Raw genomic sequence first — 72089 nt, forward strand, 5'->3', positions numbered from 1 at the left:
GGATGTCCTACAAATGACCTAGGACTCTCAAAGTTTACCACTTATGTAGAGGGCCATGATTTGAGTGAATCAAAAGAGGAAGAGTGCCACTGGGAATTCTTCAAAATAATGCATTTGGTTTCTAACGGTAGGTCCATTTCACTTTGTAAAAATAGAAAACAAAACTAAAATGTCATCCGCATAAATCAGTTGTATGATGGAGAAGTAAGCCAGACAGCTTAAACACCAGGTAGTCCGGTGTTTGCGTTTCTTAAGCATATAAATGCATTCTGAGATGTTTCCATCAATTATACCAATAAAACTAGAACCCCGGAATATTATAGTTTTTTCACAGGGAGCCAGTATCCTAGTTCCAAGTCAGTCGCCCGTATCTCTGATGCCGCTTGAAATGGCTCATATTTACCTTTTAAGTAAACCCACATAATATGACACAGGAAATGCGCCAGTGATATAAAAGATAAATGTGACATGACCACTCCAGTATACATTTACATCAGCACATATGACATTGTAAAGGGCTGGCTTCAGAGCTACCGTTATCATCTGATTGATTACTGCTAAAAACATAGAAGATGCACATGTCAACATAAACCACTTTGACATGTAGAAAAACGTCTATTATATATTAGCCGAGTTACCACTAATGTCCTGATTATGAATTAGGTGGAACTCCATGTGGAGAATTCTAGAAGCTGAAATTTCCAATATCTGCTGGTATCTTCACATGGTAATCTGCCTATCATGAGTTAGAACCCCCGGAAAAGGGAATTATTTGGCAGATACACAATTACCCACAGGGAATTCTTCATGGGGTTCCCTATTCCGAGGGGTTTAACACTCCCAGTTACCAGGTAGATTGCAAATGGGAGCAGCAGCATACCTGTGGGGCAGGCATGGAGGAAGCGGGGTAAAGCAGAGGAGGTTAAGGGAAGAGTAGTTTTGGTGGAGGACTCCATTGCATGGCTTTTTCAGGGATCGTTAAACCAGGCTTGACTGTTATTGCAGCCAAAGTCACATGCAATTTCACTAGCTGGAAATATCGGCTGGCAAAATCAGACTTCCTATACCCACAACTGTGATCACTGGATATGGAAACACCAGGCCAATAGTGATCTGATGTAGTAGAACTTCATACAGTTATTCGGCTCTCCCTGACTCCTAGCCATGGCTCAAGTGTGGCTTTTAGTCCAGAGAGCTAGGTGCTTCATGTACAGAATTGGGGCATGCTAAATATCAAAAATAGTATGTCACCCTACAGTGACTAGATGGAACACACTGTTCACACTCTAAAGGCTATTATGATGTTTCTTATGAAGATGTCCTACTTGTCATTGAAAGTCATCTTTTCACAACACGAGCTAGGATAATCCTACAAATTCATTGAAATTTTGTTTTCTAATATTTATCAAAAATCTGACTCGGTGGTGAAGGTAGCTTTTGCTACACAGAGGGCAAAGATGACATCTTAGAAACCTGCTTTGTGCTACGTAAAAGCTTTAGCAGTAATTATTTCAGTTCTGATTGGACATTCTCTCTAATAGCGTTTAGGCATTTGATGAGATGTAATTTAACCTCGCTGAACAAAGGTGTTAGAAATTGGGTCTCTAGTTAGCAGAAGTATACATCCTTGTCCAAATAGGGAACACAGTTCTAGTCAGGGCAAGTTACAACACAACCCAAATTATCATGTGCTCACCCTGTGGTAGCTTGGCACAGAGCAGACAGGCTTAACTTAGAAGGCAATGTGTGAAGTATTTGTGCAACAGCTCGTACAGTAACACAGTGAAAACACCATAAAAATATACCACAGAAGTTTAGAAAAATATTTATCTGAATAAAATAAGATCAAAACGATGAAAATCCAATGTACACAAGTAAAGTTATGAATTTTTATAGCTTAAAGCACTTAGAAACACAATAGCTCCAACTGGGGCTATCGTGGCATAGTTGACTGAGTCATTCCCAGTATTCTGACACCACAGACACCAGTCACCAAGTTGCATGGACCCCCAGGCACAGTATCTATGGAAACGAAGAAACAAAGCTGTTGCACAGATTTGTTGAGGTGATGCGTCATTGTAGCCGGTGCAGCACTAGTCCCTTACTTCGTCCAGGGAGGTGAGGCATTGATCTCATTCGGTTGCAGGGGGAGCTGGTGCGGCATTGGAGGCAGGGCATTCGTTCTTTGTAACCCAGTTAGGGTCAATGGATCCAGTAGGTCAAGACATGATGTGTTGACTTCCCAGTGTCACGATCATGTTGGGGGATGTCAGCGGTATCGCAGCAATGTCAGACTTGCGTTGCAGGCTGCGGTCATTGTGTGAAGCGAGAACCACTGTGCCAGAGCATGCAGCAGTGTTTCATCGAGCAACAGCGTCTGTGCTGGAGTTGCTGAAGTCGGTACTGGAGTTGCTGAAGTTGATGAACTAGCTAGAAGCTAGTAGGGGAAGTATTTGTTGGCCCTCCGACTTCAGAACAGGAGGTAAGCTCAATCCAAGCCCCTGGAGCCAAGAAAGCTCCCAGAAAACCCCACCAGGATGTAGTCAGTTACATGCTGGCCCTCCACAACCAGATGCAACACTTCTGGAAGCAGGCCAAGAGCAACTGCAAGGCCAGTCAAGAGGTAATGAAGGAATGGTATGACCAGAAGGCCACCCTGGTAGAATTCTCACATGGAGACAAAGTTTGGGTAATGGAGTCAGTAAAGCCTAGAGCCCTCCAGGAGTGCTGGACTGGCTCATTTGAGATCAAGGAGCAGAAGGGGGAGGCCACTTACTTTTTGGAGTCAAGTCCCTTAGAAACCCCCTAAGGGAGCTCCACCAGAACTGGCTGAAGCCCCATTTTGAGAGGGCTGAAGTCAACATGCTTCCGGTGACAGATAAGGGTATGGAAGAAGAGAGTGAGCCTCTCCCCGACCTCCTTTCTGTCAAGGAAGGTGACAGGTCAGTGGAGGGTGTCAATCTCTCCGAGTCCCTGACCTTAGATCAGAGAGGGGACTGCTATGAGTTACTGGAGCAGTTCTCTTCCCTGTTTTCCCTCACCCCTGGACTCACACACTTGTGTGTCTATGACTTTGACACAGGAGACAGCACCCTTGTGAAGAACAGAATTTACAGAGTGTCAGACAAGGTGAGGTCCAGCATCAAGGATGAAGTTGCCAAGATGCTGGCTCTTGGGGTAATTGAGAAGTCCCTAGGCCAGCCCAGCAGTGTTGGTTCCCAAGGCTCCTGCTCCTGGTGCCAAGCCAGAGCTTAGGTTCTGCGTGGACTACCAGGGTCTCAACTCTGTCACAAAGACAGATGCTCACCCAATCCCCCGATATGATGATCTTGTAGACAGGCTAGACCCTGCCAATTTCCTCAGTACCTTTGATCTCACATCAGGGTACTGGCAGATCACCTTGACTGAGGGGGCAAAACAGAGATCTGCTTTTTCTACTCCTGAGGGCCATTACCAGTTCCGGGTCGTGTCCTTTGGACTGAAAAAATGCCTCCGTTACCTTCCAGCGTTGGTTAACCGGGTCCTAGCTGGCAAGGATGCCATCTGTGCAGCCTACCTAGATGACATCGCCGTCTATAGTTCCAGCTGGGAGGAACATCTGCTTCACCTCAAGGAGGTACTTCAGGCCCTGCAACAGGCAGGCCTGACCATCAAGGCCAGTAAGTACCAGATTGGGCAAGGTTCCATGGTGTACTTGGGACACCTAGTAGGTGGTGGCAAGGTGCATCCCCTCCAGGCCAAGATTGAAACCATCAAGGCCTGCCACCACAAAGAACCCAGACAGAGGTGAGAGCCTTCTTAGGTCTCACGGGATACTGCAGCAGATTTGTTAAGGGTTATGGCACCATAGTGGCCCCCTTAACAAAACTCACTTCCAAGAAACAGCCTAGATTGGTAAATTGGACAGAGGCTGATCAAAAGGCCTTTGACTCCCTGAAGGAAGCCATGTGCACGGGTCCCGTGCACAAGGTCCCTGACTACTCCAGAGCTTCAGAGCATTGCATAGGGGCGGTCCAAGCACAGCTGAATGAGGAGGGCCTAGACCAACCAGTAGTCTTCATTAGCAGAAGACTATTACCACGGGAACAGAGGTGGAGTGCCATTGAAAGAGAAGCATTTGCTGTGGTCTGGGCACTGAAGAAGCTGAGACCATACCTGTTTGGGACTCACTTCCGGGTTCATACAGTCCACAGGCCCCTCTGATGGCTCATGCAGATGAGGGGTGAAAATCCTAAACTCTTGAGGTAGTCCATTTCCGTACAGGGGATGGACTTTACAGCGGAGCATCACCCAGGAATTGACCACGCCAATGCTGATGGTCTCTCCAGATACTTCCTCCTAAGCAATGAGAGCTCCCAAGGGGCTCTCCCCACTTTCAGCTGGGGGGGACACATGTTAGGCCTGACAGCCTTAGGGTGGTCATCCCCCAATTTTTTGCCTGCCTCCCTCCACTTTTGTGACACTGATTTTGCTGGTTTTAGGACTCTGCGCACTTTACCACTGATAACCAGTGTTAAAGTGCATATGCTCTTTCCCTTAAAACATGGTAAAATTGGTTCATACCAAATTGGCATCTTTGATCTATTTGCACGTCCATAGTAAAGTGCACTACGTGTGCCCAGGGCCTTTATATTGAATGCTACTAGTGGGACTGCAGCACTGTTTGTGCCACCCACATAAGTAGCCCCTTAACCATGTCTCAGGCCTGCCATTGCAAGGCCTCTGTGTGCAGTTTCACTGCCACTTTGAATTGGCATGTAAAAGTGCTTGCCAAGCCTTAAACTCCCCTTTTTCTACATATAAGTTCGATTTTATATTACTATTTTAGAAATGCCACTTTTAGAAAGTGAGCATTTCTCTGCACTTAAAATCCATCTGTGCCTTACAGCCTGTCTCCAATCTATGTCTGGGCTGGGCTGGTTGACAGTTCCCTTGTGCATTTCACCCAGAGAACAATAAGCACAGGATACTCAGTCAAACCTGCACTCATCTGCATACTGACTGGGTCTTCCTGGCTGGAAGTGTGGACCCTCACACAATGGACTGCCAAACCCCCTACTGGGACCCTGGCAGCCAGACCTGTACTGAAAGTATATCTTGTGCACTTCAAAACCACTCTTTGAAGTCTCACCCACTTCAAAGGCACTTTTGGGTATATAACCTGGGTCCCTAACCCCACCAACTCAGACACTTCCTGGGACAGACACTCTGAACCAGATCATGTAACCTGCCAAAAGGAGCTGCCTTTCTGCCCAAATGACTCACCTGGACTGCTGTGCTGTGAAGGACTGTTGCCTTTTTGTTTCCCTGCTGCCTTGCTGGCCTCAGGCTCTGCTGAGAAGTGCTCTTCAAGGACTTGGATTGAGCTTGCCTCTGGTTCCTGACGTCTCAGGGCCAAAAAGACTTCTCCTCTTCAAGGACACTCCTTCTGCTGCGAAGATCGATGCACAGCCTGCCGGAATCGACGCACAGTCTGCCCAGCGGTGAAAGAATCACTGCATCGCCAAACCAGAACGACGCAGCCCAGCTCCCTGAGCTGAGTTGCGACTGGAACTTCAATGCACAGCCATACCGGATCAGCACATCGCCGAGCCAGAATGAAGCAGCCAGACTTCCTGTATGAGGAATCGACCCAGCGCCTGCCGTACAACAGAAACTCTGATGCATTGCCACACCAGATCGATACAGCACCTGTGACCTCGTCCTGCATGCCGAGGATTTCCATGCATCGTCCCTGGGCATCAAAAGACCCCGCATCGCAGTGAGGATCAAAGACTGCGCGCCGGAAACCGGCGCAAAGCTCTTGTAGTGGGGGAAAAATCAACGCATTGTCTGTGCATATCAGGAAATCAGACTCACACCTTCCTTTTTCTATGCATCACCTCCTCTGTGGTCTTTGTACGTGTAATTTTGACGCATACAGGTACTTTGTGCACACAAGAGACATTTGTTGATTCTGAAAGACTTAAGACTCTTCTTATATTTGAAAAAGTGATATTTCAGCTTGTGCGTATCAAATCTTGATCACTTTGACCTTAATCTACTCAGGTAAATATCTAATTTTTTTCCAAACCTGTGTGGGGTATTTTTGTGGTGTTTTCACTGTGTTATTGCAATATTTATTGCACAAATACTTTACACATTGCCTTCTAAGTTAAGCCTGACTGCTCAGTGCCAAGCTACCAGAGAGTGGGCACAGGATAATTTGGTTTGTGTGTGACTTACCCTGACTAGAATTGTGGTCCCTACTTGGACAAGGATGTATACCTCCACCAATTAGAGTCCCCATTTCTAACACAACTGAACTGTCAGGGTGCCCTTAGGGGCCACCCTTCCCAGTTCTCCTGACACCAGGGGTAACTCATTCACCAGAATGCAGTCTATGGACATCTGGGAACTAAGTATAGCCTTCCTCTGGATCACCTCCCCACCCCACTCCAGAGATACCAGGGCCATAGGACAGAAAAAATCCTCCCCATGGGCTGGAGTCGATCTACACACCTGGTGGGTGTACTGCTCTGCGGAAACTAGTCTCTCCACTAGCATGGTATGAATAGCCCCTCAGAGCAATGACTGGGATCCCATTCACTCCCACCTGGTGTAAGTGATGACTCCCACCCTCAGGGATCACCAGCTCACCCTCTGAGTCTATCTCCCAACTGAGGGAGATTATGGCATGGTCTATGACCTGCCTCTGGGGACTACTGTGCCCTAAGGCCACATTGGCCACCCTGTAGAGGTCCAGGCAGTGGGTGGTTTCTTTGGAAAGACTGCTTGTGTCCTAGCTGGGAGCACTCAAAGCAGCGGGGTTGGAAATGGGGTGCCCTGGGCCACCTCCCACCAGAGTCACCACCCTGTTTCTCAGATGGGGCATGGGAACACTTTCCTCCCACCTTACACTGGGACTTGTCTGGGTCATCTTTAACCTCCCCCTCACTCTGCTGGGGGAACCTGAACCCCCATTCTTGGGGTCACTCCCAAGAACCTTCTTGGACACTATGGTGCTAGCCCAGAGGTCTGCCTCCTCAGCAAGCTTCCTGGGATTAGCCATCTTATTGTCAACTAGGTGCTGGCACAACTCTACAAATCAAATACTGAGCATGTGTTCTCTCAGAATTCAATTGTACAACCCAACAGAATCACTGAGTTTGCTACCCCTCACCCCGCCACTCAGTACCTTACTTGAGTAATCAATTAAGTCTACCCAGGATTGGTTGGGGAGCATGTTACTGTCCCTGAATCTTTGGTGATACTTCTTAGTTATCAGTCCAAATTTGGCATCAAAATGGTTCTCACAGGAGTGTACTTGTTCTGGTCCCCAACATCTAATGTTAGAAGTGTGTCCCTCCCAAGTGTAGGCATGTGTTCCCACAGCCGCGCCCCCAGTGATCTTCAGGAACCCCATGTGCCCTCAGTACAACTTCATAACCAGAAAATCACTTGTCAATGTCCTCTCCCACCACATAATTGGGCACCAAATCATTGGGTGTACGGACCTTCTTGTCTCCATCATGTACTGTATGCATGCTGTCTCCATCACTGCTGGACTCAGAATGCCTTGCCTTGAGTTCCAGCTCTTTTAGACTCACTTTATGAGCCAAAAGTAATTTCTTATTTGCCAGGGCTTTCTCAGCCATCCCGTCCTCTGCCTCCATTTCTAATTTTGCCAACTGCAGCCTGAGTTCTCTCTCCTCTCTCCTTCCCTCCGCAGTTACGCCGTGACTTGATAAACTGCTCCCTGTCTTGCAGTGGGCACAAACCTTGGGGTGTCATCCCCCACTGCTGTTGGTAGCTCCACAGGAGAGCCATTCTCTTGCTCCTCCAAATCATCATGCTCTTGGGAGCAGGATTCTGCCCAGGCCCTCAGCACCTTTTGGTGTTCCTCCTTCTTGGACACTCCACGGGTAGGTACCCCCATCCCCTTGCAAAAGCCCTTCTGCTGGGTAACTGTGTACTTCTCCATCTTAGCCAGGTCAAACTTCCCAGCTCCACTTGTGTCCCAGCAGGAGCCATGATGTACAGGATTTAAAAGATGCAAAGCAGGGAAAATTGCAGAAAAAGAAAACAAATCAAATTGACCTTTGACTGTGGGTGGGTGGTGTACACATAGCTATTGTATGGCATTACACAAACACAAGTCCTTTCCTCACCGCTGATCACCAATGTTAGAAATTGGGTCTCTTGTTGGCAGTGGTATACACACTTGTCCAAGTAGAGACCACAATCCTAGTCAGGGTAAGTCACGACACAACCCAAATTATCCTGTGCTCACCCTCTGAAAGCTTGGCACAGAGCAGTCAGGCTTAACTTAGAAGGCAATATGTAAATTATTTGCTTAATAATTCAAACAGTAACACAGTGAAAACACTACAAAAATGCACCACACAGGTTTAGAAAAATAGATATTATTTATCTGAATAAAATAAGGTCTCAATGATGAAACTCCAATGAACACAAGCAAAGGTAGGGATTTTTACAGAATAAATCCCACTAAAGCGCTTGGAAAAACAATAGCTCCAACTGGGGCTATCAGGTTGTCGTTAACGGAGTCATTATCAGTAGTTTGACATCACAGGTGCTAGTCACGGAGTCGCATGGACCCCCAGGCACAGTACCTTTGAAAATGAAGAAACAAAGACATTGCACAGAGTTGTGAAGGTGATTCCTTGCAGGAGCCGGTGCGGTGTCAGTCCCTTAGGGTGACTGGGCAGGTGAGGCATCAATTCCGCTCTGCGAGGCATGGGAGGCAAGGTGTCAATTCCGTTCGGTTTCAAGGGGAGCTAGTGCGGCATCAGAGGTGAGGTGTTGGTTCCTTGTGACCTGGCTGGCTAGATGGATCCAGTCGGTCATGACATGATGTGTTGACTTCACAGTGTTGTGATCACACTGCAGGACGTCAGTGGCGTCACAGCCATGTCAGACTTGCGTTGCAGCCCACGGTTGTTGTGTTCTGCGAGGACTATGAAGCCAGAGCAGGCAGCGGTGTAGTGTCAGGCAGCAGCACTGGTGCTGTAGTCACTGAAGTTGATGAACTACCTAGAAGCTAGTAGGTGAAGTCTTTGTTGGCCCTCAGACTTCAGAACAGGAGGCAAGCTCAATCCAATCCCTTGGAGAGCACTTTTAGGGAAGGCAGAGTCCTTACAGCAGGGTCAGAGTCCAGCAGGCAGCAGGGCAATAAGCAAGGCAGCAGTCCTTCTCAGCAAAGCAGTCCAGGTGAGTCCTTTGGGCAGTCAGGCAGTCCCTCCAACAGAGTCCAGGTGAAGATCCAGAAGTTTCTGATTTGTTGGGGTCAGAGACACAGTATACATACCCAAAAGTGCCTTTGAAGTGGGGGAAACGTCAAAGAATGGTTTTGAAGTGCACAAGTTCCCTTTTCAGCCCAGTCCAGTCTGCCAAGATCCCTGTGGGGGGTTATCAGTCTTTGTGTGAGGGCAGGCCACTGGTCTTCCAAGTATGGGATAGAGCCCCTCCACCCTTCCTGCCCAGGGAAACCCATTCAGTATGCAGATGAATGCAGATGTGACTGAGGGCCGTATTTATACTCCGTTTGCGCCGAATTTGCGTCGTTTTTTTCGACGCAAATTCGACGCTAAACTAACGCCAACTAACGCCATATTTATACTATGGCGTTAGAGGCGTCTAGCGCCAAAGTTCCCGGAATGTGCGTCATTTTTTAGCGTGAACCCCTTCCTTGCGTTAATGATATGCAAGGGAGGCGTTCCCGTCTAAAAAATGACTCCCAGGCCTTTACGTGGTATTTATACTCCCGGGCAAAAGAGACGCCCGGGAGTGGGCGTGGCTAAAAACGGCGCATTTGCGCCGCTTTTTAACGCCTGGGTCAGGCATGGCGTTAAGGGACAAGTGGGCTCAAAATGAGCCCAGAGTGCCCTCCCCTGCCCCCAGGGACCCCCCCTGCCACCCTTGCCCACCCCAGGAGGACAGCCAAGGACGGAGGGACCCACCCCAGGGAGATTCAGGTAAGTTCAGGTAAGTATTTTTTTTTTATTTTTTGTGGCATAGGGGGGCCTGATTTGTGCCCCCCTACATGCCACTATGCCCAATGACCATGCCCAGGGGACAGAATTCCCCTGGGCATGGCCATTGGGCAAGGGGGCATGACTCCTATCTTTACAATGATAGGAGTCATGTTGATGGGGGATGGGCGTCGAAAATAAATGGCGCAAGTCGGGTTACGATGATTTTTTCGACGTAACCTGACTTGCCCCATTTTAAGACGCCCATGCGCCATTTTCCCCCTACGCCGGCGCTGCCTGGTGTACGTGGTTTTTCTCGCGCACACCAGGCAGCGCCGGTCTGCTTGCGCCGGCTAACGCCATTCAATAAATACGGCGCCCGCATGGCGCTTCAGAATGGCGTTAGCCGGCGCAAAACTTTTTGACGCTAAACTGCGTTAGCGCAGTTTAGCGTCAAAAAGTATAAATATGGGCCTGAGTGTCCTGTGTTTATGGCTGTCTGAGTGGAATGCTCAAGGGGAACTGTCAACCAGCACAGACCAGACGTGAATTTGAGACAGGCTGTAAGGCACAGATGCCAGTAAGTGTAGTGAAATGGCCACTTTCTGAAAGTAGCATTTCTAAAATAGTAATATGAAATCTAACATCACCAGTAAGCAGGATTTTCTATTACTATTCTGTCCATACTAAACATGACAGGGCTACTCCTTTCAGATCAGAATCTACCACTTAAAGGTATATGAAGGCAGTTCTATTGCTAGTCTATGAGAGGAGCAGGCCTCACAGTAGTGGAAAAAGTATTTGTGAGTTTTTCACTACCAGGACATGTAAACCCCAGAAGTACATATCCTGCCTTTTACTTACATAGCACCCTACCCTATGGGTTACCTAGGGCCTACCTTAGGGGTGACATATGTAAAAAGGAGGTGTTTAAGGCTTGGCAAGTAGATTTAAATGCCAAGTCGAAGTTGCAGTGAAACTGCACACCCAGGACTTGCAGCGCTGCCCCGTCAGATAAGGAACTCTGCCATCATCAGGCTGCCTGGCGGCGGTGGCGAAGTTCCGCCTGTGGCGGTCTTGCCATGTACATTATAAGGCGGTCCAGACCGCCATGCCGGTGGCGTTAATTTCTGCCACCACCGGCATGGCGGTCCGGACCGCCTTGTTCATAATGAGGCCCTCTGTCTGTAGTCCCCAGACTTTGGTCTGAGAGACCTGGGAAGGTGTCTCTGAGTTCTCTACTCAGGATGTGGTGGTGTGTCTCTAGGTCTTGGGAAGATGATTGCTCAGCTCATGAGTAATGCCTTCCAGCTAATTAAGAGCTGATGAAGAAACTACCCAACCAGAAGAAAATGCTAAGTGGGCACTGATAGGGCCAGAATGTGTTAGTGCAGAAACCTATTTGCCCAGAAGCTTTAAAGGACAAACAGGGTGACCCACTATAGGGTGGTCGGAAAGGCCTCTGACATCAATTACCTGTTTGACACAGGTGGCACTGGTGAGCCCCAGGGAATGTTCCACATAAACCAGTGTAAGCCATCACACTCCAAAGAACAAACAGCCAATAGCCTGGAAAAAGGCTGAGGATTTTGAGGAGAGTGAGTCACTCACTGACCTATTGCAGAGTAATGAAAGTAATGTCTCAATAGATGAGGCTCAAAAGGCTACTTTTCTGATTCCTGAGAAACAGATGACGTGTAGAGAGGCACTGAAGAGGTTTGCCCAATACTTTTTAATCACCCCTGCATTTACAACATTTTGTGTATATGGCAGAAAAACTGGGAACAGCTTGCCAATGAAAAGCAAGCTTTACAGGAAGTTATAGTGGTTTGGGGGAATCATGGCATAAAGATGCAACATGTTCGATCTCGGTTCATTGAGTGCTTCTGTGGTCTGTGGGGCTGTTCTATGCTTCTAGGCCCATATTTATACTTTTTTAGCGCCGCATTTTTGCCACTTTTTGACGCAAAAGCAGGCAAACTTACAAAATACCATTGTACTTTGTGAGCTTGCGCCGATTTTGCGTAAAAAACTGACGCAAATGCGGCGCTAAAAAAGTATAAATATGGGCCCTAGTGTCTGAGCAAGTAACAGACCATTGCTTTTGTGTGGACTGTCAGACTCTAAATAGCATCACAATGATGAATTTCAATTATAATTTACTTATTGACTAATTAGAGGCAGGCAAATACTTGCCTAAATTTGATCTCACTAGAACTACTGGCAGATTGCACTGGCACATGGTGCTTATGCGAGTAATGCATTCTCCACTGCGGAGACCCTCTGTTGGTTTATGGTCATGCCTTTAAGATTCAAGAATGATTCTGCTGCTCTCAGTGCCTGGCTCACTAAGTAGTGTCCTGTCTAGAAATGTTCTGCATGGCCCATCAAGACAACATTGCTGCCTGCAGCAATTCATGGAAGAATAACCAGAAGCACTTCTTGTAGGTGCTGTATATGATCTAGGGGGCCAAACTGACCATGAAGACTACAAAGTGCCAAGAAGGTCAGTTTTCTGTGGCGTTTCTCAGATACCAGCTGGGGAATAGGAAGATTCTCCACTTGGAGGTGAATGTACCCGTAGTAAATGATTGGTTCCCATCAGTAAAGGGTGGATTTAATATTTTAATTTATTTGTTTTGTCAACTGATAGTTGATAGCCATTGATGGTCAAGAGAATGAGTAACTGCACAACTCACACCATCCATTCATCCAATTCACCTGCACCTAATGACACACACAAAAACAACAAGAACCTTATCCATCAAGGAAAGCTTCTAGGCCATGAACCCTGCAGTTAAATACTCTCTATAATGCTATGTTGAACTTGGCCCATTCTGCAGGTTCATCCTCAAACCTTTTGCCTTCAACCTCCTGTTTTCTGTACTAGTTTTTGTTGGCTTTTAGAACTCTGCACACTTTACCACTACTACCCAGTGCTAAAGTGCTTGTGCCCTCTCCTTTAAACTTTGAGAATTATCTTACACCCAATTGGCATATTTACTTTACTTGTAAGTCCCTAGTTAAGTGGTACTACATGTACCCAGGGCCTGCAAATTAAGGGGCATATCTCCAAGAAAGTGGCATTTCATAGATGATGTGCCACTTTTCTTATGCCTCTCTACCGGCAACCTACGACACCCTGGTTGTGCCGTATTTATAATACGGCATACCATGGTGGTCATTAGCACAATTTGCCAAACTTTTTGACGACATTGTGGGGCTTTGCTACACTAACATCAAAAAAGTTGATGCTAGTGCAGCAAAGGGAGGCCCATTAAATATAATGAGGGCGTCATTTTAACACCTGCTCTGAGCAGGTGTTAAAAATGACGAAAAAAATGTTGCAGTGAAAAGTTGCATATTTCACTGCACCATATTTATGGGCCTCCCTGTGCCTGAAAGTCCCCCCTGCATACAGTATGCCTGACGCAGGCATAATGTGGGACAAGGGGTTGCAAAGTGGCACAATGCTCTGTAACTACGGCAGCAAAGCCACCTAAGCGCTGCCTTATGCAAAAACAATGACGCTATTGTGGCGCTAAGGTGGCACAAAGGGCTTGTAAATATTGTATTGTAATAGTATTTATATAGCACTTATTACCCCTGATGAGGCGTTGAAGTGCTTTTCGGCGAGTAGCATGCTACTCCGGAACCCAACAAGAATTAATGATGGATTAGTATAGAGAAATATGCCCATAAATGCTTCTACTAGGTCTGCCACCCACTTTGAAGCCCTTGAAACATGTCCCAGGCCTGCCATTGCAGCTTGTCTGTGCAGTTTTAAATTTAATATGCAAAACAGTGATAGATGGAATGCTTGAATTAATCTCAGCCACTGGTAATCATTTGGGCCACATCCCAATCCATCATTCTTTGCACACCATGCCACCTCAGTGTTGACCCAGCTATATGCAAATCGGTCTTCACCCTGCTCCAATCGGAACAGTATAGCCCAAGAGACCGCATCAGGTCCTTCCTGACCTGGAACACAAGAGACCCAGGACCAATTTCACCCTAGTTATAGGCTCATCAGCCAGGTACAGCTTGGTTCTAGTGACACACTCTGCATGGGACCCACATCTGGGCATATCCGTCCCACTTAGAGCAACACAATAATTATACAAAACAGTGATAGATGGAATGCTTGAATTAATCTCAGCCACTGGTAATTACTACGGCCACATCCCACTCCATCAGTATTTTGCAAACCATGGCACATCAGCTTGGAACAAGCTATATGCAAATCAGTTTTGACCCTTCTCCAATCTGAACAGTCCATCCCAAACTGACACGCCAGATCTTCCCTGAACCAGAAAGTAAGCAATCGATTTCCAGCTTCACCCCAGTTATGAGCTCAACAGCCAGGCACAGCTTGGTTGCTGCCAATTGCCAGTGGTTTGACAAATTGCAAGCATTCCTCCCATCAACTTTTGTGTGTTTCATGATCTGTCCTAAGTGGCATGGGTATGCCCAGACATGAGTCCCATACTCACTGTTGCACTAGAACCAAGGTGTGTCCAGCTGATGAGTCCATAACTAGGGCAAAACTGACCCTGGATTGCTTGTGTTCTGGTTATCAGCCAGAGTCCACAGGAAGAGTACAGACTTAAGCAATTATTTACTTTTCCACAGTTTCCACCCACAGCCACCCAAACATAATTTGCCTGTCTCACAACTTCTTCGAATAAAGAGGATTACCCTAACCAAGAAGTCAGCATTCAAACCAGAGAAGCATATAAAATATAATACCTGTCCAGAGGCGACCCTGAATCTTTGTTGAGTTCCACACTACTACCTGTGGAAGGGTTAGACCACACAAGTCTGTTTCAGCACAAATCAGTGGAAAAATCAATACATCCAGTGTTAGTATCCAGATTTTCAAATAAATCACAATGCATCAAATGCATCATTCATCGACGGTGAAAATTGTTGAAATCCAAACCTGACTTCAAAGGGATGTTTTAACACAAGCTGATATTAGCATATCAATGCACAAATAATCTCAAAGTGATCCTAACCTCAATTAAACGTATATTATCAAGTACATGTCAAGGCATGAGAAAGTGAAAAAACTGTATACATTGCAACAATGTTGTCATGGGTGACACAGTTAAACATTCTAAAACTGGCCAATCTGTCAAACTGTGACACACTGCATATTGTAACACCCAGTGCACCACATATGCCATCAAATGCCCATGCATTACTTAATGTACATTGGTAAAACGGAGAGGAAAATTAAAATGCGGATAACAGAACACAAGAGCATGACCCGGAACAAATACAAAAAATCCAATTTGGCTGCAAATTGGGTGGATTTCAAACACAACATAGCTCAAATATGTTTTTTGATGTTGGAAGTAATAAAACCTAATCCTGAAACCAATGTACAAAAAATTATCTCTCAATGAGAAAAAATTTCGAATAAAAAAATTGACTCATTACTGCCTCATAGTCTTAATGACAGACTGGAGACGTTATGTTTCCTGTGAAATCGACAAAAAATATGTATAATGTTTGGGCGGGACGTCACATAAATGTAATCAGATTAAAAATCACGACGGACGTCGTTCAGCCCCCATTACTCCTTTCAGGAGGATGGGAGGATCCTTCGCAGACGGCGCAAGTTGGTTGAGGTAATTCCTTTGTAATACATTGTGGCCCGTATTTATACTCCGTTTGCGCCGAATTAGCGTCGTTTTTTTCGACGCAAATTCGGCGCAAAACTAACGCCATATTTATACTTTGGCGTTAGACGCGTCTAGCGCCAAAGTATGGGCAAATAGCGTCATTTTTTTGCGTGAACGCCTTCCTTGCGTTAATGAGATGCAAGGAAGGCGTTCCCGTCTAAAAAAATGACGGCGACGCAAATGCGTTGTATTTATACTCCCGGGCAAAAATCACGCCCGGGAGGTGGCGGGTCAAAAAAACCCGCATTTGCGCCACTATTTAACGCCTGGGTCAGGGTAGGCGTTAAGGGGCCTGTGGGCTCAAAATGAGCCCACAGGTGCCCTCCCCTGCCCCCAGGGACCCCCCTGCCACCCCTGCCCACCCCAGGAGGACACCCAAGGATGGAGGGACCCACCCCAGGGACATTCAGGTAAGTTCAGGTAAGTATAATTTTTTATATTTTGTAATTTTTTTTGGGTGGCATAGGGGGGCCTTATTTGTGCCCCCCTACATGCCACTATGCCCAATGACCATGCCCAGGGGACAGAAGTCCCCTGGGCATGGCCATTGGGCAAGGGGGCATGACTCCTGTCTTTACTAAGACAGGAGTCATTTAAATGGCGTCTGGGCGTCGAAAATAATGGCGCAAATCGGGTTGAGGCGCTTTTTTTGCCTCAACCTGACTTGCCCCATTTTAAGACGCCCTAACGCCATTTTCCCCCTACGCCGGCGCTGCCTGGTCTACGTGGTTTTTTTCCACGCACACCAGGCAGCGCCGGTCTGCTAGCGCCGGCTAACGCCATTCCATAAATACGGCGCCCGCATGGCGCTTCAGAATGGCGTTAGACGGCGCTAAATTTTTTGACGCTAAACTGCGTTAGCGCAGTTTAGCGTCAAAAAGTATAAATATGGGCCTGTGTGCGGTGATTTGTTACAACTTCCGAGTAATTCAGGAGGGTTTAAACCTCTTGTTACCGCTGGTTGTATCATAGCTCCTGCCCCTGCCGGTCATAGTCACTGATTTTGCAGCAGGCTGTGTTCAGACGATTTTTGTGAAGTGTTATTGGATGTAACAAATTAACTACATCTGCATAGTTTGGTTTTCAGTGCCATTACTTTCTGAAACTTTTATTGATTGAGTATTTCATTTAATTTTAGCATTTATCTTAAACAGACAGTTGGACACACACACAACACTGTGGTTTACGGCGAACTTCATGTCGCATGCAGTACATCAACCATTGGCTGCATGGTTATTACTCTGGACGGTACTAACTATCTTTACCCAGAGGTATTTTCATCATAAAATGCATGCACTTTTATGGCATGCATGGCTGTTCTGTTCTTATGTTCTGTTTTGTTATAGGTCGTTCAGTTGTATTGTAATAACCCAGCAACATAGCATGGCTCTACTATATCTCACGTGCATTAGCCAATATGTTGGATCAATTTTTTGGTGATACGAGTGTAAGTGCCTCTTGTGGCACATCACCACCGCTGATGCATGCTGGGAGTTGTAGTTTTGAGAAGTCATTCTGCCGATGTTTGAGCCTCTTTTGACATCTCTTCATAGCTAATGCATGTTGGGAGTTGTAGTTTGTAGAAGCCAAACTATTTATGGTGGAGCACAGATTAGAGAATGTCTTTCTAATTTTCGTTTAATTTTGCTGTTTCATCTTGGCTTCACACTCACTTGTTCCTCAGGTGGCGGGAGCCTTTTATTATAGTGACACTTTAACCGGTCACGTTTTTCATACTTCCTGTCAGTCTGCACTGACTATATTTCTTTTCTACTCCCTGTGGCGGCACAGTAGTCACAAAATAATGAAACCGCTCACTCGAGAGCAATGTTCCCTCTAATTTTTTTCCACTGTGTGCGGCAGTGTGCGGTCTCTGTGCGCTGCAGCCAAGGATACGTGCGCATTCACGCGAGCGCAGCGCATAACTAGCCAAGATCTTTGGCATTAGCCTCTCCATACCACTAAAGCAAAAAAGGGATATCATTGCTCCATGCAATAGGGCATCAAGGCAGTTTTGTGACCTGGTTGCACACCCCAAGGACATGACCTGTTAGGGGAGCACATATATTGCTCTAAAAGGCTTATTTAGGCTTAGAAAGTGATAATGCATATAAACTACCACAAAGAATAGGAATGGTGGAACATTTGATAACAGCACATTTTCTACTCTTCTGAAGCATTTCCTAGCTCATTAACCATTAATTTCCAAGACAAATATCACTTGCTCGCTTGTATGCTAAAGTACGCCAAATGATGTTTACAACACTCCCTGCGGCATTTAAACGCTGTTTTCATTGACTTCAATCCAGATTCAAATATGAGCATTATCTGCCTTAGGGGAGCACGTATATCGCTCTAAAAAGCTTATTTAAACTCAGAAAGTGATAAAGCATATAAACTACCACAACGTATAGGAATGGTGAAACATTCGATAACAGCACATTTTCTACTGTTCTGAAGCATTTCCTAGCTCATTAACCATTAATTTCCAAGACAAATATCACTTGCTCGCTTGTATGCTAAAGTACGCCAAATGATGTTTACAACACTCCCCGTGGCATTTAAACGCTGTTTCATTGACTTCAATCCAGATTCAAATATGAGCATTATCTGCCTTAGGGGAGCACGTATATCGCTCTAAAAGGCTTATTTAAACTCAGAAAGTGATAAAGCATATAAACTACCACAACGTATAGGAATGGTGGAACATTCGATAACAGCACAGAGATTCTCTTCCTGTGTTTTAGCTAGCTGTCTATTCTTTATTTTTTCACATTTGGGATGTTTCCTTGTCATTCTTTATTGTTTATTTCTGTGACCTTCCTACATATTGACCATCTTTTTACCTCAGTTGTTTCTGATTTCACCTACAATTAGCCCCAACAAAGAATTGTCTACCTGAAATGCAGTGTGTCATCTGATCAACTTGTATCACAAGGAGATGTGTTATATGATAACATTGTTACCTTTCTACAAGTGTGAGGAAACATTTGTATCTGTACTTCGAGAATAGAGTAACACCATCATTTTGAATTAAACCGTTTAGAAAAGCAAGAACACCTTTTGTTCTGATGGAGGACTTCATTTTTAAATGAATGATTCTATTTATAGTTTATTTGTGAAGCCTTGGGGCATAACAGTAGTGCACTTTGGGTCTGACCCACTGGTGTGGACCAGTTATTTATCATTGCCTCACAAGCATTGGCAGTGCTCCTTCCAGAGTAGCACACTAGCATATGTGAACTGACTCTGGATAATGTTGTCTCTCACAGTCAATACGTTTGAGTGCATTACAACACTTACAACAAAAAACCCTTTTGCCACTCCCCAAACTTTAAAAAAAAATACATATGTCACCCCTAGGGTAAGCCCTACACAGCGCAGAGGGCAGGGTGCAGTTTATTTTAAAAAGTTGGGAATGTAATTTTAAATTTTACATGTACTGATTGTGAAAAACACTTGAATTTGTTTTTCACTACTGCAAGGCCTATCTCTCCCATAGCATAACATTGGGTTACCTTGTTAAATTTAATAAGTGATAACTTTCAATTGAGAGCAGATTGAAAGTTCGAGCTTAGTGTCTAAAGCAGTGGTTCCCACCGTTATTGGTATACGGGGAGCCCCCACTAAGTCATTACTGAAAGCTGGGGGCCTAATCTGTTAATATAATTTAATTTTCTAAGCAGTCACGGACCCCTTGAGGAGGCTTTGTGGACCCTCCAGGGTCCCCATACCACAGGCTGGGAACCACTGGTCTAAAGAATTGTAATAAAACTCTCTTTTTAATGGTAAAGTTGGATTTTTTATTCACACTTCTGAAAATACCACTTTTAGAAAGGTGGCATTTTATTGTCTGAACCGTTTGGTGCCTGCAACCTAATCTTGGGACACAAGACTAGGTGATCTGTATTATTCCCAGAGAGTGAGACCAAGGGATACTAGGTGTTGACAGGATGGGTCACTCTGACTTAATGAGGGGGAAGAGCTGTTACCTACCACACTTGCAATTCACAAAGGTTCTGCCTGAGCACTCTCACTAAGGTTTTGACACTGGTCTTTTCTAAACCCAGACACGCTGGGGCCAGGTCAGGGAGGCAGAAAATTCTAAGCGTCTCTACTGGGTAAAAATGCCTGGAAGCTTCTCCTACTTCATTGTGGGCACGAGGTATAAATAGTTTACCTCAGACTATCAACTCTTCAGTACACATCTGGACCTATGGAAGACTCAGAAGTACTGCCTTGCTGCTCTGCTGCAAGAAGGACTGCCACTTTTCTGCCCTGATGTGCTGTCTTGTTGCTCTCCTGTGAAAAGGACTGTACTTGCACCTTTAACCCAGGACCACCAGAGTGACTCCAAAGGTTTCTTGGCTGGCCTCCTGATCAGAAGTCTTGGAGACAGAACATGCTTCCCCCTGTCAGACCAGCGCAAACTTTACCTTGAGCCTGCGGCGTAACCTTGCAGAGACGATATGAACCAACTCCACTGTCCCTTTCCTCTTGCCTGTAATGTGTCTCAACTAAACAAGGAAGAAGGCTGGGACACGGGGGAGGAGGCCCTGGAGTACCTGGATCTTGGCATTGAAGATCAAGGGAGCTCCTAATTGCTCCCGGAAATGTCATGTAATGGCTCGCTAGAACTGGACTGCAAGACAAAGCGGTGTTGGGTTTCCTGACCTAGGTCTAAATACAACATGACCTAGATGTTCAACCTGACCTGCTGTGTGCTGGTGCAGATCCGGAAGTGAGATCCTGAACTTCTTGCTATGCAGCGAGTCAGCACGCTTCCTCCCTGTACATGGTTGACAGGTAGGAACTGTATTACTGTCAAGTCTCACGCTAATCACTCTTTTGCACTAGGGAGGGTGTTGGACAGGGCTACAAAAGGTCTTGATGCCCAGACCCATGACACCTCCATCTTGAACCCTGCACCTGGAGTCTGCCAGGGATGCCACCCCATGCCTTCCCAACTGTGGTCGCAATGCATCACCACCCTGAAATTCCAAATCAGAACTGCTGTACAACGTATTGCCTAACCAAATTCCACACTGGCACCGCTGCTTCATGCATCCCCAACGTAAGCCTTTGCATCACAAGCCCCTCTTTGGCAGCATCCTCAACGACAATGCAGGACTTCCCATCGCAAGCCGTGCAGGTTCTTAAGAAAAAGCTGGTGAGCGAAGCACCTCGATGCAGGACTTTGCATCCCAATCCCCTTGCTGAAGGCATTCTCGACAACAACACAAGACCTTTGCACCTCCTAATAATCTCTGCTATGCAACACACTCTTGAAGCGGGCCTGGTATCTCTCTGCAACTAGGATTTGAGGTACTCTCATTCAGAGGGGCCTAAATGGGCCCCTTTAGCCGGTCTGCATTCCATCATGGTCAGCCTTAACTTGTGACTTTGTCCCGGTCCAGAGTGACCAGATATCTACAGTTGGTGCTTTTTGGCACTATTTTCACTTAAGTCTTTAAAATTTAATATTTTAGGGTCTACTGACTGGATTATTGTTGCTTTGGTCCTTTTTGTCATTTGGTCTTTTACTCTATTTTTCTAAATTGGTGTGGGATTTTTCCAGTGTTGTATTCCACTTTATTACTGTTTGAAGTGCTGCATAAATACTTGAAATGTTGCCTCTAAGTTTAGCCTGACTGCTGTTGTGCCATGTTACCAGAGGGTTAAGAACAGGTTAATTTGGGGTTTGCTTGTGACCTCACCCTGACAAGTATTGTGTTTTCTGCTTGAGTAGGGGTTCACACCCTTCAGCCAGTAACCCAATTTCCCTACATGCTACACCACTCAAACCTAATAAACCCTTGGATTTGACAGCATAGCATTGACATCACACAACAGAAAATAGCAAAATAGCCAATTTTAATATATGTAATCAATTGTAGTGTGCTGGGCCGACCATCGGAGATCAAGCCCTGCAGTACCCCGGGGGCACCATCGGGTCCGGAGTGGGTGACCCAGATGTGCATCATCCACTAGCCAATCCGGGGACATCTGCAACAAAAGGAGGGGTTTTTAAACCCACCTCGTTATGCTCCAAGGGGGAGAACTTTGGCAGCGACAACACCAGCAGAGGAAGCGCGAAGCAGAGCAGAGCAGAACTGCGGCGGTGACAGCATTGGCAGGCGGACTTCTGTGCGAAGCGGTAAAGAGAATAAGATGCCAGGACGAGGGGGAACACGAGGGTGGCGGCCCAACAACCTTCCCAACATCCAGGTGGAGGAGCAGGAGGCAGCGAGGCTAGTAGACCGGCCACGCTCTGGGGAGAGCGTGGCCCCACCAGGTACGCTGCTTTAACAGGACGGGGAAAGCAAAAGAAATCGGGAACAGCAGGAGCCGGAAAAATTAATTACGGGAAGACGATTGTTTTGTTTGCTTTGAACAATATTTCTTTTTTTGATGAGTAGTGTGATTTAGGCTGTTGGGTGAAAACAAAGTAGAAAAGCACTGTAGCCGTACAGCGACCCATATATCGGTAGCAGAAGCGAGTTAAGATTGCTGCCACGTTCTGTTTTGCCTTCAATACAGATTCTGTAAGAGGTACTAGGGGAGTAGGAAAAGAAATAAATAAACCACCTCATTCAAACCTACATAAGAAAGAGAAGAGGGACAGCAAAAGCAGGAGAAGAGAAAGTACAGGCAGGAGAAGAGACAGAAAAAGAAAGAAAGAGAGAGAGAAACGAAAGGAAACCTAGAAAACGGGAAACGAAATACAAGAAAAGAAAAAGAAGAGAAATCAGTAAGAGAAGTAAAAAGAAGATAAGGAAAGAGAGGAGAGTCAGACAGACCAGGGAAACAGCAGTATTATTACTTAACTGTCCACCAACGGTCTTGTCTTCTTCTTTTCCCCCATGCGCCTCCTGAGTCACCATCTGGAAAAAGAAGAAGAAGGAAGAAAATGAAGACCACATGAAACCTCAGAGAAGACAGAAATCGAAGAGAAAGAAAATCAAAGAGAAAGAAAAGAACTAAATAACTCTTATTGATCATCAAAAATCTAATAAAGCATATACACTATAACAAACGCCTGCGAGTCTCCATTACTGTGACGCTGTGACATGTAGTTTGCTAAAGCCTTTTCCAGTACGTGTGGTCATTATCCATTAAAAAATAGAAAACATAGACCAAAATAAATAAATTATAATAAAATTAGAACCACATTCATGGTAATATACCATTTTAATTAACCCAACAACACACAGATATGGGGCATACTGAGTGCTGGGTTGTGAGGCAGGGTGCTCCCACCCACATTCTGTTTAAAAAGCCTCCCTTGAGGAAATGAGCTGATGAGCTCTGGTTGATGCACCTGTATGCCAGTGAGCGGTACTGAGACTTGAGAAATCTTTGGTAGCATTTCCAGAAACCCCAGAAAAAAAGACTACTGCTCTCTACTGATGAAGGTCTAAATCCATAAAAACACATCTAGAGATATACATAACAAACTGCACCAGTTGTGAAAAACGAGAGCCTACCACTGAAGTAAGTGTGAACTTGTACTGCATTTACCAAAATGCATTGCGGCCAAGTGAATGCTGGGGTGAGGCAGTGTGCCCCCAACCTCCTTCTGATTCAACATAATAATATTTAATCAATTAAATTCAAATCAAATCAAATTTTAATTTGGCCATAGGTCATAAAAGTTGCACATAATAACATAGGTAAAAAAGTACACATGCATTATCTTCATATTAAACAAGACACCTTTATTGCTTGCAATCAATAAAATGACCACAAGTGACATTTTGTACTGCCAAATTGGTTCAGTGTTTAGCCTAAAAGAACATTCTCACTGTCAAATACCTAAGACTGTCTGCCATATGTATAGGAGATGTTATTCTAGATCTTTTGACGTATACCTCTGCCAGCAGTCACACATAAAAATAATGGTAAAATGATAAAACTCATTACTTAAGGTCAAATCTAACCATCATAAAACAAATGAGTTAAAAATATATAAAAACATTACTTTTAAATTCCCCACGTATTACGGTCCGTGAGATTGAGACAAGCTTGAATTACAATGCTAAAAGTAAGAAAATAAAGCTTCCAAATATGTAGATATTGTTCAAGAATGTTTGAGAAACTTAAAGCCTCATTTACAAGCCCTTTGTGCCGCTGCTGCATAATGTTGGTTGTTTTTAACACAGGGAAGATTCTATCAGTGCACTACACCATTCCATATATACAAAGTGACCCATTGGGCCCAATGCATCAGTTTGTAAAGCCCTGTGACACATTATACCTGTGTCAGGTATAATGTATGCGAGGTAGGCGTTCCCACAGAAAAAGTCACATAGAACTGACACACTGAAATTTACAAATTTTCACTGTGTCACTCTACGACTTCACTGCATCAACATTTTTACTGCCTGCTCAGACCAAGCGTAAAATTGACACAGGGCTTTTTCCAATTGGACTCTCCACACATTTGCTGGAGTTGTGTCAGTTTTTTAAAAACTGCAGTTAATTGTGAGGAGAACCATTGTAGCAGCTGGTATTCGAGGGATTCATTTTGAAGAGAATCTTCAATGAAAATGAGTCACAGTTTATGGTGCCGTATTTAACTGCACACTGTAAAGAACTCCACATAGTAACCTCTCATAGCCTTAGCGCAGCTCCAAAATAGTACATGTGGGAGTATACTGCCACTGGTGGAGCTGCAAGCTGTTGGAAAGGTCATAAAGAGGTGGCATAGTGGAAAGATTTTTCTCAGGAACAGTGGCCAAAAAGCAGTGCTTAATTTCTAAAGAAAAAGTGCCAGGCCCAGAGTTTGACTCTGAAGCCTGTTACTCTGTCTCTCAAAAGTCAGGGTGCTGAATCTCAGCAAGACTACGGAGTCTTGATTTCACCTAATTCCTCTGCAATACAACATCAGGCACACCCTTCCTTATTTATTTTATTGAATAATTCATCATGCTGTTTATCTACTCTGAGCTGCTATTGTAACAAGAAAATATAAAATCCACAATGCACTCCTAGCAAGACCACGTAGTCTTGACTTCATCAAATGCCTCTTCGAGGCACCATCAGACACATCCTTCCTCTTTATCTCACTCTTGCAGGTACTCTTCCATCCCTGATTTCACCCTTTGGTGCACTGTTCCTCCTTTTGCTTCCTCTTTCTTTCCCCCTTTTGTGTTTTCTTACTCTTGCTCTGTATCAAAGTCTGCTGAGACAAAGTATGTGCCAGTGGGCTCCATCTGCAACCACCGGTTCTAATTAAGCATTCTCCAGAAGCATGTGGAAGTTGCATTGACTAACGTAGCCCCCAGATATGTCTCGGACTCACACATATGGAATTATACTTCATGCTGTTTATCTACTCTCAGGTGCTGTTATAACAAGACAAATTACAACCCACAGTGCACGTCTAGCAAGAAGAAACAATATAATGTAATTTTGAATACTATTCTCCCATCTCCAGTTTTCACACAATCATACTTTGCCCCTTTCTACATATCTTTCTGCCCCACCACCCTTCGAGGTTCCATTGTCCCTGTCTTCAAATCCCTCTGTTTCTACCTGCCTTTGCCAATGTATTTCGAACTCACTTACCTTAGTTCTTGTCTCCTTAGCCTTTCTTCCCTCTCTTGTATATTTTACCCCATTCTTGTCTCTCTACTACCCCCTCTCATTTCCCCAGTTCCTTTATCCCTGTGAATACATTTCTCCCTCTTTGTCTCCTGATCTGCCTCCCAATTTTCCTATGCCCTGGTCCCTGTCTTTGTTTCTTCTTCACTTTGTGTCTTTTTTCCTTCTGTTCCCTCATTTTTTGTCACAGCCTGTAGTTCTGTTTCAGTCACCTGCTAACAAACATTTGAGGTCTACACATATGTTTCTCTCATGCTGCTCGAGTAAAAGTATCCTCCCTTTGCATTTTCCACTCTAGGCATAAAGGGTCCAGAAAGGTAAGAATCCACTGGTCTAGCAGTAAACCATCTGTGACGGGAACCAACTGTCAGATTCTAGCTGTCAAGCAATTTTAGAGGCAGATCTCCTAACCACAAAACCAACATTTGACCTCTGAAAGCTACAGTGAACCAGATCTGATTTTAACCCAGCAGTGCCACCATGCACTGGAGCACCAGCCAACACTCCTAACCAAGCAACATTTTATTTCAACTTTTACTTATTACACTTACTTAGCTGTCACAAAAACAACAAAACCAAACAAAAACAAGCAAAATTAGTGAATGTGCTGCCCTCTTGCTGGTGCATGTACAAGTTCATAGACTATACCATTTCATATAGAAAAGTAATGAAGTTCAGCATATTTTGTAAGGTCCTTCCCTTACCTCTGTGCAATCCAGTTGTACCGATCTATCTGCCTCCACCCAATAGAAACAAAAAAGTGAGAAACTATGGGCGTGATTCACACATGTAAACCTATACTTTAATACAAGTTTATGATTGTTTGCTAGTCACAAAGGAATTTTACATGTTGTATCTTCACAACCGAAGAGTCTCCGCATATAAAAAGATAGGACAGTCCTTTTTTTTTATGTGCAGAGACCCACAGTCGTCAAGTTACGACTCGTAGAATACCTTTTTCAATAGCAAACAATAATAAATTAATGAAAAAAGTGTAAGTTTACCTTTATAAACTAGGCCCAAAGTTTCTCCAACTATTTTTTTTTATATCCAGTTGTGTTTGTTAGAGATGCAATGGTATACACCCATTGTCTCTGTATTGCCTCACTACCTTAGTGGGAGGCTCTTCAGTGCCTCTGGTGCAACAAGAAAAATACATTTAAGGAGATTTTTGCAAATGTAGCACTTTGACAAGCTGTGGGGCCTCCGCAAAGGGAGAGGAGCATTGCCCCACTGGCTTAGCCAGCAGCTGAAAAATAAAACAATGTTTTATTATTGTTTTATTTTTCAGCTGCTGTGTGAGCCAGCATGTGGAGGCAAGGGGATGTGCCAGGCCATGGGAGGGAGGAGGAGGAGTGGAGTACACATAAAAGTGCATCTGTTAGTTTGGCTGGCCGTCATACGCCGACCAAACTGACATGCGCACTTAGGTTTCTCTAGCCCAGCTGTGTTGCACCACCAGGTTGAAGAAGCAGCCCAAACTAATATGCACTGTCTGAGTGGCAGACCTAGCATCTCAAACCAATCCTGGACTGTTTTTATGCTAAGTATAACATGAAAGCAGCGCCAGGATTGTGTGGGGAGTCTGTGCTGGTGTCCCAGGGACTGCTCGGACAACATCAGGAGCTGGAGGGAAGAGCGAGGTGGCCGGAGGCATCGGGGGCAGGATGGGTAAGGTTTTTTTTTATTAGTCTTATTTTCCCCGTCGCCGTCCCCCCACCCACTCACCCTTGAGATTTGCAGCAACTGCCACTGACTTTGACATGAAACTGTTGTTCTCGGAAGAACCGGTGGCCAGCTTGGGCAGTATGGCCTACAAAGGACGCTATTTGTTGGGAATTAGCATACAGCTGTGCTGTAAGTCTTCTTGCTGTGCTGCCCTACACCAATGTGAAAGGGCAGGAATGCACCGCATTTATGAAATTTGTGGACTCCTGTCTTTTGACACATTGGCTACCTAGCACCGATGCACCATGGTTCAAGGGTGCCTGTGTTGCAAGAAGGAATGCTTTTGTGCAGAAAGTGAGACCTTCCTGCACAAAAAGAATCCAGAGAGGCGTTTTCCTCTTTCTGTGTGTGCTACAGGATGTAGCACACATGGAAAGAGGAAAAAAAGGAGAAATGGAAATATGTTCCCTCGTTACGCCTGCTTTGGGGAGGCATGAGATTTTGATGCTGCCCAAAGTTTATGTGATATTGTAAATCTGGGGCAGTGTCAAAACCCATGGGTGTTGCATGGGAGAACCCATGCAGCTCTCATGGAACACCTCCCTGGCACATAGTAAGACAACGCAGTGACTTGCGCTGCTTTATCTCACTCCATATCCATGTTTGCCTCATGGATTTGGTTGAGAGGCTTGTGCCACTTGAGCATCAAAAAGAATAACTCCCGGGGATATAAATCTCAACTAAATATGCCCCTCAGTCTTGTAAATTTGCTGTTCAACAACTGTACTAAACCCACACATCAAATGTCCATACCTGGGTCTGAATGATGCTTGGAGATCTGGAAATGTTCTTTATTTGAAGATCTTAGTAGGAGAGGGTTTGAGGTCATGTCTTGGTGCAAAAAGCATCTTTGAATGGAGTAAATGACGTCTATGAAAGACTGAAAGGAGTTGTGTTCGGATTGAGGTAGACTAAACAAAGGCATTCACATGGAAATGTTTAGCCTTTGGTATACATATATGCAAGTAGTTTGAGACCTGGTCACAAAGACATATTGGGGAAAGTAAAGTAGCCTTCCAGTAGTACTCTTATGTAATCGTACATGCCTTTGTGCACTGGCTCCAAAGCATCTACAAATCGAATAAAATGACAATATGCAGCGAATATTCAGGTGCAATTAGTTATAATAGCAAATACTGTGCCATCTTTGCACCTTTACTCATAAAGAGTTGTATATTTGGGTGAAAGCACAGCACATATGAAAATGTTATGCCAAACTAACTTTTATGTGCTAAAGGGAATCTGTAAATGGTACTCAGTATTAACAGAATTCAAATCAGTTGAATCTGTGAAGTAACACTAGTGACACTGAAGCTGTGAACAACTTTTATCATAAACTTTATGCACAGGAAAGAAATACAGAGTCCCCTGAACCTGTTGTGTGGCAGTCTTTTCCCAGCTGTGCTACCGCCATGAAATCACTGATGCAGAACGAAGTCATAATCCCCAGGGCAGTGCTGGGATGACTAATCCTGGCAGTGCTGGTAGTCTGACCATGGCGCAACCACCACTGTTGTAATGTGGTGCTCGGACCACCGCATTGGCAGCCGTCCAACCGCCACCGCAAACTGTACGTAATCGGGCCCAAAGTGTGTAAAACATTAAAATATCACAAAACAGTAATTACATAAAACACAGGAAACTGTTTAAAAATCCAAACCAATTTATAAAAATAGATTATATTCTTATCTTTCATTTGACACCAAAATGATTAAAATCAGATAAGGGGAACCGGAGATATGAATTTTTAAAGAATAAATGTTTTTTAGCGCATAAAAACTAAAAGCTCCAATTCGGTCATCTGGTCGCACTCGATCAGGCCAAAGTCAAAATTTGAGGCTGACCGTGATGGGGACCTGAGCGGGAGGTCTCAAAGTTTTACTTTCAGACTTATTTTCAGGCAGAGTTTCTCACCGGGACAAAGTCGTAGATCCAACCTCCCCGGAGCCCTCTTCGAATACATGTCGCAGGAGACCTCGGTAAAGAATTCTACCTTCAGACTTAGTAGATTTTTGAGGAGGGAAATCTTCATCTGGGCCGAACTTGAAATTGGTTCTGACGTCCTTGGAGCCCTCCTCTGATACGCTGCATGGGAAACCTCAGTCAAATTTTTACTTTCAGACTTTGTCACTTTTTTGGAGCTTTTTCTCTCTGACTTCAGACGACCCTCCACAGCAAGCTGATTTCGAGTCAATATCGTCGGATTGCCTTTTCAGGAGCCCTCAGTGAAATCCTGGGAGTCTAGTGCTCCGGAGCTTTTCCGCAGGACGAACCTGGAAGTCAGGCAAGGTCGCGGTCGATGTTAGCTGGCTTGTCTCATGACGTCGGGTCGGTCCACTTAGGGGGCTTTTGTCCAAAAGTTAATCAAACTTCTCCAAACTTCTGGGTCTTTTCCAGAAAATCTTTTAAGGTCCTTTAGAACCCTAAAACTCACCCCAAAGTTCCAGAAGCTCTGGTTTGCCTCTTAAGGGTTAGGGCTCCAACTCCCAGAATGCATCTGGCTCAAATCCAAAGATGACCACTAGACAGTGGTCAGCTTGTCAGTTTCTTCAGGCTTTGATGGAGGGGACTGTGGTCAGCTATTTTCTACCTGTAGCAAGCAGGGAGTCCCTTGTAGAACTAGTTGAAGACAGGCAAAGTCCTTTTATTGGTAAAGCCCAAGTTTGCAGCTGGTGCAGTCCTTCAGAGTGCAGTGTCCAGATGCAGGACAGGGGTCCAGCAAGGCAGTCCTTCTTCTTCTTTGTGTTGTTCCTTGTAAGGGTCCGAGGTGTGGTGCAGTTCTGCCATATTTATTCTTGCTCCTGGGGTGGGGAGCAGGGGATAACTGTCCAATCACAGGCATGCTGCCACCTTCTTGGATGACCACTTCCTGGGGAGTGTGGCGAGAATCATTCCTAAGGAGCAACATTCCTCAAAAATCCAAAACAGCAAAAATTTGGTCTTGGAGGTTGGGTCTGGCTGAGCCCACCCACTGGTATGACTAAGTTCTCTTAACACACTTCTCTCCAGCCCTCTCCTAATCTAATCAAGGGGGCACTTGGTTGTCTGGGTTTGCCGGAAATGGGGGTGGTCCAGAGCTGCCCCAAATTTCCTTCCCTCCTTTGAAGTCCAGTTTGGCTGCTCTTCCCCATCCTGTTTCACCATCTGCTGAGGCAGATCTCCTCCCCAAGCACTTCCTTTATCCTCAGGCCAGGCCGCTTCACACCTCATCAAGGCAGCCTGGCCAGGCTGCCAGAGGCTAGCCAATCGGGGAATGTTAATACAGGGCTGAAGTTAGCAACTTTCTAGTAGAGTTCTAAAACTCTTCCCCTGAGTTAGTTATATTAAATTCAACAATGACAAGTTGCTGGATTTATTATAACCATCAATTTGATACCAAACCTGAAATAATTAGCTCCTTTTGAAACTTTATTAATTAAAAATAAAGTCTCCCCATGTTAGCCTAAGGAGTCCATTCACTACAGTGAGGGAAAAGAAATGTGGCTATTTTTCCCTCAGCAGGGCTTATAAAACAATTTTTATAAGGTCCATGCTTATAGTTGCACTGCACCCAACCCTCGGGCCACCTAGGGGACACCTTAGGGGTGACATATATGTAAAACATAAGGTTGTTTAAGACTTTGGAAGCACTTTCAATTCCAAATCCGAATTTGAAGGTAACTTTAATTTAAAAGCAGCCAACAAGGCAGGCTGCCTTTAAAATGACATCAGGCACCTCAGCAGTGCACCTATGGGTGCACTATCTATGCTGGGGTCCCCAAACCTACACGCTGTACCATATACTAGGGATTTATAGGTAGGTTGATAGAGCCAATTATAATTAGCCTAATTTGCATATCCACTTTACACAGATCACTGACCCTTGGACTGGGTAGCAGTACCCAGGGTGCAGCCAAGAGTCAGTAACCACCAGTTTCTGTTCAAAAAGGTTTGGGGGTGACCAGGCAAAAATGAGGACTTTCCTACATGCACCAACCTGTCTGCAATTTGACATCATCCCAGTCCAGGATCTCCATCATTTCCTAGAAGATCCTCACATAATATTTGTGTCAGTTACAGCATAATCTCCCCTTGAATGGTGCCAGGTCGCAGAGTCATTGGGTTACATTCTGCTTCCACTTAAGTATTCCTTGGCAAGTTGATGATAGCCCTTTGTGCTTCAGAGCTAGCCCTTTACCCTCCTTATGAAGTAAAGGTCATTCCCAAAAATAATTGTGGTGTTCAGAGAGAAAGAATTATGCATTACTATGCCGATCCTTTGACACATATCTGGAGACTATTTTCTGGTAGAAGAGTGCTCACTTCACAAATGTGCCTTTTCAAGCACCATTCTTGGTGTGCACACTCATTTACTATGAGCACACTCATCTGGTATTCTACACCAAATATTTGAAGTATGTGAAAATACGTGTTTTTGTCACATACATTTTTCGATGCATTCTCAAAGCAAACTGTTATACGGTTCCTACAAATATAGCAGGACTGAATAGAGATTCGATCCACATATACCACCAATAAGGGTTGGCGTATCTCAGCTACCTAACAGTACCACAACCAAGCCCCAAACAGAACAGGAAAAGATGCTGTTGACAACCTCAAACAGGACACTGATTCCCAACAAAGTTGTGGTAACATATATAACACTTTTGCTAATTACTCATGTACACCCAAGGTAAACACAAGAATGATTTGAGAAAAATGTCCAAACATTTATTGAAATGATCGTATTCTTATAGAAAAGGCTTGTGCTATAATTATTGGAAAGATGATGCATACTACGGTAGTCAGCATTGTTAAAATGGTGATAACTACAAGCACTTCACCCATGGCAATTGTTGCGAATGTTTGCATACTCCTATCTGTATCTAACTCTATACTAAAGGGAGCATAGCAGGAGCACCCTCTGCCAGATGATTTGGGATAGTCTAAACCCCCATACCTTGGTCTTAGGTGTATGGAAGACAGTACAGTTATCCTCCACGGCAGGATGGAAGTCGTAGTCAGCAGGGCTGCATCTCAGTCACAGCTTGTAGAGGTTCAGTATTGGTCCCAGCATAGAAGAGCTCCTCTCACTGAATCATAGCACAGAAGCTGTTTGTATGATAAAGTAGCAATCTTATCATACTGTGAGAGAGATGCTGAGCAGCTCATTCATATCGTCTAGCTGAAATTAGTTGTTTCCTAACGGGCATACCAAAAAAGCAAACAAGTTACATCATGTTTTAAAATTTGCGACCCTGGGACTAACTGTACAAACTACAGGACCTTAGTGCCTATCTCCTTTGCCCACTTTTTCACTCTGGACATGCTACTTAAGATCTTCAAGCCGCTACCCATGCACACGAAAAGCACCATTACACAGGCCCTAAACATCAGACAACTAAACTACGGCAACACCCTCTACATAGGAATCACCTCACAACTCCTACAAAAATTCCAGACTAAACAGAATGTCACAGCTAGACTCACCCTCGACCTTCCCCGACTATCCCACATCACACAACATCTCAGGCAATTCCACTGGCTCCCGGTACAGAAGAGATGCGTATTCAAGCTGCTGACACATGCACACAAAGCTCTACACAACCAAGGACTCGATTATGTTAACTACCACCTGAATTTCCACCATCAAGAAGACTATCCTCCATCTCCCTATCGCCTACCTACACTCCACTCATCCATTGAAGCAGAAGTGGAAGACATGCCTTCTTTCACCTAGCAGCAAAAACCTGGAACAGCCTCCCCACACATATCCGGATCATCACCTCTCGGCCATAATTCCAGCAATCCTTCAAGACCTGGCTATTTAAATGAGCTGATGAGACCTGCAAGTACCTGGATACCCTTGAGGGTGATTAGTCATGCTTCACAATTCCTGTTTGAGTTTATTGAAATGCACATAAAGCACATTCACTCCCTACAGAGTGCAATGGTTATTATGGAAAAGAGATGTCAACTTAAGAAGCTGAATCTAACGGGGTAACTGCATGCAAGCTGCACGGCACGCTCCCCTTGGTCATGAGGAGACTTGAAAAACTAGTTACCCTAAAAGCATTTAAAATGTAATATTACATAGTAGAAAGCTCTAGTACTATAAGCACAAATGAAAGCCATATCTAAACATGGCAATTGAAAATTCCCAAAGACTACTTACAAGAGAACAAAATCAATTTGAAAGCAAATAGGCCGTACTAAAAAAAAACAAGAGGTGCCCATATCACAGGACCGTGTGTCTGAAGGGTCCACCAACTCCAGAAATTCATTTGGGCCCTGGAGGGAACCTGCATTCGAAGATGACAGATCCACAGTAGCAAGTTCCAAAGAACAAACTTAGCCAGTACCAGCTGCATCAGTCAAAGACTGGGGTGCCAAAAATGTAGCCTAAGACGAGAACCCAGGCAGCACAGATCTTAGAGTGGAAGCATCCATCCAATGAGGTGGAGGCAACTCATAATACACATCCTACAGCAAAGTTTCTGATATAGGACAACACTGGATGTGCATCTTCAACAGTTACACAAACCGATCCGTGTCCATAGTCTGAGCCAATTGCGTAGCAAGGCATATGTCCAGTGCACACTCGAAAGACCACCAGAGACAATTGAACAGAGGCTGTACATGCTGATACCACATGAGCCAGAAAGCCAAAGACCAGTGATCGTTCGATTTCAGTAGCAAGGACAATACAAAATACTGCATCATACATTTACAGCACTGAAGGATGCGTGGAATTTTCATCACCATTTGGCCGTTCTGTGAAACAATTACAAATATTTTTCCCCAGGACTTATTGTTAAAATCCCAACTTTTGCTATGTGGATGCTTAATTATCAACACAAGAAAAAACAAATATAACTTTGATAGAAAAAAATGTCAAATTATGCTCCAGCCACAATATTTAAAATCTCATAAATATTTAATAAAATACACATAAATACTAGTGTGACATTTGTTAATATAGTTTATCATTAATTGGACTGGAAACCTAATAAAAAAAATTGGCCAAAGATAACCTAGCAAACAACTGTATGCAATCAAAATACTACAAATGTTATGGTGTCACAATAACTTTTTTAGTATTTAGTACCTTTTTTAGTGGTCTGCTAGTTTTAAAACCCTCTTTTTAGTTTAGAACAAGAACATGTGCGTAGTAGCCATTAGTGTTAGCAGGCCACAACAACCACTCCCCTGAACAGTAAAATAAAGAGTTGTATGTACCATTCTGCACCATTTCTGGCTTCTCTTCTGTGAGATTCATGTACTGTTGTCAGTTATCAAATCATGCAACAGAAGGAATACTAGGTGTGCTTACATTTTTAGTATCAGCCAATCCAAGACACATAGGGACATATTTACAAGCCCCTAGTGCCATCTTGCTGCACCACCCTAGCGTAATTCTTTTTTACGCTAAGGTAGCGTTAAGGAGGCCCTTCACCCATGCTACATCTACAAAGTGATGCAATGCTTGCACTGCACCACTTTATAAATCCTTGCACCACATTATGCCTGCTCCAGACAAAATACTGTAACAGATCCAAAGCAGGTGAAGAAAAAAACAAGGAAAGACCAATCCAAAGGTAATACCATGGAGGAATCAATAAGTCTTTTTTACTCAAAACCTAGTGCATGAGCATGAAGCATGGAAGAACATGAAGAATCTGAAGAAAAGCTATAAATGTCAGCAAAATAACCAGAAGTCGTCTGTGCAAAAAAGGGGTAGTATGAGCCAAAGGGAAATCCATAGTTGCCTCCAAATGTGGTTGATAACATATTATTTAATTGCCAGGAGCAGCAGTGGAGCATTGTCTACCCACATCAGAAACATATCTTGTGTTTGCAGTGGAAATAGGCACAAGTGCATGTTCAGCATCAGAAGACCCCATCCGGGAATGAAAATATTAGGACAGCTTAATGCATATAGAGGCATCTCTTGCAGGATAGAGAGTAAAGAGAAGGAACTAACCAGATATCCTTGAGGCCTACTGTGTTCGACTGGCCACATGATGGAACTTGTTGAAAAGCCGGTCCCTGGTCAGAGTGGAATGTTGCGCACTGCATATCTACTGATAAAGACTTGCAAGTCTTTGATAATAGTTTGAGGATCAACCAATTGCTGTAGCCACACCCATAGAAATTGAAAACATTAATCAGCAGCCAATAATATAAATGTGAAGGCACCATTCAAATTGAGTAGTCTACAATGATCCACATAGACATTTCATAGTGATTTATCAGAAACTAAGTGGGTGTCTGTGGTGGGTGGGCATTGGTGGAGCTTTAACTTTATGACAAATGTCACAAGTGAGGCCATATTGTTTTATTTGTTTATACTGCCACCAGTAGTGTTTCTGTAATAGAGAAACAGTAGATGGCACACCAGCAAGGGCAAACGTTAATCATTCATGAACAGCTATTATTAGCTCTAACCTGCTTCCCTGGTTGGGTATCACTTGATCACCTACCCCAGGAATGTGGGCAAAATTAATGTTTTGGGCACTCAACAAATAGGAATATTTTGATTGAAATGTTTTGGTAATGGCGTGCTACTAGCCATTGTAGTGAATGTGGCCATGATGTCATCATCAATTCTCACATGGGAATGAGTAATCACAGCTACATGAGAAGTTTGGGGAGCCACCTTAGCAGGTACATCAGCCAGTGAATTCCCTACAACATGTATTCCAACACACTAATGGCTCAATGTATATATTACATGAGCCTGTGGCAGAGCATCTTTTCGTTTTGCCACCTTTCCCCAAAGCAATTTATGCTTGTTAGTGTTACCTCTGCATGCAAGCGACGTGACACAACCTTTTCAAATATCTCAGCTTATGTTTTATTATGTCATCATGGGTTTTGAATTAATAGGACTGTCACTATGTACAAGGCATTATTTCGAAACTGAACCATGACTCGAAATCTGTCAGAATGTTTTACGTACTCTGCCTGATCTACAAACATCTTCTTCCTTTCATTCTCTTTATTGGACTGTATTTTAGCAGATGCTTCTTTTGGTAAGTTATTAATATTGTTGAAATTTCTCATTGTGCTCACAAATGCAAAAAATGTTGCCAGTAGCTGATGAACCATGCCACATCAAGGTTAAATTTCTATAACCTCATGCTAATCTTATTACATTGCTGTCCAACAAGTATGAGTGTGTGAGAAGTGTTGTTGTGGAGTTGCCAATAATTCTGGCATTTTTCTTTCCTCTGAGGTCACTCCTGATTTTTTTTTCCTTTTTAGTGTAGCATGTATTAGTTTGACCCATTGTATGGTGTATGGTGTTTTAGGTAATAAGAAGTATTTCCTTTTCCAACACTCCTTTACTGCAACCAATATGCATCATGTTTTGTGCAGGAGAAAGTATTCTAGGGAGCAGATTTATTATTTTTTAGAGCAATGCAGAGCAGCAAGTAAGAGACACATAACCATATTTATATACATTTATATATTTATTAACAAGCATGGCAAAACCAATAGCTTTTGCCTTTAAAACCTATTGACTTTGTCAATTCCCTTAGGCAATGCTCTACACTGTTGGGTTTGTACTCAACGCTCAGCAGCATCATATTATAAATAAAAGTGTAACGGCATAGCTACTGTTGGTGTTTGTTTCATTCTATTGGTGTGTGAATGTTTGATAATATAATCTCAGTTGATTGATACAGATGACATTTCCTTACATTTTTTTCTTTACCAATCCAAGATGACAGATGACGGATTGGTGGATAAAAACAAATACTAATTTTTTAGCTCTCAAGCTCAAATTAAATAAAACAAGGTTTGCGGTGATGGGTCAAAACGGAGGAGTGAATGAAGAGTAGGAGGGAACAAAGAGGGGGAAAGCACTACATAAGGAAGAGCACAACACATGACAAGGGAGAAATAAACATGGAACAATGAGTGAGTGGCAGAGAAGAGCATGGAGTGCAGGGAAGAAGCACTTGAAAGAAAAGCAGATCAAAGTGACAGCAACAACGGGAACAGACGAGAAGCACACAAGGATGTGAAGAAGCAGTGGAGTGGCGTGTGGGGAAGAAGTACACTTGAGAGAAACATGGAGCACAGACGGATGGGCATTTGGGGGAAGCACATGGCAGAGAAAAGGAGAGTGCTGGAAACACATGCATTCTCATGGAGTGCTTACCAAAAAAGAAAGGCTGTCTTAGTCTAATGGTGAGCAATGGAAGGATAAAAGCTAGCTAATCACAGAGTACATACAAATATTATGCTCTAGGGAGCAACAAACACAAGATGGACAAGCTCAGAGAAGGAAAACCATCAAAAAAGAATCAAGCATATGCAAGTGACAATAAAGCCACCAGTGGTAAGCAATGGCCAAGCTGTAATCTCCTGCAAGTTCTTGGTAAACCCAAAATATGTCTATTGCACTGATAGGCTCAATCTGAAAATGGCATGCTGCTGCTCAGTACCCTATGAAATGGCGCACAAAACTCCTGCCTAGCACCACGCACTACTTTCTACCATGGTGCACAGAAGTGCACTTGCTGGCTATAATAGGGTTTGTACTGAAAGCATACCTCTACCAGTACAAATCCTATGTCTAGACCAATGTTGAAATATTTCACAAAAGTGGTGTGTGATGCACAGTGCACCACATATCCAATGTGTGGAATGTATGAAACAATTAAAACATCTCTCATTGTTAGTGCCCGGTTCAGTGAGGCATCATGTTTGATAAAAAGTCCAATCTGGCCATTTTAGCAGGCTTTGTGTCAAAACTGCATGTTTTCACTGATCAACTCAAGTAACACCCTCTTGATACAAAGTCATGCAACGCAGCTCTCAAAGAGCTAATTGCTAGAGGTCAGCAGGAAACACTTATGTCTATGAACCTTTTCGCTAGTATAATTAAAGTAAAAATAATATTATTTACACTTTTACATATGGTTGTAGCAGTTATCGAAACATTTAGTCGCAACATTGTGCCCAGAGGAGAGAAGTAAAGATCTTGAACGATGCCTCGGTAGTAAAGAATGTGAGTGTTCTCCCAATACCATCAATCTACATGTTTTCAGGGGATTTTTTTGTAACTGCAATGCCATATGCGATTGGACTGCTATTAAGTGATTGGGCTGTTATTGAAGATTTCCATGTATTTGGTCTGCCATGCACAGTGATTATACAGTCCTTTAGACGAACAAAGAGCATAGCATGTTATCTCGTTACAATGGGCATGCTTAATTAATAGCATTACGGGAATGGTTTTGCAAATTGCATGCACGCAAATTACTGTTTATGCATGGTTCTCTAATTAGTTGATGCACAATTTTGACCCAATACCTATTTGCACACTTTGGAATCGTGAATGATATCCAAATTGTACGTTTTCACCCAGTCCGGGCTGCGCATACCCGCGTTTTGCACTGTTTGCGGCTGCAATTTGCTCCAGTTTTTACCTGATGAAAATCTCAAGAACAAGCACTGATATGTGTTTCAATTTGCACCCTTTTTACAATACAATTTTACATCTAATCATTGCTGACTTTTGACACAGGCAAGGCAGTACATCTTGAAAGAGATAAGTGAAATTGTACAATGCAGATATTTGGTGCGATCCAACACAGAATGCATATTAAAGCCACATCACTTCCAATGCATTGTAAAATCTTCTGAATTATATGCAAGCATTAGTCAGCCATTTTCTTTATATAATGCCAAAGTCCTCTGCATATTGTTTTTAAAGCCTTGCTACTGATAAAAGTATTTTTGCAGTGTTGTCTTCAGGTGTTAAAACTAAGATGAAACTATAAACTGCCTTGGTATTGCTCACATACGTTTGGTGTTGTCTACTGTAAGTTAAAAGAGAATCTGCTTTCAGAACCAGCTGGATCACTGCTGAAACTAATGGAGGAAACGTCCCTTCCTGCACATAAACAATCATCCTTGCAACACAGGCACCCTTGCACCATGCATTTCTGCACTTTCAAAAAGATGCACCAGGGAGCAGCAAGCTGGCTTACAGGCCACACTGTGTCATTTCATTGTGAGGTCCTTAATGTTGAAATCAGTTCCTGACATTATAGGCAAAGTCTTACAAGACCTGCAGCTGTTAAATCATTAACATGTAACGAAATGAGAAGAGGCACAATGGAGGTATGTGAATGCCAGTGGACGGCGCAGCTGCCACGAATGTGCACACAATAGGTGTTGTTTTCAATCGTTTTTTGGTTTTACACATTTTTATTTGATATTTGTGGTCATTCTCTGACACCAGTGTGTCGCAGGACATGCTGATATTGTTTCTATCTCTGCAGATAGTCTGTGCTGTGAAGCATGGTTGTTTATGCTGTTAACTTTCAATTTCACTGCCTTTATTTTGTGATGTTTGGGACTTAGACAAGGGTTTAGTTTAATTCTCATGTTTTGTGAAACAGCACTCTTTCTGGCTGATATATTAATTTATGGGATCCTACTTGCTATATCGTCTCCACTCACAGCACCTTTGAACAACCCTTAACAGCTCCATTGTGCCATATAAATCTCCATTTTTTTTAACCATTCATTTTGGAAACTCACTCTTTTTCATTTGTATGCTCAACTTTAATGGATGTGAAAAGGCAAATTATTTTTTCATTCACTCATCATAGGTCTAACTCATTACTTGGTGCAATTTTTGTGGCTTCCTTCCACTGCGGGCAGGAAGGTGCACTTTGGGTGCACTCCTGGCAAAACAGAGGCTAGTTGTAGGAAGTTGGCTCTGTATGTGCTATTTCAAAGTAAGAAGTAGCATGCTCAGAGACAAAGGGTTCCCCTTAGAGGTAAGATAGTGGCAAAAAGAGATAATACTAATGCTCTCTTTTGTGGTAGTGTGGTCGAGCAGTAGGCTTATCAGAGGGTAGTGTTAAGCATTTGTTGTACACACACAGGCAATAAATGAGGAACACACACTCAAAGACAAATTCCAGGACAATAGGTTTTTGTATAGAAAAATATATTTCCTTAGTGTATTTTAAGAACCACAGGTTCAAGATTTACAATCAATACTTTACATGAAAGGTATTTCACTCAGGTATCTTAGGAACTTTGAATCATCACAATAGCATTTACAGTTCTGACAAAAATGTCAATAAGCTATTTTAAAATTGGATACAGAGCAAAATTCAACAGTTCCTGGGGGAGGTAAGTATTGGTTAAGTTCACAGGTACGTAAAACACTTACAGGGTTCAAAGTTGGGTCCAAGGTAGCCCACTGTTGGGGGTTCAGAGCAACCCCAAAAGTTACCACACCAGCAGCTCAGGGCCAGTCAGGTGCAGAGGTCAAAGTGGTGCCCAAAACACATAGGCTTCAATGGAAATAGGGGTGCCCTGGTTCCAGTCTGCCAGCAGGTAAGTACCCGCGTCTTCAGAGGGCAGACCAGGGGGGTTTTGTAGGGCACCGTGGGACACACGAGCAGGCACAGAAAGTACACCCTCAGTGGCACAGGGGCTGCCGGGTGCAGAGTGCAAACAGGCGTCGGGTTGCAATAGGATTCAATGGGAGACCCGGGGGTCTCTTCAACGATGCAGGCAGGCACGGGGGGCTCCTCGGGGTAGCCACCACCTGGGCTAGGCAGAGGGTCACCTGGGGGTCACTCCTGCACTGGAGTTCGGTTCCCTGTGGGGAGGGGGCCACATCCCTAATCCTATTGGAGGAATCCTCCATCTGCAAGATGGAGGATTTCTAAAAGAAAGAGTCACCCCAGTTCAGGACACCTTAGGGGCTGTCCTGACTGGTGGGTGACTCCTCCTTGTTTTCCTCATTATCTCCTCCAGCCTTGCCACCAAAGGTGGGGGCAGTGGCCGGAGGGGTGGGCATCTCCACTAGCTGGGATGCCCTGTGGCACTGTAACAAAGGGGGGTGAGCCTTTGAGGCTCACCGCCAGGTGTTACAGTTCCTGCAGGGGGAGGTGAGAAGCACCTCCACCCAGTACAGGCTTTGTTCCTGGCCACAGAGTGACAAAGGCACTCTCCCCATGTGGCCAGCAACATGTCTGGTGTGTGGCAGGCTGGCAAAAACTAGTCAGCCCACACTGAAAGTCGGGTATGTTTTCAGGGGGCATCTCTAAGGTGCCCTCTGGGTGTATTTTACAATAAAGTGTACACTGGCATCAGTGTGCATTTATTGTGCTGAGAAGTTTGATACCAAACTTCCCAGTTTTCAGTGTAGCCATTATGGTGCTGTGGAGTTTGTGTTTGACAGACTCCCAGACCATATACTCTTATGGCTACCCTGTACTTACAATGTCTAAGGTTTTGCTTAGACACTGTAGGGGCATAGTGCTCATGCACCAAAGCCCTTACCTGTGGTATAGTGCACCCTGCCTTAGGGCTGTAAGGAATGCTAGAGGGGTGACTTACCTATGCCACAGGCAGTGTGAGGTTGGCATGGCACTCTGAGGGGAGTACCATGTCGACTTAGTCATGTGCTGAGTGAGGGGTCCACAGGGTGGCATAAGACATGCTGCAGCCCTTAGAGACCTTCCCTGGCATCAGGGCCCTTGGTACCAGGAGTACCAGTTACAAGGGACTTACCTGGATGCCAGGGTTGTGCCAATTGTGGAGACAATGGTACATTTTAGGTGAAAGAACACTGGTGCTGGGGCCTGGTTAACAGGGTCCCAGCACACTTCTCAGTCAACTCAGCATCAGTATCAGGCAAAAAGTGGGGGGTAATTGCAACAGGGAGCCATTTCCTTACACTACTGTTCTGCCAGTGGAGCAAACACAAAGCACGTGGAGAACCTACAATGGTCTTGCAGATTTCGAGGTGACTACAGGAAAAACTCACAGAAAAACCTAGATAGAAAGACGTCTCTTGTTGCTGTTTCCAGAAATGGTCTAAAAATGAGAGCAGATTCAATTTCTAAAAAGCATGGGCAGGGTCAACAGATCTGGATTTTTTAAACAACCATTGATAAACATAATTGGTCTAGCATGCAAATAAAAAGGCATGTTTGCTCATACTATATGCTCAGTCCCACTTATTGACGTTTATGTACTCTGCTCCTGCCAGAGACACACAAGTTATATAAACGGAAAGCACAAAAAAACCTTCAACCAAATTGAGCTTTCACATGGCCTCAGAGTTTTGAAAAGCTGCAATCAGCTCTTTCCTTATGCAGGCTGTTGGGCTGTTACTAGAGGTCACTGGAGTCAGGCATATGTCCTTGCTATATTAAGGCTTCAGTACCTTAGGTAGATACTAGCAAACTGCACTACTTTAGGTCCTTACCAGAGATTCCTGGAGTCCAAACAAATTTTTCCCTGTAGTTGGAAATCATACTTTATATCACTATGAGAATTCCATGGAGTCAGACATAAATCATCTTCTGTAGGAGAGTGCAGTACTTTAGGTCATTACTAGAGGTCACTGGAGTCAGAAACAAATCTTTTCTGTAACAGGCTGCAGTACTATAGCTAGTTACCTTAGGTTCCTTGAATAAGAAACACTTTTTTTTTGAAGCAGGGTGCAGTACTCAAGGCCAGTGGTTCCAAAGCCTCCAGGGGGTCTGCGACTGCTTAGAAAATTAAATCTTAGGAACAGATTGATAAAGTGTATGTAAATAAAGTGGCTTAGTGTGCAACTGAAAATTGTAAATTGTACTGTGAATGTCAAGGAATTTGAAATATGGAGGCTAAAAATTTAATTAGTAACCTCAGACTGATTCGTGGGAGCAGTGCAGATGCATCAAACGGACTATAGTATGGACAATGTGTGGCTTCAATTGAATTTAATAAAGCTCCAACCTTCCTAATAAAATTAATTGTATTTTTTTAAATGTATATTTGTTTCCAAATTAAATTAAATATGTTATAATTTGTGTATGTGTTTTAGGAATGCTTGGTCCTGTATTTTTTGTATTGTTTTGTGTTTAAAATCATTAACTGTGTTTAAGCTGGGGTCCTGGGCTTCCAGTAATGACTCAGTGGGGTGGGAGGGGGGCTCTGAATTCCAATAATGATTCAGTGGGGGTCCTCGGGTTCCAGTAATAATAAAGGGGGGAATCCACAAAAGTTAAAAGGTTGGGAACAAGTGCTCTAGGCCAGTGGTTCCCAACCTGTGGTCCGGGGACCCCTGGGGGTCCGCAAATCCTTCTCAGGGGGTCCGCAACTGCTTAGAACATTAAAAAATATTAGCAAATATTGACAAATTAGGTCCCCAGCTTCCAGTTATGACTCAGGCGGGGGTCCCCAGATTCCAATGATGATTTAGTGGGGGTCCCTGGGTTCCATTGATGTTAAAGTGGGGGTCCACAGAAATCAAAAGGTTGGGAACCATTGCTCTAGGCTGTAACGAGACAACCATGGAGTGTGACATATCATTACTGTATAAAGGCTGCAGTACCGTAGCCTATTATTTGAGATCCCCGGAGTCATGATATGTCCTCCTGTAATCATGGTGCAGTAATATGTAATTTTTTGAGGTGTCACAAATGTCCACTGTCCATTCTCTCTCAGAATATCAGAGCAATATTAGTTGAGCAAAAGTCCCTTGTATGTCATATTTGAAACTGGAAAGAAAAAATGGAACAGTTGACAGCTTTTGCTTTCATAAGGCTAAATTATAGAGTGTGTGGCTTAAAAATACATTTACATTTTCACTTTCAAAAGTCTATGGATTTTGCTTGTTTCCTATGGCATAAATAAATATGCTAATTCTGGGTTGAGATTATAATAAAAGAAAATGCAAAGGTGATAGGTGGAATGCTTTAAAAAAAGTGGCATCCAGTGGCAATCAGGGCCACATTCCAATCCATACATTTCACCCACTATACCACTCCAAAAAGAGACCAGTTGCTCACAAATCAGCCTTGGCCCTGCTACAAAAGGAAGATTCTATCCCAAACTACCCCAGCAGGTCCCCTCTAAACAGGAACACAGACATCCTCAGACTGGTTTTGGCCTACTTGGGCCTCATCATTGAGGTATAACTTGAGCCCAGTGTGATGGTATTAGGTGTCATCAAGGCTTTCAGGGCATTCCTGTATGTTATAGAAGTTACTCTAACTTTCTTAGCTACCAGTAAGCTCTGACTTGTAAAAAGTAGCATATTTTCTTTAGCTACAATAACAATTAATTTTCCTGTTTTACTGTAGAAAGTGGCTGTCTGTGAAGAAGGCAGGAGAGATAGCAGAGGGAAAGAAAGTGAATAAGGTTGACTCCACAGAAGAACTTAATTGTCAACACCGGCACTTGGTGGCGTTGTCTGTCTGATTTAGATATCAGCACAACAAAAGTTTTTATTAATTCACTGTGCGTACAAAATGACTGATACCTGCCACCCAAGCCATTCTCATAGCTTTGGAGGCTCGGAATAGTCTGCATTGTCACGCTTGTAGATGTTTGATGGGGTTTTACGATGGTACTAGGCATGCTGGAACAACACATGCCTTAACAACGTGGTTGGAACCACAACTATGTTGGTTCCGTGCATGCCTTTACCACGCATGCCTTTACAACAAATTTCCTTGTAAAACCATGCCTTGTAAAGGCATGTGTGGTAACACCATGCGAAACAGTATGCATGGTTCTATCATGAAACCCTCCACCCACCTTGAGGCCCAAAACTATCGTCACCTCTAATTTCGAAACTACCCAACCCCCACTTGCCCAATCCCCTGCCCCTTTAAACTAAGGTACCGTGATCCCTCCACTTGCCCTGAACCCTAAAAAACTACCCTGACCCCCTACCCCTGCCCCATAAAACTAAACTTCCCCAACACCCCCACCCGCCCTGAGCCCTAAGAAAAAAAAACAACTATCCTGACCCCACCCCTAAAAAGTAAACTACCCCAAAAGCCCTAAAAAAAGCCTACCCTGACCCCCCACCCCTGTGCCTAAAAACTAAACTACCCCGACACCCCCAAGCTGCCCAGAGCCCTAAAACAATCCCCCATAAGTAAACTACCCCAACCTTCCTACCCACCCTAAGCCCTAAAAAAAAATATCCAGTCCCCACCCTACCCCTAAAAACTAAAATACCGCAACCCCACACCCCTGCCGCTGAAAACTAAAGTACCAATAAGCCCTAAATCCAACCCAGCATTAAAAACTACCCACCAATCCTGCCCCAGTCACACTTACCTCATCACATCCTCTCAATCCTTCTTCCTCTTCTCTCCTCCAGCCCTTCCTTAAATCTTACTCCACCCCTTTAAAATAAACTACCCTCACCCCCACCCTGAGCCCTAAATAAAAAAATACCCAAATCCCCCACTTCTGCCCCTAATAAAAAAATAGCCTGACCCCCCACCCTAAGCCAGAAAAAAAAAGTACCCAAACCCCCACCCACCCAATCCCTCAATCCACATATCTGCCCCACTTACCTTACCACGTCCTCCACGTCCTCTCCTGAACAACACATGGCTTTTTCTGTGTCTTAGCCACACATAAGCGTAGTTTAGCACATGCCTGGTTAAGGAACAGAAAATGCCATGCGTTGCTCCGGCAAGCATGGTTACGCTTGCGTGGGAAATGTTTGCGTCCTTAAGGATGCATTATAAATAATGTTTCCCATGTGATGGCAGTAGTTGTGTTAGCACTGGCAGGGGCAATGGGTAATGCAAGCTGCAGTGGCATGCTGACGAGGGCCCGGCACACATTTGTTTTGACAAATTAAGTATTGGACAGCACCATTTAAAAAAAAAAACATGTGTAAACGTGTATCTTTTCTTTCACTCTCTCAGAATTATATTCAAGGACAATGAGAGCAAACAGATAACATGGTTTTACTTTGCCATCTGTTTAGTTCCCATAGGTTCCAGGGTGGAACGATTGAAAGCTCAGTAGGAGTTAGAGTTTAGTTATTCTGTCACCAAAAAAAGGCTTAGTTTCACTAAGGGAGGCAAGCGTGTCATGGAGCCTAATGTAAGGATGTCAATTATCCCCCCCCCCTGCAGTTTCTTCCATGAGAAGTCAAAGTGGAGGATGCCAAGGATTCCTGCTGGAGTCTTGCAATCCGAATCCAAGGACCCACCCAAAGGAGAGACCCTAAATAGCCCTGAAAGGGGGACTGTGCAGCTAACCATGTAAACAACTACCAGGGAGAGCTGTGACTTCACCTGCTGGCACTGGCCACTCAGATGCTCCCAGAGTTCCCTGCCAACCTTGAATCTAAGATGGCAAAACCCAGGGACCCTGTGAAGGAGCTCTGAGCACTACCCCTGGGGTGGTGATGGACAGGAAAGTAGTCACTTCCTTTTCCTTTGTCCTTTCTTTTGTTCACTGTCATACCAGAGCGGAGTGTAGACTGGTTTATGCAAGAAGGGCACCAAATGTGCCCTTCAAAGCATTTCCAGTGGCTTGGGGAGGCTACCCCTCCCAAGCCTGTAACACCTATTTTGAAAGGGAGAGGGTGTAACACCTCTCTCCCAAAGGAAATCATTTGTTCTGCCTTCCAGGGCTCGAGCTTTTCAAGCAACAGGAGGGCAGAAACCTGTCTGTGATGTGGCAGCAGCTGGGGTTGCCTGGAAAACCCTCTGAAGGCTGAAATGGCAATACTGGGGGTCCTCTAAGAAGCCCCCAGAGTGTATGGAATCATACAACCAATGCTTGCAAATGCCTTTGGGTATGATTCCAACATGTTTGATACCAAACATGCCTATGTTCGGAGTTACCATTATGTAGCTTGACATAGGTAGTGGCCTATGTTCAGTTTATGCATAAAATGGCATCCTTGCACTCATAAAGTCTGGGAAAATGGTCCTGGAGGTTGTGGGGGCACCGTTGCTAGTGCAGGGGTGCCCTCACACACACAGGTACTTTGCACCCTGCCTTCTTGGCTCGAGGTCCTGCTATTGGGGTGACTTATAAGTGCCCCAGTGCAGTGTAAATGGCAGTGAAAGGGTGCTTGCACCTTTTCACACAGACTGCAATGGTTGTCCTACAGAAGCCTTTGCAGGGTGCCCTCACACTAAGTAACTTTGCACCTAACCTTCACTAAGTGAGGGTTAGACATATAAGTGACTTATAAGTTACTTAAGTGCAGTGTAAAATGGCTGTGAAATAACATGGACGTTATTTCACTCAGGCTGCAGTGGCAGTCCTGTGTAAGAATTGTCTGAGCTCCCTATGAGTGGCAAAATGTATGCTGCAGCCCAAAGGGATCCCCTGGAACCCCAATTCCCTGGGTACCTAGGTACCGTATAGTAGGGACTTATGAAGGGGCCCCAGTATGCCAATTGTGGGTGAAACAGAGAGTTTTGGGAAGAAGAGCATAATCACTGGGGTCCTGGTTAGCAGGATCCCAGTGACCGCAGTCAAGGAAACTGACATAAGGCAGAAAATGGGGGTAACCATGCAAAGGAAGAGGGTACTTTCCTATAACTAGGACAATGCCAACCAGGCCCAAGTGCATGTGCACCTATTTGGCATATTTAGGGCCGTATTTATACTTTTTGACGCAAAACTGCGCTAACGCAGTTTTGCGTCAAAAAAATTAGCGCCGGCTAACGCCATTCTGAAGCGCCATGCGGGCGCCGTATTTATTGAATGGCGTTAGCCGGCGCTAGCAGACCGGCGCTGCCTGGTGTGCGTGGAAAAAAACCACGTACACCAGACAGCGCCGGCGTAGGGGGAAAATGGCGTATGGGCGTCTTAAAATGGGGCAAGTCAGGTTGCGTCGAAAAAATCGTCGTAACCCGACTTGCGCCATTTTTTTTCGACGCCCATCCCCCATCAACATGACTCCTATCATTGTAAAGATAGGAGTCATGCCCCCTTGCCCAATGGCCATGCCCAGGGGACTTCTGTCCCCTGGGCATGGTCATTGGGCATAGTGGCATGTAGGGGGGCACAAATCAGGCCCCCCTATGCCACAAAAAATAAAAAATAAAATACTTACCTGAACTTACCTTAATGTCCATGGGATGGGTCCCTCCGTCCTTGGGTGTCCTCCTGGGGTGGGCAAGGGTGGCAGGGGGGGTCCCTGGGGGCAGGGGAGGGCACTCTGGGCTCATTTTGAGCCCACTTGTCCCTTAACGCCATCCCTGATCCAGGCGTTAAAAAGCGGCGCAAATGCGCCGTTTTTGGCCACGCCCACTCCCGGGCGTCTCTTTTGCCCGGGAGTATAAATACCACGTAAAGGCCTGGGAGTCATTTTTTAAGACGGGAACGCCTCCCTTGCATATCATTAACGCAAGGAAGGGGTTCACGCTAAAAAATGACGCACACTCCGGGCACTTTGGCGCCCGAAGCGTCTAACGCCAGAGTATAAATATGGCGTTAGTTGGCGTTAGTTCTGCGTCGAATTTGCGTCGAAAAAAACGACGCAAATTCGGCGCAACCAGAGTATAAATATGGCCCTTAGTTTTCCTATACGGCCATAGTAAATAGCACTCATAATTCACGCATGGCATGAAAAGTTAAATGTCATCTATGCACTACAGCACTACAGTTCCACCTCCTAATGTGACTAGGTAAACATGATGCCAGGACTACCACCTTGCAGCTGCAGTTTAAAGCTTGCAGCTTAAGGTGTCAAAAGGAGCCATTTTTGACAGAATAAAAGCTTCTCTTTTAAATATTAATGTCACCCCATGTAGGCCGTGCAGCACATAATCATGAAAGTGCATTGTATTTAAAAGAAGGGCATGTAGAAAGTTAAAGTTACAATGTCCGTACAGTGATTTGCACCCAACAGCGATCTTTACTGTAGCAAGGTTGGATGGCTCATGGAGAAGCAGTGGGAAGTGATATTAAATAATAATTCTGCTATCTCTGATTGTGACCAGCTACATATGATTAAACCACTATTTTTAATATTTATTGAAAGCCTAGCTCAATGGTGAAGTCAGATTATTATTAAATATTAGGGAAAGGTGACTTTTAAAAAGTTACCTTTTCCCCTGCATGAAGCTACTAGATGCGAATTTGCATTTTCTTTCAAGCAGTAGCCCAGTGAGTGCTCAACCCAGATGAGGTGTGAAAGAGCATTTTAGTCCACCAGTGCTCTACAGTAGGTTTATTCTTTGAGTTCCAATGCTGTAAAATCAAGGAACGAGCAATAGACATACCAATGAAAATAAAACACTGAAGAAACATGGGAAGTGAACTAATATTTCTTGAATGCCCAAATAGTGCCAATGCTCACTCGGGTTGGATATTCATTCCCAAAATCTTGCTCACACACTGAAAACATTCTTCCAAAAATCATACAGTGCCATACCGGTAAACAAAAGTATGCACTCAAGCCCCTAAATCATTCAGTTGACACCTACAGCAATAATTTGAGACTGTGGGATACATCTTGTGTATGTTACTGGGTGTATAAGAAGCTAACCATCTCATAAAAAATGCTGTTTTTCAAAACATTGCGGATAGCAGAGCCTGGTGTTCCATAAGTGAAAAACTCTTTCAACCAACATTATTGTACAATTACTACTTTGTAAAATTGTATCTAAAAAGTTTGGAATCAAAATGGAGCTTTACATTTTGAACTAGAGCCCTATACCAATTTCCTACCATCAAAGGTCTGCTTTTAATTAGTAGCTTGAGAAGCAGCCTCATAAGAATCTTTCTTCAACACTTTACATTTTTTCGTCAAAAATCTACTTATGTGGGCATAGCTAAATAGAAGTAGAGGTTATCTTGGTCAATCTGCAGGCTTATCTCTGTCCAAGTTTTACACATTTGATTTGAGATAAAATCTGCAACTAAAAGGAACCCTGTTGGATTCCAGCACTGGTGGAGGTGGCACGTTTTAGTTGTCTGAGGCAATGCTCTAGACAGGCAGAACCTACCACTCCTATGAAGGGTGGGTGATTACAGTCACTGTATAACCTGGGGTAGCTTAGCATAGAGCAGTCAGGCTTATCACAACATACAGATGAACACAGCAAGATCATCATGTAAATCTGGGCATAAATCACCTCTAGAAATATGTGAGAAAAAAACAATACTTTCCCTCCCAGCACCCTCATGCAGTGTAACACGTTGTCAGCATGAGACCCATCATAGAGATGACCTCACTTCAACAACACACTGTTGCAGGGTGCACCAGGGTTCACAACGTTAGCAACAATATGTACATTCAAAGACTTGCAGCACTTTAGGTTGCCTGGGCCTCACTACTGAAACTTAGTGTCAACTGTTAGAGTCTTCTGGCAATAAATAATGTATACAGCAACACCACTGTGTTGTTTCAACAATCACCTGCAAACACTTCATGACATTCACTCCACACCGCTCCATGGTGCCACGGATATCAGGCGTCTCATACACAGGCACATACTCGCTCCTAGCACCCTAATGTGATGCACTGATATCTGGCCGGTTAATGTTGCTCTGCCTGCAGATACCTGAGGCCCCAACCATCCTCCACCCACCAACCAATTCATGATACCCCCCCCCATTACCTGGAGATAAAAGCAACCTTTTCCCTGGATACTAAGCTGCTCACGGCTGAAGTCACACTTCAGAGGATCCCAGGGACAAGGTGGAGAAAGAAAGAGATAACGACTGATCAGACAACAGTTAACACATAGAGGTTTGGACACCAATCAGGGAGGTTCATTCAGAGGTCTGCAGAGTATGGCCGAAGGTTCATAGGGGCCACACGTTAGTCACACTGAGCCCAGCCAGGCCCTTCAAAACCCCAATAGATACCAATTCCACACCTCCCAGGAAGGAGGCACATGTCAGAGCATGATGACTTGAGCCACCCCGACAATCCTGGCTGTACACAAAGAATTACCACATCCACACCTCATGGGAAGGAGGCAAAACATCTGGGGCACGATGACTTGAGTCGCACCAGGCAATTCGATCACACATGAAACAGATTTCCAATGCAGTACCTCTCCGGAGTGAGGCACAAGTTTGGTGCACAATGACTTGAGTCGCACCAGGCCATTCAAGACAATAATAGGAAGAACTCCAATGCCATACCTCTCTGGAATGAGGCACAATGCCTGGTGTGTGATAACTTGAGTCGCATCACACAATCCGATTACACACAAAGAACTCCACTCCTGTACTTCCCTGGTATGAAGAACAATGTCTGGTGTGCATTGACGAGTCACACTAGACAATCCGGTCACACACAAAGACGTAAATTCCATGTCTCCCTGCAATGAGGCACAACGTCTGGTAAGCGATGACTTGAGTCAGACCAGACTATCTGGTCACACGCAAACAAGCAAGTTCAGCAGTGCCACACAGGGTAGAATGTGACACTGCTCCAGATGCATCCCCCCCCCTTTGAGGGTCACACCTATGAGTCGGGTACCACACAAAATGAACATGCAGTCAGTTGTTGCATAAGTGAAATGCAAAGTGCTCAACAAAACCGGGCCACACGAGGTCCCACAACCAGCGAATCTGCTCACAACAAGCAAGATGTTGAGACATGCAGTGGCCCCACAATGAAGGGCCACACTCCATAAGTGTGGGCCATACCTTGAAGGCTCTGCACCAGGCAATTCCATTCTCCAGGGTAATACTTATTCCCCGCTCACACAGACAATGTCACCATGGAGAAGGGTACTGCTCTCCAGATAACACCAGTAGACTGTATAGGTCCTTTGCTGGAGGTCTTTGATGTCCCTGAGACCTCCAGACAGAACAGGGCCAATCCAGCAAGCCCTTGGAGAGGACACTTAAGAGAGCCACACAGCCACAGGTAATATGGCCAGCAAGATGCAGAAAGGGTGCGCAGATCCCTTGTATGGACAGTAAATACTCCTGTGCACAACAGACTCCTCTGTTAGTGTGCACCATGCAGTCCAGCAGTACCAGCCTCACGTCCCTGCTAGTGTAAGTTGCTGAAGTGTGGTACTCATAGTTATACTCAAGTGTGCCTTTGAAGTTGGAGGTGGGTCAAAGGGTTCCCCTTTGAACCACAGATGTTTCCCCTAAATTTCGGTCCTGTCTGCCACAGGGCCGTGGAATACAAGTCTTTATCTGTAATAGTGCCATGATTTGGCTCTGAGAGGCCAGGTGTCAGAACATCTGCTTCCAGTCTATGGCAGAGGTCTGTGGTTACAATTGCTTAAGTTTTATATCAGTCACAGTGAAATGAACAAATTTGCTTTTTCCCCACTTCCAGCGGAATGAAGCTGAATTACAAAACACGCACAGAGAGATTTTAGAACATAGAAATGCCCACTTTCTAAAAGTGGTGTTTCTAGGGTATTATTGACAAAATGATCTTTACCATGAGAAGAAGTTTGTCATTGTGAATACAATGATAGTAAACATCATAAGGCGGCTCCACTACAATCCACTATTGTAGCCAGGATTAATCATAAACTTTCCCCCATGTTAATTTATGGGCAGACCATCTCTAATGGCCAGGGAGAACACATACATGGGTATTCTGCACTCCCTGGGCACATGTGCCCTGACACATGCATAGGCCTGCAGGGGCAGGCTGGACACAAGTTTAGGATCACTAAAAAGGTGCCAGTGCACCTAGACCGGCCTGCTGTGACAGGCTCAGTATATATGAAAACACCAATGTGCAAGTGTGCACACACTGGCAAGTTGTGCCAGGCTCAGCATATAGGTGAAAACACCATTGAGCAAGTATGCACATAGTGGATAGTGCCACTTCCTAGTGGATGTAGGACGGGCATGTGCGCTTTCACCCTGTACTCTTACAGTGGGAAAGTGCTTAGGGCCCGTAGGCCATTCAAAAAGAATCAGCAAAACCTCCTAGAAAATAACAAAAGTTTTGGGAACCATTACCTCAGTGTGTCAGATCTAACACGCACCCTACCATGTTACTCAGAATCTCGAGTCCTAAATACTTACACTCTTTCCAAAAGGTGAAATCCCATGCTGGAATACTGTAATCCTTAAACCACTATTTGCAAAATATTGACAAATCATGCTCTGGTATAATGCAGTGCTTTTTTTGATTTTAAGAAAGTTTTTTTGATTGTAAAAAAAGCTGACAATTCTATTCCTGATTACTTTGTTACTTTGATAAGTAGAAACTTATCATAGATTTCTCCTTTAAGCATAATTTGTGCAATAGTATCAACAAGTACTGATTGATAATAGTCTATGAGGTGGGGCTTGGCTAACTACCCAGTTCTTTGTTTTATTGCAGTGCAAGCAATTGGACCCTTGAATGCCTGCTGCTCCAGATATTTCCTGAAAATAAACACAACTAGCCTTAATTTCGATTTTGTGAATATAAATAAAAATAAAATAAAATAAAATAAAAAGAAACACAGGGCCCATTAAAGATCCAGTTAAAGAAGACCATTGACTCAATAGCTCCCTACATTATTTAAGGTTGGCAATAGAATTAAATGATATAAATTTGTGAAATTTGAGATGACAAATATTCCAAGATGCCAAATTGGGTGTCAGGGAATAAATTGCTCTTTTAAAAGTTTTGGAAGGACACTACCTTCAGATTAAAATATTACAACTTCCGATTTAGAATGACTAATCCTAAAATCACCCACTACAGGGAATTACTGTATTCTATTTAGGGCCCCTTGGATATTCTTCATATCAGCCCTCAAGTATAAAGTCATATTGTGCGCAAATAATGTTAATTTTAACACCCCAATGGTGGAGCAATCACAGTATTGTTACACAACATTTCTGCCAAAGGCCCAATAAAAAAGTAAACAATATTGGTGACACTTGGCAACCCTGAAGTGTACCCCTACTGCATACCACAGACCCTACCTCTTTGGAATTAACCACAATTCTTGCAACTACACTCCTAAAAAGGTTTTGTAGCATCACTAAACTTTGCCCGGGAAAGTTCAGTTTTGCAAGAATCAAAAATAAGGCCACCCAATTCTCTAGATAGAAAGTCTTTTCTTAATCAGTGATCACAATTACTACTTTCACTTCATTAGAATAAAGACAATCAACTGCCTGGACCAGAAAGTTTGTATTAACAGCGATGGATCTTGATGGTAAAAAAGTATTCTGATCTCCATGGAAAATGTTTTGGGCTGTAGGCATAATTCATGCTGCTAATACTTTCATAAAATGTTGTAGTCTGCATTCAGAAGATTCATTGGTCAGTAAGAGTTCACGTTTTGAAGCGGCTTATTCTTTTTTTTTTAAATGACTACTATCGCTTCTGTAAAACAAGACGGTACTGATTGGCCTGTCAGAATTTGATTGTATAAATACATTAAAAACTATTAATTCTGTGGAAAATTCCTTCTACATCTCTGATCTGGCTTCTAATATAATTCTTCATAATGCCGAAGAAAGATTTTATTGATATCTTCGCTAAGAACCTTGTAGGATTGACAATCATCTGTATTGTATTCTTAGAATTTAGGGGACTATGCAAGTAGTTTACCAATGTGCGGACTCTCCTCATACATTTTCTGTTGGAAAGTTGTTTCATTACATGTTTCTTCTGCCATATAAATATCTCTAAGATTTTGATGTACTGTCAACAAAGGTTTATCATCCTCCAATCCCAGAGCCTTTTGTAGTTCCTGGATTTTACTTAAGAGTTCTTTTAAAACTTTGGACTTATAGGTAATCACCCATTCCCTAATGGTTGCCTTAAAGGCTTCCTAAGCTAAAGAAGTTTGGGCTGAATTATTAAAAATTCAGAAACATTCATTAATCAATAATCTGGTTTCTTCTTTCCATTACTGATCTGTCAGCAGTAGCATGTCAAACTGCCATCTGCACATAGGGCTGGCGTGGGCATCCAGTATTACTTCTACTGAACCTACTGCATGTTCTGAAAAAGCATTAGCCCAAATACAAGTGGCCCTTCTTCCCCTTAAATTGAGAGACCAAAAAAACTCTCTATGTGATGCCATCTTCAAATGACATGAAAACGTGTATTAAAATGAGGTTTGGGTGGTCTACTCACCAGGGTTTAACCAAAGCATAATCTTGCTGCATTTGAAGCAGCAGAGATGCTGTATTAGGTTTTAATTGCCCTTTTCCTTTTTTCACTGTATCTAACTGTAGATTTTTTATAACGTTATAGTCCCCATCAAAGATCACAACGTGCACAGCAATCATTGAAGCCTCAAACATTTGGTATAGAGCCTCTATCTCATCTTCAATGTAGCCTTAATAATTTATAACATTCAAATATGTTAAATAGCTGACCACAGAAGTACTTTGAAGTGACCAAGGAGGAGGGTGCTGCATATTACCCTGGCCAAACCTCTGCGTAGGCATTCAGGCTCCTGCACAAGAGTAGAAGGGTTTTTCCATCTTGGATTTTAGGGGTGAAGACCACTGTAGGACTGTTTGCAGTAGGGCAAGCAACAATGTCTGCAAAAATGGGCAAGGTTATCCCTAGAAACGTATACCCCATTAGTTAGGAAAGGACTAGGAGTCACCCTCACCCACAAACAAGCAGCAGGCATAATTGGGGCATCCAACGGCACCCTCATCTGAACACTTTCAGGACCTACAGAAGATGATTAGTTCTGATATCTATGACTTGGGAGGAGCCCTGAAGGACTGGAGCTGCTTCCTTTTGTACCCAGGGCAAAGAAGTGAAATCAAAGGATCAGTTGGCTGACCTCCTGTGTCACTACAGAACTACCAATAGCTGCAAGTGGACTTTCTCTTGAACTGCCCATTTGACCATTACCAACTGGACCAGACCTGGACTCTGCTGATAACCTCGAGTGAGTGAGTCTTGATCCACAAGTGCTGTTTCTGAGATCCTAGGACCCTGGGCTGTGTTAACTATCTGCTATCACCTCTGAAACCATGAGACTTGGAAAATTTGGGGGCTTCTGGACCTCTGGAGCAATGGGACCAAACGCCCCAGCCTATCCACCCAAGACACAGACTTAGAAACCAGGGCCCATATTTATATATTTTTTGTGCTGCATTTGTGTAATGTTTTGATGCAAAAGTGGTGCAGACTTAGAAAATATAATTGTATTTTGTAAGTTTGTGCTTGGACCTTCTCTAAAGCAGCAAATCCAATTCAGTGGACCCGAGGTGATGAGGAATCCATTGGACTCAGCTTCAGTCATGCCCCCCTGAAGGATTCAAGGTCCAAAAAAGAGACTTGGCACCTGATTTAGATCTTGGCGTAGAGAATACTCCACCACAAACGTGACCGATATCCTGCCACCTTATTACGATCTCCATAGGATACCAAGGGATCGTAATAAGATGGAGGGGATATCCGTCATGTTTGTGATGGGTTATTCCTCTCCGCCAGGATCTAAATCAGGCCCTAAGCAATCCAACTGTGCGCCAGTGTAGGGGGAAAGGGCAGGAATGCACCATATTTTATAAATACAGTGCATTTCTGCCCTTTCACATTGGCGTAGGGCAGCTCTGCAAGAAGACTTGAGGCGCTGCCATACACCAACTCCCCATAAATATGGGCCATAGTATCAATGTAAAACCTCCAACTGAATCAAACCTGGTTGGTATATCCGACCGGCACTCCATTGCAGTCAGCCTGAAGACAGGCCTAGGTCCTTGTCTACCATGACCACTGACTACTATTAGTGCTTTGTGCTTTTTGGTGCCTTTTTTCCTTAAATCTTAAAAAATGCATACATCCTGTCCCCCTCTTTGTATGTTTGTTGTTTTGGTGACATTTTATTCATTACATTTTACTCTATATAAATTAGAGTAGGATTTTTATTGTGTAGCTTTTGGACTTTTAACCATTTTAACAAGTCTAAATACTTTACATATTATTTCTAAGTTGACTTTGTCTGCTCTGTACCATATATACAAGGGATTGACCTTGGGTTTATATTACTGAAATCTTTAGCTGCACCAGACAAGATAGAGGCTTTGGGCCACATCTGCGTACCTTCTTTCTCGTCGCAAACGGCCCGATTCGCAGAATCGGGCTGTTTGCCACTAGAAAAAAGCATTTTGGGATGTACAAACCCATTTTTGTGATTCAGTAATCTATTTACCGACTCGCAAAAAGGGTTTGCGAGTCACAGTTAGGAAGAGGCATTCCCTTCCCTAATTACAAGTCGCAGTGCGATGTCGGATTGTTTTGTGACCGGGAATGTGGTCACAAAACAATAGCAGTAGCGCCAATTTCAAACTGGTGCTAAACCATGTGCAAATGGGAAGGATATCCCCATGGGACCCCTTCTCCTTTGTGTATGGTAGCGAAAATAATTTTTCAGAGCAGGCAGTGGTCCCATGGACCATTGCCTGCTCTGAAAAAATGAAGGAAAATCTTTCAATTTTGTTTTTGAAACGCATCCCTTTTTCCTTCGACCCCTTCGCTGCCAGGCCTTTTCCCCCTCAGGTACCAGGCCTTTTTTGGCTATTTGGGACAGTTCGCACTTAGACCCTCATAACTTTTTGTCCACATAAGCTAACCACACCAAATTTGCATCCTTTTTTTTCCAACATCCTAGTTTTGTGGGTTCCCCTGAAGGAGACCAAGAAATTAGCCAAAATACAGGAAAAATGACGTTTTTTTTAAAAAAGGGATGCAGAAGAAAGCTTGTGGTTTTTTCCTGCAAATGGCATCAACAAAGGGTTTGTGGTGCTAAAATCACCAGCTTCTCAGCTTTCAGGAACAGGCAGACGAGAATCAGAAAACCCAATTTTTCAACACAATTTTGTCATTTTCCTGGGACAGACCCATTCTAACGATTTTTTGTGCTTTCAGCCTCCTTCCATCCATTTAGTGACAGAAATGAGTGTGAAACCAATGCTGGATCCCATGAAGCTAAACATTTCTGAAAAGTAGACAAAATTCTTAATTCATCAATAGGTAATTGGTGTAGATCCTGCAAGGGTTTCCTACACAAAATAACAGCTGAAATAAAAAGATATTGAAATTGAGGTGACAAAAACAGCCATTTTTCTCTACGTTTTACTCTGTAACTTTTTCCTCTGATGTCAGATTTTTTAAAGCAATATACCATTACATCTGCTGGACTCTTCTGGTTGCGGGATACATAGGGCTTGTAGGTTCATCAAGAACCCTAGGTACCCTAGGTACCCAGAGAATATAAAGAGTGAAAAATAGGTATCAAGAAAACCTTTGTATTTCCAAAATGGGAACAAGTTAAGGTGTTGAGAAGCAGTGGTTATTTGTACATCTCTGAATTATGGCGTGCCCATACTAGCATGTGAATTACAGGGCATTTCTCAAGTAGAAGTCTTTTTTACACACTGTCTTACATTTGGAAGGAACAAATGTAGAGAAAGACAAGGGGCAATAACACTTGTTTTGCTATTCTATGTTCTCCCAAGTCTCCTGATAAAAATGGTATCTCACTTGTGTGGGTAGGCCTAGCGCCTGAGACAGGAAATGCCCCAAAACACAACATGGACACATCACATTTTCCCAAAGAAAACAGAGCTGTTTTTGTCAAAGTGCCTGCCTGTGGATTTTGGCCTCTAGCTCAGCCGGGACCTAGGGAAATCTACCAAACCTGTGCATTTTTTAAAACTAGACACCTATGGAAATCCAAGATGGGGTGACTTGTGGAACTCTCACCATGTTCTGTTACCCAGAATCCTTTGCAAACCTCAAAATTTGGCTAAAAAAACACTTTTTCCTCACATTTCGGTGACAGAAAGTTCTGGAATCTGAGAGGAGCCACAAATGTCCTTCCACCTAGCATTCCCCCAAGTCTCTAGATAAAAATGATACCTCACTTGTGTGGGTAGGCCTAGTGCCCACCACAGGAAATGCCCCAAAACACAACGTGGACACAGGGGGGCACCTGTGTTTTTGGTCCTGGGCTCAGTAGCGATAGAGGGAAACCTACAAACCCAAACATTTCTGAAAACTATACACTGGAGGGAGTCCAGGGAGGTGTGATGTGCATTGATTCCCCAGTGTTTTTTTACCCAGAATCCTTTGCAAACGTACAAATTTGGCTAAAAAAGCACTTTTTCTTCACATTTTGGTGACAGAAAGCTCTGGAACCTGAGAGGAGCCACACATTTCTATCCATCCAGTGTTCCCCCAAGTCTCCCGGTAACACTGATACCTCACTTGTGTGGGTGGGCCAGGTGCCTGCAACAGAAAAAGGCCAAAAACCTGAAGCGATTGAGGGGATAGCACAGCGAGTTGACAAGCTCATATTTGTCTTTTATATATCTTTAGGCTGACTCTGCTTTGGGGACCCACATAAGTGAGGTGTCATTTTACTTGGGAGATTGAGACGAATGCTGGGGAGTAGGAATTTTGTGCCGAAGTGGTGATCCAACAAAGAAAAGTCAGGAAAATATGCTTTTTTAATCAAATGTTGAGGTTTGCAGAGTCTGGGTAATAAAATGTTGGGGGATCCACGCAAGCCACACCTCCTTGGACTCCTTGGGGTGTCTATTTAAAAAAAATGTCTGGGTTTGGTAGGTTTCCCTAGATGAAGGCTGCACCCAGAACCAAAAACATAGGTGTCCCCTCCCCCCCAAACACAGGTAGGTTTGTAATATATCATTTTGATGTGTCCACGTATGTCTGTGATGTGCCCAACACTAAAATTGTGAAAAGAAACACACTTAGGTTATGTGAAAAAGACCCCTCACCCACCAACCAAGTTGGTGGAATGCTTCATCATCGGGGTCCCATCTGAGACACCGAGCGTGTCACAAGTGTGCTGCGACACCTGATTACAGCGGAACAGGTTTTGTCATTTTTACCACACATACTGGTTGGATTTGGCACGAGGGTGAGTGATGGTTCAGTAGATCAAATTTTATTAACAAGAGATTTCACAAAAGTGAAATGCACTGTTAACAACTGAAAGCCCAAAAAACGGAACCAATGACTCACAGCTCGTGAGCTGCAAAGCTGCGTCAAGGCACCAACTGTTTTACAGTCCAGTCACACACCTTTCATACATGACATGCACAAGACCATTCACACTGCCAGCCACGGGCCCAGCACATTACAACACTCACATGGACAGGCAGCGCCACTCAAGGGCCCATCACTTACATACACCCACATGCCTGATACAGCAATCACACTAGCTGATGGAAGTGTGTGGATTGACGTTTGGCTGGCACCGCCAGCCAAGTGCCACTCCACACACACTGCCAGCCAAGCGCCATTCCACACACACCACCAGCCAAGGGCCACTCCACACACACTGCCAGCCAAGCGCCACTCCACCCAAACCGCCAGCCAAGCGCCACCCCATGCACACTGCCAGCCAAGCGCCACCCCACGCACACCGCCAGCTAAGCGCCACCCCACACACTCTGCCATCGCTTTTTTTGTTTATAAACAACAAAAAACCCACTAATTATAAAATAAGTACAGAACTACAAAAACAAAAGCTCTAACTAAATACATGACAGTAATGCCAACAGTGAAACTGAACATATGAAAATATAAAATAGTCAGTTTAAGCTCACGGTATTTCCCCAAACTTTTTTGGGTGTGGTGACTCCTGAAACAACCGGCCACACACAGTCCAGGCTTTGAAGGGCGATCGGGGCAGTACATCCGTCTCTCACTCCGGATACCTATTCATGCACATACTCTACATTTCTTAGTGGGCAAGTCTTTTTTGGGAGTGGGAGGAATGTGATCTGGAAAGTGGCGATCTTTCAATCTAGCCACATCCTCCACCACTGCTACTCTAGGAACTCTTGCCTGTTCCACCACAATAAGGCTCTCTATCACTGACTCCTGAAATTTAACAACTTTCACCCTTGACTCAGGTGAACAATCCTTGAACATAATAAAAGCATTAAAAGTTGACAAATGAAATAAATGTAGGTCCAACTTTTTATACCACACGTGAGACTTACGAAGAGAAGTGTAAGGTTCTAACCTCTGATCTACTCTATCAACACCACCCATGTGACTATTGTAGTCCAAAATGCACGCAGGTTTGCGCACTTCGGCAACCTGACCCCAAACAGTCACAGGGAAAGTACTCTCATCATGGATGGTAGATAGCATGTACACATCCCTCCTGACTGAAATTTTCAGAGCTAGCAGCTCTGTATTCTGCAATGCACTGCACTGTCCCCTCTCAAGTTTTTACAGACAAGCTCCCTTGGATAGCCTTTGCGGTTAGAAGAATTGTGCCACAACAGTATCCACTCTAAACAACTCCTTGAACAACTGCACTCCAGTGTAGAAATTATCTACGTACAAATGGTGACCTTTGTTAAACAGTCGTCTACCAAGTTCCCACACAATTTTCTCGCTAACTCCAAAAGTGTGCGGACAACCAGGGGGGTCAATACTGGAATCCCTACCAGAGTAGACCCAGAAATTATAAATGTATCCTGTACTACTTTCCGACAGCCTATACAATTTAATTCCATACCGTGCCCTCTTACTAGGAATATATTGCTTAAAAACTAAACGCCCCTTGAACAGGACCAAAGACTCATCCACACTTATCTCTTTGCCTGGAACATAGACCTCTGAAAACCGATCTACAAAATGATCAAGGACAGGCATAATCTTAAAAAGACATTCACAATCTGGGTGATCTCGTGGCAAGGCTAAAGCATTGTCTACAAAATGCAGCATACAAAGAAGAAGCAAATAGCGATTACGAGTCATAGTTGCAGGAAATATAGGCGTTGCGATCAAGGGACTAGTAGACCAATAAGAAGCCAGTGACGGCTTCCTTATCAACCCCATCAAAAAAGTCAAACCTAAAAACTTTGTCATCTCTTCCAGATATGTGGGAACCCACTGAGTAGCTCTAGACTGAGGCCTAAGTCTGACAGCGTTGTCCCTCAAATATTGCTCCGAATATAAATTAGTCTGCTCAACAATCTCTTCCAAAAATACATTGTCCATAAACAAGTGAAATAAATTGAGAGGCAAAAAGTTTTCCGTATTGACTCTACACTCTGGGAGACCAGTAAATGCAGGTAACTATGGCTGCTCCATGTTTGGGGCAATCCAGGTGTCAGGTCTTCTAATGGGAAACCCTTCAACCCCAGGCTGCTGCACTCTTGTCACATCAATGTCCTCCTCTAAAACAGGTCCTTCATCTGCACTGGGATTGTGGCTTCCTCATCAGAAGAATCCTCTCGGACAGAAAACTCACTGCCAGAATCTCCCACTTCCTCCTCTGCCTCAGATGCAGAGTCAGTCTCATAATCATGGTCAGAAGACGACTCAAAAAGCATGCCAACAACCCGCTGAGCGGTCACTCTGTGGCTAGCCATGATCCATTTTAACAACAAATGGATTGCCAACAACAACCAGCACTAAAATAAGTAATAAACAAAGGGTAGCTTTATCACAAAGTGTTATGTACTAAAATACTATACCACTCACTTGCCTGAAAACGCTACTCACCAGCAACTACTCTGCACAGACACAGCAATCACCAATGATATCCCACTAAAAAGAAAAAAGACAAAAGAAAATTAGACATATGACAACACAAATATTGTGCTCAAATCTAAGTACAATTTCACACACAATCCTGCATTTAGTACACCACCTACAAACATGTCATTCATGCATGTCAACAATACTCCTTTGGAGTAAATTGCTTTTACTTACCTAAAACATGCAGCTATGCAAACCGCAGGACAACTACTGCCAAAACCGCAAGGATCCACAGCAAAGGAAGCAAAAGCTTTGAACTAGAACAAAAAGAAGAAATAAACTGTCATAATCACAAATTCAAATACTTCGCCAGTTGACAAACACCCCACCACCAAGAACTTAGAAATTGTCCCTGGTGCCTAAGTGGCTTCTGCCCTCCTTGGGGGCAGATGGGCCTAAAAAAAATAGGCTGATCTGCCCCCAACGGGAGCAGAAATGGCCATCAGTAATGTACCCCCCCTTTGGGGCCACCCCTCCCCACAAAACACACACACACAAGATCCCTGGTGCCTAAGTGGATGGGCATAAAAAAAATAGGCCGATCTGCCCCCAAGGAGGGCAGAAATGGCCAACAGCTCTGTACCCTGTTTGGGGGGGCGACCCTTGCCAAAGGGGGTGCCCCAGCACAAAAAAACTAAGGGGAACAAAAAAAGAAAAAAATCCCTCACGTCTTGGGGGCAAATAGGCCTAAAAAATAGCCTGATCTGCCCGCAAGGGGAGCAGAAATGGCCATCAGTAATGTGCCCCCATTTGGGGGGGCGACCCTTGCCAAAGGGGCTGTCCCCCCACACAAAACACACACACACACACAAAAGATCCCTGGTGCCTAAGTGGATTTTGCCCCCCTTGGGGGCAGATGGGCCTAAAAAAAATAGGCCAATCTGCCCCAAGGGAGACAGAAATGGCCATCAGCTCTGTACCCTGTTTGGGGGGCGACCCTTGCCAATGGGGTTAAAAGTGGGCGCCCCCAGCACAAAAAAACTAAGGGGAACAAAAAATAAATCTCTGACATCTCAGTGCCTTCTGCCCCCCTTGGGGGCAGAAATGGCCATCAGTAACGTGCCCCCTTTTGGGGGGCGACCCTTGTCAAAGGCGCCACCCCCCCCACACAAAACACACACACACAGGATCCCTGGTGCCTAAGTGGGTTCTGCCCCACTTGGGGGCAGATGGGTGTAAAAAAAATAGACCAAAAGCTCTGTGCCACCTCTAGGGGGCGACCCTTGCCAAAGGGGGCGAAAGGGGGCACCCCCAGCACAAAACAAAAAAGGGGAACAAAAAGAAAAAATCCCTGGTGTATTGGTGGTTCCTGCCCCCCTAGAGGGCAGATGGGCCTAAAAGAAATAGGCCCATCTGCCCCCAAGGGGGGCAGAAATGGCCAACACTAATTTCCCCCCATCCCCCTAATTTGCCCCAAATTTGCCCCAAAGACATACAACACACACACCATACAATCCCTGGGACCTAGTGGGTTTTGACCCCCATGGGTGCGAGATCGGCCATAAACATGGCTGATCCAGCGACCCTGGCCTGAGGGGTCGCTGCCCAAATACTTCATTAAAAAAATCCCTGGTTCTCTAATGAGTTTCGACCCACCCGGGGGGCAGATTGGCTGAAAAAATGGCTGATCTGCCCCCAGGGTGGGCCGAAACAGGATTTATTTATGGCCCTCCAGGGTAGTGACCCTTGCCTAAGGGGTCGCTCCCCATAATAAACTACACATGAAATCTCTGGTGCCTAGTGGGGATTCCTGCTCCACAATTGCGGGCCCCACCCACAATCGTGGAACAGGAATCCATTGAAAACAGGCACAGGGGGAAAAGGAAAAACTCTTTGCTTTCCCCCTGTGTCTGTTTTCCCCTCAAAACCCCCAAAAAGAGAAAAAGAGAAGGACTTACCCAAAATAGGTCCTCTCTTCTTGACGCGCTGGAAGCAAATGGCTTCCAGCGCATCCTCTGCAGCTTCTGATGACGTTGGCGCGCTGTGAGCGCGCTGACCTCATCAGATTGCCAAGGGGGAGTCGGGGGTGGAAGGGGAAGTGATTCCCCTTCCATCCCCGACTAGGGGTTTTGGGAGGGAGGCCCACGGAGGGAGTGCTAGCACTCCGCCTGTGGGCTGGGTGCAGGGCGAGCTGGTCTCGTCCCAGGCACACGGGAACCATGTGCCTGGATAAGACCAGCTCGCCCTAGGCACCCTTGGGGTTAAGGAAAACAGGCTGCATTTCAAAACCAAAAACTGCTTAATTTAAAAGCAGTCACAGATATGGTGGTCTGCTGTCCCCAGCAGACCACCATCCCTGTGAGTACAGCCATTCCCAATGGGGTTGCAAATTGTGACCTAACTCATGAATATTATTGAGGTAGGTCATTTGTGACCCCACTGGGAATCGCAAACAGTGTGAAGTACACTGTTGTACATATGGTTTTGCGACTTGCAATTTGCAACTCGCAAATGAGTCGCAAATTGCAAGTCGCAAAACTTGGGGTCATATATCTGGCCCTTTATTACTTGTGCTAGATCCCAGTCAACCACAAATAAGATACTATTTCTCACAATGGTGTTTGTGTGTGCTAAATTTTAGTTAATCAGTCACATCTTGTTCAGTTAAGCTCCTTTCTTGATGCCCTTGTGATGTGGAACAACTATAATTTGAAAGAATTTCTTCAGTGAACCCAATGTTTCTCTTTGCTGCACACCCCTCAGTGCTGGATTCAACTCATCCCTAAACTGAATTTACCCTTTCCAACCTCATTCTTACTCTTCCAACATCTAGCAACACAATCTCTAATGCAGTTAAGTCTGATATAACTAGCACACATTTTCAGGCACTCTTCCACATATAGTGCATACTCCACATCAGGATGCACAACCTAAACACATCTACGTTCAACAGCATTGTCCGCAACTACCTTATCATTGTAGAATTCGTACTTGTCACAAGCAATCAGACAAAACATTCTTCTTTTCCGGACATGCTATACGAAATATTTGAGTTCCATCAAGTACAACAACTAACACTCAATAGACACCTTTCCCTACCAGCCACATGCATGACTTCTGAAAGCGCACAAAAATACCCATAACCCATATCCAATACGCTATGAGCTAGTTGACATAAGCGAGCCAATTTAAATTGTCATAGCCGCCATAAGCGTGACCATGAAGGAGACACATAAAAGGAAAAATGAAAAGTTAAACAGTTTACATAAGTGAGCTGATGCAAAGTGCCATGGCCGCCATGGGCATGAGCGCGAAGGAGACACACAAAAGAAAAAAGAAGTTTGCTTGCGATCAAACATATTGGCAAACTTGCAATTATCCATGTAATGGGGTCGGTCCCCAAGGCACCCCAAGGAGGGACAAATGTAAGGCATTTACCAATGATAACAAAGGATTTTTGAAAGGCAAGCCCACAATGGTTGAAAGTGATGGGCGTGATGTAGGCATGGTTAAAAGCCCATATAGATACCAACACGTCTGAAAAACAGCGCTTGCGCACTGCTGTGCTCAACCTAAAAAAACAGAGAAGATGGTCTTCCTGTCTAAATGGACATGGGGCAACAGAAAAGTGCAGGCGAGTTGGTGACATCAGGCACTAGAGGAAAGAGATAGCGTACTCCCACATAGAAAGAACCAGAGAGACCGGTGAGAAAATCAGAGACACTGCCCAATCAATGAGAATGTAAAATGTGGATTTGAAGAAGTACCATTCAAAGAACACAAACAAGAAGATATGTCAATAGAAAACATAGAACGCAGTGGAAAAATCCGACAACACACACATTTTAGAGCATACAGTTAGTGGAACTGACAGGCCATATTGGTGGCATGGTAAGTGCTCCTGGTGAACAGGAATGGGCACAGATGGGTAGGCGGTGAGCTGTACCAAAAACCATACTGGAAAGCTACCATAAATAGGGAGGTACTCCGGTTATGGACTAATTTCTCAAAAGTAAGCGAGAAGACAGAACGTACAAAAGAGACACTGCATGAAACGACAGTAGGAGAGACATTACTAAAAATAAAGTTTGTAAAATTACAAGTGGAGAACAAGATTTTACATACCCACTAAGAAAATGTGTAAAGAAGGTCAAGAGGAAATAACATCAGACTGGTTGGATTTCTTGTAAGAGTACAAGCATAATGGCTGCTATCTATATATTATACAACATATGAAGACAAGTACATTGAAAACGCAAAGATCTCAAAGCTATAAATGAAGACCAAGGGCCTGATTCTAAAACTGCAGTTTGTAGCATATCTTTTAGTGCTACAAAACGTACGACAACATTCAAATTACAAACTTTGTGCAAGGTTTTATGACTGCTCTCCCTATACTTATGTGTGCAGAATTTTCTGCCCCAACTTCAGAGTCTCCGAGTATGGAGAACTATGCACACAGAAGTACAGAGAGTGTGGAATCGTAAAACTCTTCACGTGGTTTGTGACTACTGAAAAATAGTAAACTTACTATTAAGTGTAAGTTTACCTTTGAGAATCAGGCCCCAAATATATAACGGTGTAAACACATTTGTAATTTGAATTACTGGACAATAAATGGCTCTCATATAATTAAAAAGAAGGGAGACACGCAACTACTTACTACCAAAAACTGAAGCATGAGCTGAATATTCATGAAAAAGTTGGATGAGAAATAGGGAGACATGATCCCACTACTTATTGTGGTAAGTATCAAAAGTGATTAGGTGTATTAGCTTCAATGTCTTGGTTTTAAGTTTACCAGAGGTGTTAAATACTGTTGAGGCAAAGAACATATCAGAAGTTAGAATTTGTGGCAGATTATGAATCCTCATAGTAGAATTGTGGCAGATTATGAGTCCACATGTCTAAATTTGGAGGCAGGGTAAATTGTAGGGAAATTTCTAATGTTTCCGAATAAGATTACAAACAATAAGTGAAACATGGTTGGAAGGCCTGTTAGACCTGACACGCCGAGGTAGTGGTTCCACAAACGTTTTTGCTTCTTCAAGGAGGCTTTGCTGCAGTGCTTAATTTGTGTGGGTGGATTCCGGTGCTCAGCACCGACACCTATTTTACAGGACTGGTACGTTCTTTCATGTGGTGGTGTAGATAATTTTTCAAAAATAAATGCACGCTGCTGTATTTTTATCACAAGTCATCTTCCGAGCCATTCACCAATACACCTGCACCTTGCCTGAGCTTACACGGATAATTAACCAAGGGGCTGGCTCTCTGAATATCATAACAAAGCTTAACACTGTATATCACCAGCTAAGCTGGCACTAGCGCTGGGCACTCGGTGCCCCTCAGATGCTAAAATCACCACCTGCTGCCGAGAGAGATAAGAAGTTGGGGTGGGGAGGGAAGAAGGCAAATTAATGTCAGTGGGACTTCTTTTTCCAACTAGAAATAAAGCCTGACCCCTGGACCTCCTGTTGCCCCACCCGTAAGGTTCAGCGGTACCACTGAGACATCCCCTGCCTGCGACAAGCAGTTGGCACTCTGCTGTGAGGTGCTGTGCTGGATGGGAAAATTGGGATCGACTTCAGTCTGACTATGCCAAATGAGTTTCTCTCTCTACCTCGCCGTGACCAGGACTCAAGAGGCTGGTGGGTAGCGATGCTCCAGTGTCGCATGTGCACCCCACTCAGCCTATGCTCCACAGCCTTCTTCAATAGTACAGTGATCAGCTACAATCTCAATAATGTACAAGTGACGGCAGAGAAGCAAAGCATATAGAAACTCGCACTCCTTTTCTGTGCAATAAATGAGTGCAACACACCTGCATGAATGCAGGTACTTAATTTGAGACAGATGCATTGGGGGGTGTTATCTGGGCTCTGAAAGGCAGAGGCCTTCAACATAATTAAGCAATGTGTAAAAATACACAAACAGGCAGCATTGTTGTACAAGTTCTGCACCCTAATTTACTGTCTCGCAAATCCCTGCACCACTTACTCTGTCCTGATCCTGCAGGCTACCTCTCTCTAGACTTCTGCAACAGGACGTAAAGTTCTTAAAGGCTCGTGCAGCTGTACAAACATCTAATACATACCTCTTAAACTCCTCCCTCTCTATTAGATCCTGTGTAAGGTGACTTGTTGGCTCCATGTTGCCAGGACACCACTTTTACATTCCTGGACTTTGTTTTTTCCATGACATTGCTATCAGATTTTGTTTGTCTAAGTGGCTCAATTAAAATAAAAAAGACTGCAATTCCCAGACTGAACTAATTAGTCAAAGCAAAATCTATGAATGGAAAATTAGTGTCCCAGTGACACTGAAACATCTGGTCACCCTAAGTCTGTCATTCTACCTCCCTACAGGTTCCTGTAACAACTTACGTTCTTTTATTTAATAGCAATCGCAAGATCATGTAACAATTCCCCCTTCCTTTAGGGCCTTAAACTGCTTTACTCATTCCCTTGAGCTCCTGTAGCTCTTCCTCCTTACAGGTTTTTGCACTTTTTTGGCAGGCTCTGTGATCCTGCTGTGTCCTTCAGACTCCTACAAAATAGACTTCCTTCTGACTCCTGCACACCCTCTTCCTTCATGTTCTGGAGCATTCCTTGCCTCCATTCACAGTAAGAGTCACTTTACTTACACCAGAATGTGAAGGAGCCTTTCTGTCACTAACAGTTTTTCACTTATCACTTGTCATACTGTGCCTTAGTGGCCCAAAAGTAAAATGGCAAAAGTGCAACTTCAACTCCCAAGATGCTTTGTCTTGTAAGATAAAAGTGAGACCTTCTTAGTTACGCTAATAGTGTATAGACAGTGCACAGCTTTGCTTAAGTCCCCTTCTCCTTATTGGTTACTGGATGTTTCCACCTCCTCCCTTCAGGACATGGTACACTACAGATGGGTAACTAAACTCCAACAGCATCCCTGCTAGTGTCTGAGGTGGGCTACCTCAGGTAACTTCCCGGGCTGCTTACTTTTCATAAAAATGAAGCAAGGCAAGGAGAGCCAAAGTCAAGCAGTGTCATCAAGGCTCCCATTTCTAGTGCTTAGTGAGAACCGATAGTTGATGGTGGTGGTCACCAGCACTCATTTTTAGGGACTGGAACTGAAGTCAATGAGAGAGAAAGGCTCTAAAGGGGTAAAGAAGGAGGAAGAGAAACACTAGAAAAGAGGGACAAAGGAAGAGGGCAGAGGTGAAAAGAACATGCAAAAGTGAGAGGAAGGGGAAGGGAGTGTCTGGTGGTAGCTGAATCAAATGTCAACACTGCATTCAGCAGCGCTGGTAAAAAGGTAAACCTTTGAGCCCCAAATTAAGTACTGCTTTGCTTTCCAGTATGTGCACACTAGCACAGTGATGTTTTCATATATATATGCTGAACCTGTCACAGCAGGCTTGTATAGGTGCTCTAGCACCTTTATGGTGTTCTTAAAACTTGTGTCCAGTCTGCCCCAGCAGGCTTGTGCATGCGCCCAAGAACATGTGCCCTGGGAGTGAAGAATGCCCATGTGTGTATGCACTACCACTGAGAGATGCTTTGCCAATAAGTTAATATGGGGGGAACTTTACAGTGAATCCTACTTGCAATAGTGTATTGCAGTGGAGCAGCCTGATAATGTTCACCATCATTGGAATCACAATGACAAACCCTTTCCAATGATAAAGGTGGTTTTGTTAGTAGTGCCTTAGACATACCTCTTCTGGAAATTGGGCAGTTTATATTCTAAAACTCCTTTCATCCGGCCTTTTAATTCAGCTTGATGCTTCTGGAAGCTGTGGGAAAATAAATCTGTGCATTCCCCAGTGACATCTATAAAACATAAGCAACTGTAATAACCGACCTCTGCCATTTGAGAGCCTGGCTGGATAGATTGGAGGCAGAGGTTTTGGCACTTTGACTCTCGGAGCTAGATCGTGGCTCCACTAAAGATTAAGATCTGGATTCCATGGCCCCATGGCATACAGGACTGAAATGTAAGGAAGACAACTGTGATTTAAAGGAGAACCCTTTGAACCACCCCCAACTTCAAAGACACTTTAGTATAACCAGGAGTACCGCACTTCAGCAACTTAGAAATACACTTGCATGAATGAGGGGCAGAGACCCTGAACTGCATAGTGCACACTGCCAGAGGAATTTATTGTGCACAGGAGGATTTACTGCCCTGGGAAGGCACTGTGCACCCTTCTTGCACCATGGCTGGCCTGGGCATACTGCTTTCTTCAGTGTGGCACCCTGAAGTGTGCTCTACGAGGGCTTGTTGACTTGCCCCTTCTTCTTAGTGGAGTGCTCAGGAAGACATCAGAGACCTCTTTCAAGAGACCTACACTTTCGACCTGTGCCATCTGGAGAGCAGTGTCCTCCTACACATCTATTTCATTCATTGGATTCCACCGGGCGGCAGCGGTGTGAGTGTAGAACTAAGTAATTGCACCTGGAAACTGGATTTGCCTGGTGCAAAGCTTTCAAAGTTCTTCCTGCATTCAATGATTGTGGCCCTTTATTGTAGGTCCACAACACGCATAAGCGTCTGGTTGGTAGTGAGCCGATTCAACAGTTGCGGGACCCAACAAGGGCCACTTTTCTCAAGTGTGCTGCATTTCTCTCATGCAACACATGACTGCATGTTCATTATTGTGTGCCATCTCCATGTCACTGGTTGTGACCCTCAGAGGTGGGGACAACCGCAGAGCAGTGCTGTATTGTACCTTGTGCGGCACCGCTGAACTTGCGTCTCTGTTTGTGTGAGCGAATTTGTCTGGTGCAGCTCAAGTCATCACACACAAGACATTGTGCCTCATTACAGGGAGGCACCACATTAGTAAATTTTAATGTGCAAGCATAATTGTCGGGTGCACTAAAGTTATTGCTCACCAAACGTTGTGCCTCATTCTAAGGAGGCACTGCATTGGTCACTTTGCATGTGAGATTGGAATTGTCTTGTGCAACTGAGGTCTTCGTGCACTAGACATTGTACCCATACCAGGAGGTCACAAAAAGTAGTAACCCTTCGTGGGTGAACTGAATCGTCTGGTGCGACTCGTCATTGGGCACTTGACATTGTGTCTACTTTCAGGGAGGTGCGGATTTGGTAACTCTTCATGTGCAACCAGGATGCCTGGGGTGGCCAAGTCTCCGCACCCCAGGGTGGTGCCTCTGATCACTGGGAGGTGCTGAAATGGTAACTATTTGTGGATTGGAGCCACTTTGAACAGTGTGTGTCCCAAGGTGACCTTACCTCTGTGCTTTCCAGATTGGGACCTGTGCCAGAATGCCGGTGTGGAGACCCCAGAGTGAACTTCCCAAGCTGTGACCAAACCTCCGTTGTTCACTGTTGCCTGATCAGCCATCCTCTCTTTCTTCACTCCTCCTTTGTCCCAGGTTCCTGAATAAGTGTAACCACTGGTTGCGAGCTAGTATTCAGGGAAAGGTTACTACATCTCTAGCTCTAGGTGCAGGAACTGGTTGGAGGGTGGAAGAAGGTTTGGGTCCAAAAAGAGTCTGAGAACTCATTGACAACTCACTTGCCAAATGTCAGAGCACAGCATTAGGGTGCTGGAAATCAGTGTGCACGAGTGTGTGTATACTAGCCTGCCTGATATCCGCGGCAGTGCGTACTGGTGCGGAGTGAGTTTGTGGGTGTGATTGGCTTGATTGACTGCACTACACGGTGGGGTTTACTATTACAGTTGACATTGAAGTTTACCTCTGCAGCCTAGGCCATGGTGCTATTTTAAAAGTGCTGAGATTCTCTGTATGTACGCATTGCTGCTAAAGTTGGGAAGTGGGATGCATCCTATAATTATTTGATATTGAATTAGGATGATCACTAGGGTGAGTCCTGTGCTGCCAACATGGTGGCACCACATGAAGGTGCTGGGAGGGAAAGTATTATCTTTTTTGCATG

This window comes from Pleurodeles waltl, chromosome 4_2, assembly GCF_031143425.1.
Source record: "Pleurodeles waltl isolate 20211129_DDA chromosome 4_2, aPleWal1.hap1.20221129, whole genome shotgun sequence".
NCBI lineage: Eukaryota > Metazoa > Chordata > Amphibia > Caudata > Salamandridae > Pleurodeles > Pleurodeles waltl.